We start from the raw sequence: 72,089 nt of genomic DNA on the forward strand, positions 1-72,089 counted from the left end.
TTCTCGAATCTTCATTTGAAGATTCGAGTGAAACCTGACCCTATCCCAACCTACCTCAAACTCACACCAGTTATCCACCTGACCCCCCCTCGTGCCTAGAACACCATTGTTTTGATTTGAATATACCTAGAAATGTTCGGATTTGAGATCGAAGAATCTGAAACCCTAAAAATTTCCAGTCATGGAATTTACCCAAATTAAGTGAGGGATTGAGGTCCAAGAGACTTTAATCGAAGTATTCTCAATTGAGAATACTTCGAATAAAGTCTGCTTAGCCTCAAAAAAGGTTCGAATTCAAAGTTAAGCTTGTGTCAGTATAGATTTGAAGATTCAAGGTATTTTCCTATTTTTTTTCTTTTTGTATTCTATGTGTATATTGTTGTTTGTTTCATTAGTCTGTGTAATTTTTCCATTTTTTATTGTTGATTCTGCCTCATACCCGATTAATTGATCAGAATTATATCATTGTCTCTGTTTGTTGTTTACAATGTGTATAATCGACTCGATTAAGTTCGTCGATTAGTTGTTTTGTAAATTCTGGTTTCCGTTAATGCTGATGGTAATAGCCTGTTTATCTGTTTTGGATTGATTATTATCATTTTGTTGAAGTCAGTTAATTAGTTCTTGCCAATTAGTTGTTTCTTGTTTAATAAGTCAGAAAGTTTATCAATTATTTGTGTGTTGATTGCTGGGCAGTAAGTCTCAGGGCATTGTCAATATACTGACAATGCCCCTGCATTCATGCTGATCTCAATTTCAATTCAAATTTTGTTCTGTTAAGTTCTGTATATTGTTAATATGTTTGTATGCAAGTTCAGTTGTTCAATCTGAATTTAGCTTTTGTCCATTAGCTATTAGACATTGGGTTTGTCGGATCAATTAGCTAGCAGTGAAAGGACAGAATGTTTGTTTGATTTAGGAATTGGTTATTAGTTGCTAAACAGTTAATTCAGATAAATTTGTTAAGGATTAGGCAGTTTAGGTCTGGGGCAGTAATAACAGTAGGATTTCAGGGGTACTTTGGGGAATGAAACAGTAAAAAAATAGTGTGTTAGTGTTAATGTGTTATAGTGGAATGTTAGTGGCTATTAATTAATCCTAATGGGGAACAAAGGGGAATGGAGAGTGCTGAATTTAAGGGAAAAAGTACCTTTAGTGGCTGATTTATTAGAAAATCAGCCTTAGTGCTAATTGGGTGGAGATTTCCTGATTTTTAAAAGAGAAAAGGGTCCAGGCAGCATTAGAGGGCAGAGTTATATAAGAGAGGAGTTGGGACTGATTTAAAGAGAAAAGAAGAGAACCAGATAGAGAGAGGAGAGATAGAGAGAAAGCAACCATATATAGAGAGGAATCTGAGAAAGAGAGAAAAGGAAAGGAAGGAAAGAAAAATCTTAAATAAGAAGAAGATAGAAAGAAAGAAAAACAGAAACAGTAAAACAAAATTCTACATCGGAAACTAGTATTGAAGCTGACTCTTTGTTCTGAAATTGAGAGCTTTTCGGTCTGCCTTGTCCTAAGTCTTAAAAATCAGAAATACTTTTTCCCTTGAATCTATCCAGATTTGTTTGATCTTATTGTTGGTCAAGCATCTGAATTTTCTAAAAAAAAAAAAGTCCTGCTACTGCGTGTCTGGGTTTCACGGGTCCTGTATATTCTGCTGGTTTTGTTGCTGCTGTTACTGCTGAAATTTGCCTCTTTTACCCTCATTTCCAGGTATATATTTTAGACTCCTGTTGTGGAAAGCTTCAACATTGTCAGAAATGAATGAAGTTTGGAATTAATATTATGTCTTCTACTCGTTTAAGACTGTTAATTTAAATTGCAGTTTTGATTCAGTTGGTTAATATAGTAGTATGCTTGACATGATGACTATTAGTTAATTATTCCCTTTTTGAAATTCGTATAAGTGTTGGAATAATGTTATCTTTTTTAGAATTTCATTAAGTATAGTTATGATTGGATTGTCAAGATAGGTAACATGGCATAAAGATTGGTCATTAATTAAGTCTTGTGACATTGTTAGTTAAGTAAAGAATAGTATGGAAATGTCAAAAAACCATATTACTAGCTTATTCTGTCAAATATCCGATTTAGTTGTGGATTGAATGATGTTAGTTGTAATTTGTTCATATATGGCGTAATAATGGTTATGTTTATAATCAATAATTGAAAGATGCATTGATACAATCCGTTAGGTTCACAATGATGGAATATGGCGAATGGTGTAGATGTATATTTATGTTATATGTGATATCATCTTATTAAGTCAACAAGTAGAGTAGTTCTCTTTCCTAACAATAAATGGCCTAGTTATTTGAAGGCGATCAACCCATTTCTTTAAAAAATAATGTAAGAAGATAACGTCAACAATTTTTACAACGTGTAAAGTTAGTGTTTGCCAATAGTTCGCATAGGTTGAGAATAAAAATTGGTTTGATTATGTATATCCCGAACTCAATCATAAGCAGAATTAATCGAAATAATTATACTTATCGGATTAAGAACAAGTGACGTAGAAGGAGATTAGATTTATAAATTATAACAATTTTAAGAATGTAAAAAAAATAGCATTCGCTACAAATAGAATAATGAAAATTCTTCGGAAACTATTAATTTGTTTATCAAATCAATTCTTTTCCCAGTCTTATATGTGATTCGATTTTTGGGTATATTAATGTTGTATTCAGGATAAAAAATGGTAGTATTAAGCATACGTTGTTTATTTTTGTTTTACTCTTTAAATTCGAATGGTGTTGAGGAATATAATTCACACACGAAAAAATATAATTTGTGGTCAACATTTAATAAATTGTGATTTCTTTTCAAGGAATTTAGAGGCATATCAAATAAGGATTTCTCATGACTTTCACATAAAAATGCATGAATGTAATAAACAATTTGTGGAAAATTTATACTACCATCAAGAATATTTTGTATGATTAGGGATACGTTCGCGTGACCTGATTATATTTCTAAAAACAATTCGAATTATGCGTTCGCGCAACTTCGAGAGAACATTTAATAAAAAAAGGGGTTCTTCGGAGAATATCAAATTAATTTCATATAACCCGAGATGTGCAGTTCACTATTTAATCATACAAGAGCGACGAACGATTCTTAATTTTATTTCTTGCACAATTTCGAATATAAGTCTATTTTTTATAATAAAAATAAACAAAAAATAATATTATCAATCTTTTTGTGTACACGTATGCGTGGCACGATTCTCTACAATTATAAAAGGTATATAATACGAATATACGTACGCGTGATTCGTTTCAAGAAAATTCTACAAGTGCAAACCATCTAAACAAAAGCGGTAATAAATTCGTGTAATAAAAAAATGTATTTAGTAAATCAAGATAATTAAGCCAAATATAAAAATGGTTAAGCAACCGTACTAGAACCACGGAATTCGGGAATGCCTAACACCTTCTCCCGAATTAACAGAATTCCTTACTCGGATTTCTGGTTCGCAGAATAACAAACAGAGTCATATTCTCCTCGATTTAGGGATTAAAACCGGTGACTTGGGAGGCCATAAAATTCCCAGGTGGCGACTCTGAAATAAACAAACAAATCCCGTTTTGACTGTCCTTTAATTGGAGAAAACTCCCTCGCACCCTCGCCGGGGGCGGAAAGAGGAGGTGTGACAGCTCTGGCGACTCTGCTGGGGATAACTTAACGAACCCAAAACCACTGGTTCAGGGTTTAAGAATTCGAGCTTAAAATAACTGTTATAGTTGGCTTTATTTATTATATGATTTTCACACGTTTATGCTTAATATGCTAAATGTTGCTTTTTACCGCTTTAATATTATTTGAATTGTGAATATATACAACTTCTACGAAACCCTCTTCTTTCTGAGTCTTCTGAATTTATGGTGCACACGTGCGCGTGGCCCACCTTTCTGTTAAAGTCATACCAAATAAGACGAAGTTGGGACAAGTAACTAGGCCGGGTAGACTTTCGTGCTCCCGGTACGTTGCCCCCACTTCGGCTCAAACTGTCCGTTTGGGTGAGCCAGGTTTAGAACAATCTGCCTCAGGTTTTTCACTTAGAATAACTCAGCCATGTACCGGATCCCTAGTAGGAACGTCTATTTGCATCATGTACATTTGGCCTTGGAGACTCAACACAGGGGTTGGGTCTGTCTAGGACAGGTGAACCCGAAATGAAAAGACCATCCTGATGCATCCTACTTGCTACTTGTGCATTCATTTGCCTCGGATTTGCTTGTTGACCAGCTTAATTGAAAAAAAAATCATTGCGAGAGCCGAGAAATAAAATGTTTTTTAAAAAAAAAAAAAAATATATATATATATATATATATATATATATATATATATATATATATATATATATATATATATATATATATATATATATATAGTTTTAAGTTTTGAAAAAAAAATAAGAAGTGCTAAATAAATAGACAAATTGATTTTTTTTTAGTGTCTGTTTTCAAAATGAGTCTTGATTTTGTTAAAATTAATTTCAGATACAGAATGAGCACCACACAAAACCCATCGTCCGCAAATGCAGACGAGTTTCTATTTCGGCTTCAGATGTGGTGGTATGAGTTAGGAGAAGATGGTCAAAAATGGGTCGTTAAGCATTTGGGAACTCTCACAGATATTATGAAAGTTAAACCACGTGATGATTTGATTGCGGCATTAGTAACTTTTTGGGACCCTGTTCACAATGTCTTTCGCTTCTCTGATTTCGAGCTTACTCCTACATTAGAAGAAATAGCTGGATATGCCGGTTTTGACGGAGAATTAAGAAACCAAAGTCTTATATTCCCAAAAGCTCCCTCAGTGCATCGATTCTTTGGTCTTCTAAACATCAGTAATCAAATCAGAAAAAGCAATGTTGTCAACGGGTGTTGTTCTTTCAACTTCCTATATTCAAGATTCGGAAAGCCGGACGGGTTTGAAATTCATGAAAAGAGCCTTACTAACAAATAGAACAAAGACACCTGGCAAATTCACCGTCGCTTCGCCTTCATGGTGGCTTTTCTAGGAATCATGGTTTTCCCAAACAAAGAACGAACAATTGATATTCGCACAGCGAAAGTCGTACAGGTCCTCACTACCAAGGAAAATCACACCCTTGTCCCGATCATTCTCTCAGACATTTATCGGGCGTTGACCTTATGTAAATCAGGGGCAAAGATCTTCGAAGGGTGCAACATTTTGTTGCAAATGTGGATGATTGAACATCTACAACATCACCCCAAGTTCATACAGTATGGTCCAAGCCATGATAATTTCATCGAGAGTTATGAAGAAAGAGTAAAAGATTATAAGTCTCCAGAAGGGGTCGAAGCCTGGGTATCTCATCTAAGATCATTAACGGCAAGTCAAATTGAGTGGACTTTTGGATGGCTCCCGGTGAGGGAAATGATACACATGTCAACCTCGAGTAGTTATTTACTACTATTAGGATTGAGAAGCATCCAGCCATATGCACCACAAAGAGTTCTAAGACAACCAGGGAGATACCAAGTAGTTCCTGATGATGAAAATTTGAGTATGCAAGTAATCGAGTTACACCCTGAAGCCACTCTTCCCGAGGCTTTAATTCAGCAGATGTGGAATGGATGTCGATACTTAAAAGATGATACTCAAGTCCCAGACACTACAAAGGGCGAGATAAATCCAGGATATGCAAGGTGGTTTGAGAAACGGTCCCACGTGGAGGATGTACCAGAACCCGATCAAAGAAGGCCAACAAAAAGACCCCATGTTCAAACCTTTAACGATAAAATCCAAGAGCGGTTGATTTGGGGAGAAAAGGAAAAAGGGTACAAAGCAACTATCCATGCCCTAAAGGAAAATCTGAGGAGCCTCAGTCTAGAGAAAGATTTGCAAGCACAAGAAGCAGAAGGCGAGAAGAAGAGTCTGGCTTGTGAGAATAAAAATCTTCACACTCAATTTCAAAAAATGAAGAAAGCTTCTGAAACACCAATGAGGAGTTGGAAGGATCAAAAAATCATCGCCAATCTTTTTGAAAAAATGCAAGATTATGATTCCATTTTTACAAAAACCGAAAAGGCGTTGAGCAAAGCTAAAGAAAGAATCCAACAATTAAACGAAGAAGCCAGATCTAATAAGGAACGCCAAGTAAGGAAGTCCGAAGAAGACATGGCACAATTCAAGAAGGAAAAAGACCGTTGGATACATTCAGAAGCCCAACTTCATGCACAACTGGAAGAGGCGAGAAGATACAACATAGAGCATCAACATGCAGACATCGACAGAGAAAGGGCACAAGCAAGACTCGATCAGGTCAGACTCCGAGCTCAATTAGAGTCAGCTTTAGATCGTGAAGACCGTATCAGAGATATAGCCACAACTCGCCAACATCAACTGCAAAACCAAGACCAGCGTCTCCAAGACTTCAGGGCACACATCCATGATTTAGCAGTTTACACTTCTCAAAGTTATGTGAACTGCCAAGGGATGGATTATGAAAGGTTTATAGAGCATGCACCTATTTTTGCCCGTCATCTGGCAACGGAATTAGAAAGAATGTATCGTACGTTGGGAGGTCATCCAGGTCAAGCCCCACATTGAGCAGATGATCCAATGATTAACAACAAAAGTGGAAAGTGGAACATGTTCATAGATGTTAAGAGTTGTGTCTTTTATTTTGATTTGGGTGTGTGTGTTTTCAAACCATTTTCTTATAATGTTTTACAAATGTAATGTCTGTTCCATCTTTGTATTATTTTTAAGAATAAATAAAAGTGTTTGCCTTATGTCCGAACTACGCAAGGTCTGATTCATGCGGGGGCATGATACGTAGGAAATCTCTATAAGATTCGACCACAATAAAAAAATGTAATATGAAAAAAAAAAATTAAAATAAGAGTGAGTAACAATAAAAAACCCAAGAAAAGCTAGGATAACACAAGCAGCCGAGCAAATGCATAATAGAAATGGGTTATTTGTCTAGGAGCATTGCATCTCAACGTGTAATTATATATGTGTTAAACTCTCAAAACTAACAAGTTTGCTCATTTTCCAGAATTCAAGCAGTTAGTTTCTCTAAAGAGTATACTGGCATATTATCATTATCACACGAGATCAAAAGGACCAATACCCGAAAGTATGTCTATCCCAGATGTCGACACAGGTATTGAGATAGAGGAGATGGATGTCGGTAAAATGAAAGAAGAGATGTTTAAACTCAAGCAGCAAATAGCTGAGATGTACCGGGCCTGGTCTACAGGGCAGTCACCCCCATCTTACCCAACTAACCCTGCTCCATCACTAGCCCAAACTCAGGATAATCTTACCACTGAATTATCCCCAAATTTCCCCATCTACCAACACTACCGAGGCACCACCTCTCAGATACCGCAGTCTCCCCCTCCTAAACCAGTTCAATACTTCCTCCACCTGTAACTCCTGTCTTTGTGGCACCTCCCACAACTACACTCCACAAATCTCCTAATGAGCCTACATTCCAGGCCCAGGACAACCAATACTACCCCCCGGATCCCACCCTCAAAGCCTCCGAAATCCATTCAACTACTCCTCGTTTTGACCTCCCAACTGAAATTGACAAGCCAGCCAAAAATGCTGAACAAGAAGAGATGTTCAGGAAGGTCAAAAGCCTAGAACAATTGTTCCGAGACATGCGAGAGTTAGGTGGGCAAGTCAGTGTAGCCTACAAGGATTTGTGCTTGTTCCCAAATGTACAATTACCAGTTGGCTTCAAGATGCCCAAATTTGACCTATACAACGGTCATGGCGATCCAGTAGCCCACTTAAGGGGTTTCTGCAGCAAGATGCGAGGAGCTGGGGGAAATGACGAATTATTGATGGCTTACTTCAGTCAAAGTTTAAGCGGATCAGCTTTGGAGTGGTATACATGCCAGGACCATGGAAGATGGTACACCTGGGATGACCTGGCACAGGCATTTGCATACCACTTCCAATACAATCTGGAAATCATCCCAGATCGACTATCTTTGACAAAATTCGAGAAAAAACACAATGAAAGTTTTAGAGAGTATGGCTTCCAGTAGAGAGAACAAGCCGCAAGAGTGGATCCTCCTATGAAGGAGAGTGAAATAGTAGACTACTTCCTTCAAGCCTTGGAACCAACTTACTATGCCCATTTGGTTTCAGCGATAGGTAAATCATTCAACGAAGTAGTGAGGATGGGAGGTATGGTGGAAGAAGGCCTCAAGACCAATAAAATCATGAGCTATTCGGCTATTAAGGCGACTACTCAAGCTATTCAAGGCGGGGTAGGAGGAATCGGAAGAAAGAAAAGGGAGGAAGCAGCGGTAGTTGATTCAGGAACTTGGTCGGGATCCAGATGTTCACCTCCTTACTATAATCAACATCGGCATCACCAATCAACTTACCACCACAATTCACCCCAACACTACTATCACCCGTCGGAACCTCATTTTTCCATTAACCATGCACAAGCATACAATCAGCCACCTGCTCACGCTAATTGGCGTGCTCCTATCATACCAAGTACCTACCCTTATCCGCGAGCCCACTCCGGACCAGGTTTCAGGCCTAGTCCAGTATTCAGGGGTGAAAGGGGGCAGAAAAGGAAAACCTACACTCCATTGGGAGAGTCCTGCACTAGTCTGTTCCACAGGCTGAGACAGCTGGACATGCTAAGACCAATACAATCCAAGCTACCCAATCCTCATCCAAAGAATCTGGACTACACCATTAGCTGTGAGTATTGTTCTGATACACCAGGCCATGATACGGAAAAATGCTGGCATTTAAAAAATGCAATACAAGAGCTAATTGATACTAATAAAATCGAGGTTCAAACCCCCGAAGCTCCCAATATCAACAGAAATCCAATGCCAGCCCATCAGGAGGCCAATATGATAGAAATAGTACAGGCTGATGGGGAGACAAAGAAGCCGTCACAAACCGTCATGATGATCAGGTCTCATGAAGCCAAGCCAGATAAGCAGTTAACAGAGGAGAAGTCGGTACCTAAGCAGAACAGAAATGGTGATGAACCATCTGTGGTAGTCGAGAAGGGGTCTTCGAGCAAAGTTGCCACAAAGCAAGAAAGGTCAAAAGTGATAGTACCAGGGGTCGCCAGCAAACCCATTATAGTCGTGGAAGGAGCCCGTATAGATCAGGTTATTATCAAACCTGTAACCCAGTTACCGGTGATCAACAACAAGGCCATTCCATGGAACTATGAACGGGTGACAGTAATGTACAAGGGAAAAGAAGTCAAGGAAGAAGTCTGTGAGGTGCAAGGCATGACTCGTTCGGGAAGATGTTTTACTCCCGAAGAGTTAAGAAAAACTAAAAATAATCCAACAGCAATAAAGAAAGCTGTGACGGAAGAAGAAGCGGAAGAGTTTTTAAGAAAAATGAAGCTCCATGACTATTCTGTTGTGGATCAACTGAAGAAGACACCCGCTCAAATTTGATTATTGTCATTACTGATCCATTCAGAGGAGCACCGTCTAGCTTTGATGAAAATCCTGAATGAGGCTCACGTTCCTGATAAAATCTCTGTAAATCATTTGGGAAGAATAGCCAACAGAATCTTTGAGGCAAACAGAATTACATTTTCTGATGACGAATTGCCTGTGGAAGGTACTGAGCACAACAGAGCTCTTTACCTCACCGTGAAATGTGAAAACTCCGTAGTAACCCGGGTATTGGTTGACAACGGGTCAAGTGCAAACATCTGCCCTCTCTCCACTTTAAGCAAATTGAAAATCAAAGAGGAGAGGATCCAGAAGAATAGTATTTGCGTACGGGGGTTTGACGGTGGAAGCAGAGATTCATTTGGCGACATAGTGCTGGAACTGACAATAGGGCCAGTTGAATTCACGATGGAGTTTCAAGTACTGGACATAACTGTTTCTTATAATTTGTTGTTGGGTCGACCATGGATCCATGCCGCTAGAGCAGTCCCGTCAACACTACACCAGGCGGTCAAGTTTGAATGGGATCATCAAGAAATAGTTGTGCATGGGGAAGAAAGTTTAAATGCTCACAGCAGTGCCATTGTACCGGTCGAGGGAATAGAAAATGACCAGGGACCATGGGTATACCAAGTGTCCGACACAGTGTCGGTAGAGAAAATTCCAGAGGGGAAGTACCTTCCGAATCCAAAGATAACCTCCGCATCAGTCATGGTAGCCTATGAAATGTTAAAAAATGGTTTTATACCCGGCAAAGGTTTGGGCTCATCTTTGCAAGGAATTATACAACCAGTATCTCTCCCCGAGAACTGGGGAACATTTGGGTTGGGATTCATACCCACTGTCACAGACGTGAGAAAGGCCATAAAGCTGAAACAAAAGGCATGGGTTCTTCCAAAACCAGTCCCACATCTATCAAAGTCTTTTGTCAAGACCGGTGCTAAAAATCACCAGATAACAACAATTCCTAAATCCTTGGTCGATCCTGAGGAGGAATTAATTGAAAGATTCGAGAAATTGTTTGACAATGTGAATATGGTGGAAAGCGGGGAAGGTTGTAGCAACGCAGAAGTTCAATTTGTTAGGCCAGAAACAAAGCTTAATAATTGGAAAGCCACTCCTCTCCCCATTCGAAAGGAGTCTTGGTAGTTTATTTTTGATTTTCCTTCAGTTTGTTTGGGTTACCTCAGGGTTGTAATCCCAATGCTTATCTTATAGTTTGTTTGAAGTGTGCAAACCTTGTTATCTTTCATCATCCAATAAAATACAGTTTCCTTTTTCATTATCATTCCTGATGGTTTTCTTTTCTTTTTCTTCTTTTTTCTGTACAGTTCTTTTTACGCTGGCTCTAGTGATATGGCATGCATGAGGAATCCTCAGCCCAGTCTTAAATATCAATCTGGTTCCAAAATAATAATTCAAGAAATATATTGTGATTATGAATCAGAATATGATGAGGATGAGGCTTTCGAAGAGATTAGTAAAGAGTTAATTCATTTTGAAGAAAAAAGCAAACCTAACCTGAGTGATACCAAAGACATCAATATAGGGGACACGAATAATATCCGAGAAACTAAAATAAGTGTCCATCTCAAACCAAAGATCCGAGAAGAGTTAATTAAGGCACTCATAGAATTCAAAGATGTTTTTGCATGGTCATATGACGACATGCCAGGCTTGAGCACTGATTTAGTGGTTCACAAATTGCCCACCGATACAATGGTGCCTCCTGTCAAGCAAAGGTTGAGAAAATTCAAGCCTGATATGAGTGTGAGAATTAAAGAAAAAATCACCAAACAGTTGGAAGCAAAGGTCATTCGAGTCACTCGATATCCTGTTTGGTTAGCTAATATCGTTCCTGTACCAAAGAAAGATGGAAAAATTAGAGTATGCGTTGACTACCGCAATCTCAACAAAGCAAGTCCGAAGGATAATTTCCCATTACCCAATATCCATATTTTGATCGATAATTGTGCCAAGCATGAGATAGGATCTTTCGTGGACTGTTATGCCGAGTATCATCAAAATCTAATGGATGAAGAAGATGCAGAAAAGACGGCATTCATCACACCATGGGGAACTTATTGCTACCGGGTAATGCCATTCGGTTTGAAGAACGTCGGGGCAACTTACATGAGAGCAATGACCACGGTGTTTCATGATATGATACACAAGGAGATTGAGGTATACGTGGACGATGTGATCATAAAATCAAAGCATCAGGCCGACCACGTTGGGGATTTGAGGAAATTCTTCTTAAGACTTCGCAGGTACAACCTCAAGCTTAACCCTGCCAAATGCGCATTTAGAGTTCCATCTGGAAAGTTGCTGGGATTCATAGTCAGTCGGCGAGGCATCGAGCTAGACCCATCAAAAATCAAAGCCATCCAAGAATTGCCACCTCCAAGGAACAAAACTGAAGTAATGAGTTTGTTAGGGAGGTTGAATTACATCAGCAGGTTTATTGCTCAGCTCACGACAACCTGTGAGCCTATTTTCAAATTGTTAAAAAAGGATGTTGCGGTCAAATGGACTGAAGAGTGTCAAGAAGCATTTGATAAGATAAAAGGATACTTGTCAAACCCACCCGTGCTGGTCCCGCCAGAGCCAGGAAGACCTCTGATTCTTTACTTGACGGTCTTGGAAAATTCATTTGGTTGTGTATTGGGGCAACATGACCTCACCGGCAGAAAAGAACAGGCCATCTACTACCTTAGCAAGAAATTCACAGCTTATGAGGTTAAGTATACTCATCTGGAAAAGACATGTTGCGCCCTAACGTGGGTAGCTCAGAAGTTGAAACACTATTTGTTGTCCTACACTACTTACCTCATTTCGCGTCTGGATCCGTTGAAATATATTTTTCAAAAGCCTATGCCAACGGGAAGACTTACAAAGTGGCAGATATTGCTCATAGAATTTGACATCATCTATGTGACTGGAACTGCAATGAAAGCCCAAGCACTGGCCGATCATTTAGCTGAAAACCCAGTCGACGAGGAGTACGAGCCGTTGAAAACCTATTTTCCCGATGAAGAAATAATGCATATCGATGAGATGGAACAAATTGAAAAGCCTGGCTGGAAACTTTTCTTTGATGGGGCCGCTAACATGAAAGGAGTCGGGATAGGAGCTGTAATTATTTCTGAGACGGGGCATCACTACCCGGTTACGGCTCAACTTCGATTTTATTGCACCAATAATATGGCTGAATATGAAGCTTGTATTTTGGGGTTAAGGCTAGCCGCAGACATGGGTATCCAGGAAATCTTAGTCATGGGAGATTCGGATCTTCTGGTACATCAAATTCAAGGAGAATGGGAAACCCGAGACTTGAAGCTCATACCATACCGACAATTTCTACATGATCTTTGTCAGCGGTTTCAATCAGTGGAGTTCCGACATATTCCAAGGATCCATAATGAGGTTGACGATGCATTGGCTACCCTGGCATCAATGTTGCACCATCCGGACAAAGCTTATATGGATCCACTGCATATTCAAGTCCACGATCAGCACGCTTACTGCAACATGGTTGAAGAGGAATTTGACGGTGAACCATGGTTCCACGATATCAAGGAGTATATCAGAATGGGGATATATCCAGCACAAGCCACAGGGGATCAAAACAGAACCATTAGGCGATTGGCAAATGGATTCTTCTTAAGCGGAGGAGTTTTGTATAAAAGAACACCAGACCTTGGATTATTAAGATGCATAGATGCTAAACAAGCCACGGTTGTCATGTCTGAAGTACATTCGGGAGTTTGCGGACCCCACATGAGCGGATATGTGTTGGCAAAGAAAATTCTCCGAGCTGGTTACTATTGGCTTACCATGGAGCGGGATTGTATCAGTTTTGTGCGCAAGTTTCATCAATGCCAGATACACGGGGATTTAATTCATTCTCCACCATCCGAGTTGCACACAATGTCGGCACCATGGCCCTTCGTCGCTTGGGGCATGGATGTGATTGGACCAATTGAGCCGGCAGCATCCAATGGGCACAGGTTCATTCTGGTAGCCATTGATTATTTTACCAAATGGGTCGAGGCCAAAACATTCAAATCAGTGACCAAGAAAGCTGTGGATTTCGTTCACTCGAATATCATATGTCGATTCGAAATCCCAAAGGTGATCATCACAGACAACGGTGCTAATCTTAACAGTAACTTAATGAAGGAAGTATGTCAACAGTTTAAGATTACGCATCGCAACTCTACTCCATATCGGCCCAAGGCGAATGGAGCAGTCGAGGCAGCCAACAAAAACATAAAGAAGATACTTCGGAAAATGGTAGAAGGTTCAAGACAATGGCACGAAAAGCTACCATTTGCATTATTGGGATATCGCACTACTGTTCGCACTTTAGTAGGAGCAACTCCTTATTTGTTGGTATATGGCACTGAGGCAGTAATTCCTGCAGAAGTTGAAATTCCTTCCTTTCGGATCATCACTGAAGCTAAGATTGATGATGATGAATGGGTCAAAACCCGTCTGGAACAGTTAAACTTGATTGATGAAAAATGATTGGCAGCAGTATGTTACGGCCAATTATATCAAAGAAGAATAGAAAGAGTATACAACAAAAAGGTGCGTCCCCGAAAGTTTGAAGTGGGTCAACATGTGCTGAAACGTATTCTTCTACATCAGGTTGAAGCAAAGGGCAAATTTTCCCCGAATTGGCAAGGACCATTCATTGTGACCAGAGTATTGTCCAATGGTGCATTATGTTTAACAGATATTGAAGGAAAATGCATAGACATGGCTATCAATTCTGATGCGGTAAAGAGATATTATGCATGATTTTTCCTTGGTATAGTTATTAAATATTTGTATTCGGCATTATTTCAAAGATTGGAATGACAAAGGCAATTTATTCTGCTATCCAAACACGGTACCCTTTATTTTTCCCTTTGAGCCACATTCGTTTCTTTCTTACCCTCTCTTGGAATCAATGAAAATCAAATAATAATAAAAAATAAAAAAAAAAGGTAGAAAATCACTATTACGTAGTGAACTACGTTTGACCTGATTCTTCAAAGAAGGATACGTAGGCGCCTCACGGTTCGGTCATAGAGTGCATAATATGCATAATATGCATAATGTGCACAAAAGGAAACATTAAGAGACCCCAATCAAGAAACGGGGGCAAGAATTATGTTGGCAAATAAGAAAAAAAAAAGATTCCAAGAGTTGTAATTTTAAACCCATATCAAAATTGTTTAATTCTTGATGCCTTTCCATTCAAACCACATACCAAAAGACCTTTCGACCAATCCTAGAAAAGTGCCGAGTCAAGCAAATGGAGATGGTTCATAACACTCTAGTCCAAACAAGAAAAGCAATGAAAATGAGAGAGTCTTATAGGTGAAAACCCATACGGGCACCATGAGACGACAAAAGCTGAGAGAAAGAAAAATGAGAGAGTCTTATTGGTGAAAACCTTCGCAGGCACTATAAGGCGAAAAGGAAGTAAGAAATGAACAAATGAGAAAGGTTTGTTGGTGAAAAACTCTTTAAGATATTGCAAGTCGAACAAGGTCTGTAAATTGGCAAAAGTAAAAGTGGGTTGTGAAAATTTTGAGAAAAGCAAAATGAAAACAATTGGAAAGAAGAGATTGACTAAAAAGACTGGGTTGATTAATCTGAAATGCATACCCTGATCATTGGTGTCAGTAACTCCAATCAGATAAGTTCTTTATTCCTTCTCCAACAGTCATCCAAATTTGGATTTTACTTTTCGTTCTATAATTGACGAAATCATCGTGTTTCGTCACTAATAATCTTGCTCTTCTAAATCTTTTGAGGTATGTTTGGTTCCAAACAAATAAAAAGGAATGTCAAGGTATACTATCAAGATTCAAGATTGCATGATGCAAAATACGGCCATGAAAGGCGGGAGGTAACAGGATGAAAATAAGATGTGGGTATAAGAGAAGTTGAATCAGAAAAGTGGTTTAGTAATGTCAGGAAAGACATATGATTACAATTGAAAGGGTTCGAAGTGAAAACAACAGTTGGGGATCCTACGGTAAACGATCAATTGCAAGGACAAAACAGTTTTTTCAACTACTCCAAGGAAGTAAAACAGGACAGCAAGAATGCTACAATTAACCCCCATGCCTCAAACTAACAAAATTTTCTTTGATTTGAAACAGGGGCAAAAACAACATTTGTGCCAGGAAACACCCAGTGAAGGAAATAGAAGAAATCAGGCGTCCACCTGGAGAACAAGGATGAAGAAAGGAAGAAGAAATCAGGCGTCCACCTGAAGAATGAGGATGAAGAATTGAAATAGAAATCAGGCGTCCACCTGGAGAACAAGGATGAAGAATTGAAAAGAAATCAGGCGTCCACCTGGAGAATGAGGATGAAGAATTGAAGAAGAAATCAGGCGTCCACCTGGAGAATGAGGATGAAAAATTGAAGAAGAAATCAGGCGTCCACCTGGAGAACAAGGATGAAGAAAGGAAGAAGAAATCAGGTGTCCACCTGGAGAATGAGGATGAAGAATTGAAGAAGAAATCAGGCATCCACCTGGAGAATGAGGATGAAGAATTGAAGAAGAAATCAGGCGTCCACCTGGAGAACAAGGATGAAGAAATGAAGAAGAAATCAGGCGTCCACCTGGAGAACAAGGAGAAGAAAGGAAGAAGAAATCAGGCGTCCACCTGGAGAATGAGGATGAAGAATTGAAGAAGAAATCAGACGTCCACCTGGAGAACAAGGATGAAGAAAGGAAGAAGAAATCAGGCGTCCACCTGGAGAATGAGGATGAAGAATTAACGAAGAAATCAGGCGTCCACCTGGAGAATGAGGATGAAGAATTGAAGAAGAAATCAGGCGTCCACCTGGAGAACAAGGATGAAGAATTGAAGAAGAAATCAGGCGTCCACCTGGAGAACAAGGATGAAGAAAGGAAGAAGAAATCAGGCGTCCACCTGGAGAACAAGGATGAAGAAAGGAAGAAGAAATCAGGCGTCCACCTGGAGAACAAGGATGATGAAAGGAAGAAGAAATCAGGCGTCCACCTGGAGAACAAGGATGAAGAATTGAAGAAGAAATCAGGCGTCCACCTAGAGAACAAGGATGAAGAAAGGAAGAAGAAATTAGGCGTCCACCTGGAGAACAAGGATGAAGAAAGGAAGAAGAAATCAGGCGTCTACCTGGAGAACAAGGATGAAGAAAGGAAGAAGAAATTAGGCGTCCACCTGGAGAACAAGGATGAAGAATTGAAGAAGAAATCAGGCGTCCACCTGGAGAACAAGGATGAAGAAAGGAAGAAGAAATCAGGCATCCACCTGGAGAACAAGGATGAAGAATTGAAGAAGAAATCAGGCGTCCACCTGGATAACAAGGATGAAGAAAGGAAATAGCAATCAGGCGTCCACCTGGAGAACAAGGATGAAGAAAGGAAATAGCAATCAGGCGTCCACCTGGAGAACAAGGATGAGGAAAGGAAAAAGCAATCAGGCGTCCACCTGGAGAACAAGGATGAAGAAAGGAAATGGAAATCAGGCGTCCACCTGGAAAACAAGGATGAAGAAGGGAAATAGCAATCAGGCGTCCACCTGGAGAACAAGGATGAACAATGGAAGAAATAGCAATCAGGCGTCCACCTGGAGAACAAGGATGAAGAAAGGAAATAGCAATCAGGCGCCCACCTGAAGAACAGAATGGCAATGTATTTTGACATTACGGGTTGAAGTCAAAAGCCCGCCCATATGAGAAAGAAGCACACGTGAAGTCAATAAAGCAGAGGAGCCCAACCAAATCCCAGCAAGAAACAACAAGAGTCCCAAATAAATAAAGGAAACACGAGACACAATGAAAGGAAATGCGGAACAAGTCAGAAGTAAAAGATGCCCGAGAGTCACCGAGACATCAAGACAACAAGAAACGCAAGGGCATGATCTAGATAAGATCTTGTAATTCATATACCATAGTCTAGTTTAGCTTTTTGTTTTACCTTTAAAGCAGGGGGTAATAAGGAAGTCAGTAAGCAGCAAAAGCAGCACGAAACAGCAGCGACATCACAGTCCCATGGTAGTCCCAGCTACCCAAAACTTCCCGAACTACATTGACATGATTCCTTTATAGCCAAGGATATGTAGGAAACCTTTGAAGCAGAGGTTCGGTCAAATCTTTCAAAAAATGCTTCCCACAGAGTATTCGAACAAGCAAAAATCGCTCGTATCCGCTCACTTTATCTTTGCACGAAAACTCTTCGAGTTTTCGCACAAAGAGGGGCAGCTGTGAGCACGTGATTTTTGCCTCACGAAAAATACTCTAAAATAAATCAAAAATAAAACAAAATTCTCTTAGTATGCAATTTTTAGAATTTATGTGACGTTTATTAATTGTTTGTGTTTTGTCCGTAAATGTTTGCTTTGTTATAATTAAACGAAAATAAAATAAAAATACATGTTGCATGCATATTTAGGATTTAGTTATGCATTTAAGAATTGATTAAATTCAAAGAGAAAATCACAAAAATATGCATTTATCTTATTTTTCATTTAATTATGTCATTGTGTGATTAATGTTTTGTTTATGTGTTAATAGTTGTTAAAAAAGTAATTAATATTTTGTAAGGGTAATTTTGTTTTTATAATTTTAATTAGGAATTTAATAATTAAGGAATAAAATTGGAAATTGAAAAGAATTGATTAAATGGGCAAAACGGATCTGGGCCAAAATTTTAAACAAAATCAGGCCCAAACAAGAAATAACCCCACAGCCCAATCCAAACACCCCATGTCCGGTCCAATTCAACTACACCAAACGACGTCGTTTGGTTATCATTCATCAAGGGCCGTTGGATTAAATCAATCCAAAGGCTGATATTCCACACCCCTTACCCGTAACCCCTACCCGATCCATTGCCCGGGCCGACCCATTCCCCAACTAAACCAAAACGATGCCGTTCCTGTAAGCGGATAGATCCTGGCCATCTATTCTGCTTAATCCAACGGCTTATATCAATTCACCCCTCCCCTATATAAACCTAAAATCCTTACCCCGGCCCCTAACTAAACACCCCCTCCTCTCCTGTTCATCATCATCTCCGAAAACACACCCCTAACCCTAGCCGCCCTAACTCTCCATCGCCTGAAACCCGGCGGCAACAACGTCGCCGGTCACCACCTTAACACCCTCGACTCCTCACAACCCCCTCTTTACGGATCTGGTATTAGTTTCCTTCGAATCAGATCACATAGTCTCGAATCTTCGATTGAAGGTTGGTCTGAAAAACCAACTTTCTCTGATGGCCTCCAAATTAACACCACAGTCTCCCCTGTCCATCCTCATCACGGATCTGTTGGTGGCATGGTTCGAATCCTCCTGGAACTTCTCGAATCTTCATTTGAAGATTCGAGTGAAACCTGACCCTATCCCAACCTACCTCAAACTCACACCAGTTATCCACCTGACCCCCCCTCGTGCCTAGAACACCATTGTTTTGATTTGAATATACCTAGAAATGTTCGGATTTGAGATCGAAGAATCTGAAACCCTAAAAATTTCCAGTCATGGAATTTACCCAAATTAAGTGAGGGATTGAGGTCCAAGAGACTTTAATCGAAGTATTCTCAATTGAGAATACTTCGAATAAAGTCTGCTTAGCCTCAAAAAAGGTTCGAATTCAAAGTTAAGCTTGTGTCAGTATAGATTTGAAGATTCAAGGTATTTTCCTATTTTTTTTCTTTTTGTATTCTATGTGTATATTGTTGTTTGTTTCATTAGTCTGTGTAATTTTTCCATTTTTTATTGTTGATTCTGCCTCATACCCGATTAATTGATCAGAATTATATCATTGTCTCTGTTTGTTGTTTACAATGTGTATAATCGACTCGATTAAGTTCGTCGATTAGTTGTTTTGTAAATTCTGGTTTCCGTTAATGCTGATGGTAATAGCCTGTTTATCTGTTTTGGATTGATTATTATCATTTTGTTGAAGTCAGTTAATTAGTTCTTGCCAATTAGTTGTTTCTTGTTTAATAAGTCAGAAAGTTTATCAATTATTTGTGTGTTGATTGCTGGGCAGTAAGTCTCAGGGCATTGTCAATATACTGACAATGCCCCTGCATTCATGCTGATCTCAATTTCAATTCAAATTTTGTTCTGTTAAGTTCTGTATATTGTTAATATGTTTGTATGCAAGTTCAGTTGTTCAATCTGAATTTAGCTTTTGTCCATTAGCTATTAGACATTGGGTTTGTCGGATCAATTAGCTAGCAGTGAAAGGACAGAATGTTTGTTTGATTTAGGAATTGGTTATTAGTTGCTAAACAGTTAATTCAGATAAATTTGTTAAGGATTAGGCAGTTTAGGTCTGGGGCAGTAATAACAGTAGGATTTCAGGGGTACTTTGGGGAATGAAACAGTAAAAAAATAGTGTGTTAGTGTTAATGTGTTATAGTGGAATGTTAGTGGCTATTAATTAATCCTAATGGGGAACAAAGGGGAATGGAGAGTGCTGAATTTAAGGGAAAAAGTACCTTTAGTGGCTGATTCATTAGAAAATCAGCCTTAGTGCTATTTGGGTGGAGATTTCCTGATTTTTAAAAGAGAAAAGGGTCCAGGCAGCATTAGAGGGCAGAGTTATATAAGAGAGGAGTTGGGACTGATTTAAAGAGAAAAGAAGAGAACCAGATAGAGAGAGGAGAGATAGAGAGAAAGCAACCATATATAGAGAGGAATCTGAGAAAGAGAGAAAAGGAAAGGAAGGAAAGAAAAATCTGAAATAAGAAGAAGATAGAAAGAAAGAAAAACAGAAACAGTAAAACAAAATTCTACATCGGAAACTAGTATTGAAGTTGACTCTTTGTTCTGAAATTGAGAGCTTTTCGGTCTGCCTTGTCCTAAGTCTTAAAAATCAGAAATACTTTTTCCCTTGAATCTATCCAGATTTGTTTGATCTTATTGTTGGTCAAGCATCTGAATTTTCTAAAAAAAAAAAAAGTCTTGCTACTGCGTGTCTGGGTTTCACGGGTCCTGTATATTCTGCTGGTTTTGTTGCTGCTGTTACTGCTGAAATTTGCCTCTTTTACCCTCATTTTCAGGTATATATTTTAGACTCATGTTGTGGAAAGCTTCAACATTGTCAGAAATGAATGAAGTTTGGAATTAATATTATGTCTTCTACTCGTTTAAGACTGTTAATTTAAATTGCAGTTTTGATTCAGTTGGTTAATATAGTAGTATGCTTGACATGATGACTATTAGTTAATTATTCCCTTTTTGAAATTCGTATAAGTGTTGGAATAATGTTATCTTTTTTAGAATTTCATTAAGTATAATTATGATTGGATTGTCAAGATAGGTAACATGGCATAAAGATTGGCCATTAATTAAGTCTTGTGACATTGTTAGTTAAGTAAAGAATAGTATGGAAATGTCAAAAAACCATATTACTAGCTTATTCTGTCAAATATCCGATTTAGTTGTGGATTGAATGATGTTAGTTGTAATTTGTTCATATATGGCGTAATAATGGTTATGTTTATAATCAATAATTGAAAGATGCATTGATACAATCCGTTAGGTTCACAATGATGGAATATGGCGAATGGTGTAGATGTATATTTATGTTATATGTGATATCATCTTATTAAGTCAACAAGTAGAGTAGTTCTCTTTCCTAACAATAAATGGCCTAGTTATTTGAAGGCGATCAACCCATTTCTTTAAAAAATAATGTAAGAAGATAACGTCAACAATTTTTACAACGTGTAAAGTTAGTGTTTGCCAATAGTTCGCATAGGTTGAGAATAAAAATTGATTTGATTATGTATATCCCGAACTCAATCATAAGCAGAATTAATCGAAATAATTATACTTATCGGATTAAGAACAAGTGACGTAGAAGGAGATTAGATTTATAAATTATAACAATTTTAAGAATGTAAAAAAAATAGCATTCGCTACAAATAGAATAATGAAAATTCTTCGGAAACTATTAATTTGTTTATCAAATCAATTCTTTTCCCAGTCTTATATGTGATTCGATTTTTGGGTATATTAATGTTGTATTCAGGATAAAAAATGGTAGTATTAAGCATACGTTGTTTATTTTTGTTTTACTCTTTAAATTCGAATGGTGTTGAGGAATATAATTCACACACGAAAAAATATAATTTGTGGTCAACATTTAATAAATTGTGATTTCTTTTCAAGGAATTTAGAGGCATCTCAAATAAGGATTTCTCATGACTTTCACATAAAAATGCATGAACGTAATAAACAATTTGTGGAAAATTTATACTACCATCAAGAATATTTTGTATGATTAGGGATATGTTCGCGTGACCTGATTATATTTCTAAAAAAAATTCGAATTATGCGTTCGCGCAACTTCGAGAGAACATTTAATAAAAAAGGGGTTCTTCGGAGAATATCAAATTAATTTCATATAACCCGAGATGTGCAGTTCACTATTTAATCATACAAGAGCGACGAACGATTTTTAATTTTATTTCTTGCACAATTTCGAATATAAGTCTATTTTTTATAATAAAAATAAACAAAAAATAATATTATCAATCTTTTTGTGTACATGTATGCGTGGCACGATTCTCTACAATTATAAAAGGCATATAATACGAATATATGTACGCGTGATTCGTTTCAAGAAAATTCTACAAGTGCAAACCATCTAAACAAAAGCGGTAATAAATTCGTGTAATAAAAAAATGTATTTAGTAAATCAAGATAATTAAGCCAAATATAAAAATGGTTAAGCAACCGTGCTAGAATCACGGAATTCGGGAATGCTTAACACCTTCTCCCGAATTAACAGAATTCCTTACTCGGATTTCTGGTTCGCAGAATAACAAACAGAGTCATATTCTCCTTGATTCAGGGATTAAAACCGGTGACTTGGGACGCCATAAAATTCCCAGGTGGCGACTCTGAAATAAACAAACAAATCCTGTTTCGACTGTCCTTTAATTGGAGAAAACTCCCTCGCACCCTCGCCGGGGGCGGAAAGAGGAGGTGTGACATCGGGAGCTATCAAGAAATTATTTTCCCCCTCGCCTTCAACTCGGGGACTTCCAGCTGCTCCCAGAGTTGGGGCTACCGGGTCGGACTTAGTTTCTTCCATCTTGATCTTCTTGGATTTTGAAGGTTCATTCGACGGTTCCCTTTGCCTTTTCTTCCCTTCATCGGGTCCCAAAGTACTCTCTTCACCAAGCAATGTTCCCTTCATCAAGGGGATCTCCCCTAGACCTACACAAATGAAAGAGGTAAGCACATGGAGTGAGAGCGCTATCAGTAGCGATTCAGGTTGAAGGGTACGACTGCAATAGGGGCGAAAGCTCACCATGGTCCTTAGCTTCCCATCAAGCTCGAGACAAGTCACGCCACACTCGCTCGGAGTACAGGCAAATTAAGTCCAGCCTACCAACCCAACCTAAGAGGTCCGTGACCGCGCCGGGATAAATTTCCATGGCTGCATCAGCGGAGAAAATTAAGCACATGGAAAGATGTACCTAAAAAGAAACAAGGAAATGCTACATAGTGTATCTACTTACATTCTATATTCCACATTTTGGGGAACGACATCCTTTCCACTAGGATCAGGTCTGAAGTCCTTACTCGGACAAAGCGGCTTATCCACCCTCTGTTCCCAACTTTTTTGATACAAGCAAAGAGGTCCCTTGGAGCTCGGCAGTGGAGCTTAATCAGACCCCCACGGAAGAGGCAGGGGCTGTACATCCTGATCAGGTGATCGAGGGTGAAGGGCATCTCCTCAGTCATGTTCACATAGTACATGATCATGTAGATAATGTGCCAGAATGAAGGGTGAATTTGGACGAGGGTCACTTGATACCATTGGCAGAAGTCGAGAATCACGAGGTCTATCAGAGGTAAGGATGGCCCTACCAGCCCAAGGGTAAATGGGTAAGTATACACATTGAGGAAATTAGCTTTGTACGTCGTTATATCCTCCTCCCGAGTAGGGATCTCCACAAGCACCGTGTCCTCCCAACGGCAATCATTCCTTACCCTTTCGATGTCTGATACCGAGATAACATACTGAGACACAGGCTCACAGTGCCCAGGCTTCGAAGAAGGTCTCTCGACCTTGAAATCGGAAGTCGTTGCAAAAAATTCTGGAACGCATTCCTCAGCATGAGGAGGCATTAACGCTTTGCCTTTAGATGGAAGCGAAGAGGAGGAGGTCACGCTCTCCTGAGAAGTAAAGGCGAATGTTTTCGCCATTCCTAAAAGATTCTAGAAGAGAAAGGGAAGTTGCGTTTCGTAGAAAGAACAAAAGTAAAGGTAGAAGGAACCATTTTGGGGCTTGGTGGTGCAGTGAGTTGTAAAGAACGAGAAGAGAAATATTTATAGAGGCCCCACATGCATGCTGAAGGAGGCCAAGGGACAACCAAACGTCGTAATCAATGCGAAGGCTTTCAGGGGCTGTGTGTACGTCATCTTTTTGGCACCTTATGACTGTCGTCACTACGGAAGTACCAGAGGGGCAGGAATTCAAGGTCGTTTCTTATCACTTTCACTCTAAGAAACGCAGGGACTATCTGTATACGGTAAAATCAAAGGGTCCGACTTTCCATCATTATGATGCCTCGTAAGCACATTTCACAAGGTTCGAGACTAGGGTCGAGGTTCATCCTCGAGGGCTGTCGATGCTCGACCTCGGGGCGATGCAGACTAATGACTATGATGGAAAAGTGGGGAGTTCCAAAGGTGCACAACTAGGGCCGACAAAGTCTAGTGAGCTAAGTTCAGACCCGAATCATGGCATCAACTAGATATCCCATCCCCATATCTTTGTAATAAATGCACTTGTACTATGTTGGGATTCCCCCTCATATATAAGGGGGACCCTTGTCACTTTGTAAATATCTGTTGCTCCATACTAAATGCACAAGAACATTCTATCTACTCTCTAACACATTCTCTTGATCTCGCTATCTCATTTATTAATCATATTTATTGTGTTCTTTTTATTGTTCTTCATTTATTGCTTATTATTGGCCATAAAGAGCCGTCATTGATTTATTTGTAACTGTTAGTCTCCATCGATCACCTTCGATAGTTCACAGTCGAGCTTCAGACTCGACCCAGAGACCCTCGAATAGGCAAGCTCGAGGTCCCGATTATGGATCATTCAGTTTGGTTACCACCTTACTCTCAAGCTCTTATCTCGGTTCTAAGTCTTTCACATAGCATCAACTGCCTAAAAACTAGCATAAAAATAGATCACGTATTTTTAGAACCACTAAATTAAATTTAATTGTTATTACCATTTTCATGGTAAACAGTAGGCATTTCTGTTCTGGTGTTTCCGCACCTGCGTGGTTGGGTCCACAGGTGCGATTCCGTTGATGAAAATAGTGGGTCATGGGTGCGGAGGAAGGCTGGGTCAGGAAGAGTCCGTAGATGCGGAGGTTGATCATAGAAGCGAACACGCAGATGCACAACTTGTACCGCAGAAGCGGCTCCACACAAGCAGAATTTGTCCACATAAGCAAGCATATGGAACTTAAGTGGAATTTAGCTTTTGCGAGGAATGTGTCGCAGATGCAGTGTCGCAGATGCAGTGTCGCATAAAGAGATTTTTTCCGCAAAAGCAGAATCGCTGGGCATGTCATATATTTTCGAGGGTTTGACTTATCTTATCATATATTGAGATTGGGAGCTCGGACGTGGGCGATTTTTGAGGAGATTTTCGCCGCGTAGATTGGGGTAAGTGTTATTGACTTAGATTTAATTTTATTTCATGATTCCATCCTTTATTTTGTCCTTTGGTTGATGAAACCTAAGGGAGAAATTGGGGTTATGTAAGGATTATTGGAAAATAAAATAATGAGATTTGAACCCTGATTTGGAGTCGATTTTGGATGAAACTTGTGTATTTTGACTCATATTGGAATGGATATTAGAGATTTGTAAATTTGATCGGGTTTTGGAAGGCAAGGCGAGGTTGACTTTATGTAATTGATTAAAGATTCAATCTTTATTATTTGGGTTCGGTTTCTATGGCCTTGTTTGATGTTGTTGAATTGTATTTGATTAGATTCGGCTCGTTCAACGGTTAATTTGAGAAGAAAGTTTATTTTGGGAGATTAAAGGCTACCGGGTGGAGGTAAGTCTCTTAGCTAATCTTGTTAAGAAGGAATCCCCTAGGATTTGACTTATTTGTTATGTGTTTAAGGTATTATAGGTAATATGGTGGTGAGCACATATGCAATTACCAAGTTTATATCATTACCCGAGGTAGAAATTAAAATATTTCATGCTTTGTTTGATTAAGTACTCATTTGATTCATGATTTGTTTAAACTATGTGACTATGTTTCTCTTTTATTCATGTTAGAAATGATGCCTAGGCTTATGATTCATTATGAAGGCTTGAAAACTTATTCTTGATATTTTGAAATGCATAATTTTCTTTAGTCACATAGAGATTTCATGAGAACTTATCTGTACGATATTTATTAAGTCCTTGTGCACCTCCCATCTCTAATTCTTGAGCATATGTGTACAATTTTAATAATGGATACGTGATTTGGACTAAGGATTTTGGCACTAAGGGTAAGCGTGCGGGTCAGATACAGTTAAGGAACATTGGACATGATGATTGGATAATTTATGAGGGATGTTATTATACCCCTCTTGCATTTGAATTGAGATCCGTCCCTACGGAGTTAGGTGATAACCCATATTACTTTAGGTTATCGGAGAAAGAAATAACTGTGAGCACCTAATTTTTGCCCTACATGAAAATATCTCCTAAAAATAGACCAAAAATAATTTTAATTGATTTTTAGGAGTTTTTCTTTATTTAGTTGCATTTCATGCAGTTTTTATATTTTAAAAAATCATAGAAAAATTATAAAAAAATTATCACATTTTTATTTCATGTCATCTTAGGTTTAATTTGCATTTAGGAATTAATTACATTGCTAAGTGCATCATTTAAATAAATAAAAATCAAAAATTGCATTCTTATGTTAATTAATTAATTAGTTACATTAATTCATCATTAGGCAAAATAAATGAATAGGCTAGCTATATAAAAAATTAGATTAAACTAAATTAGAGTCTAAAATGGCTAACATTGCAAAAATCAAGGAAGAGAAAGAAAGGGTTTTGATTTGGTCTTGTTTTTAATCAACGAGTCCAAACCAAACTCCACCCCCAGCCCGCGACCCGAACCAGCCCAAGACCCCGTCTCATTAAAACCTACGGATCTAGACCTAACAAAAATCATAGAACTTTTCTTAGAGGAGCACCGTTTACTCCAAGAAAAAGATCAGAACCTTCCCTCCCATTTTCTTCTTGGTTCTCGCCTTCACACACAGAAATCAGACCTTCCCTTCCCTTCCTAAGGAAAACCAACACAAATTGGGAAAAGAAAAAATGTTGCCTCGTCCTTTTATGGCATTGGCACTTCTGCCTAATTCTTTCTAGGCAAATCGAGAAGCTCTCACACCAAAAAATCTTATGTATAAAATCACCCATATTTCTTCCAACCTCGAAATTTTTCTTTAATTCCGAGTGCTTTAGGATTCATCATTATATGACTTCTCACTCGTATTCCGTCTTTGCTGTCAAAAGAGAAAAACAAGAAAAGGGGAAAAGACAAAGTTGTTTTGAAATTTCAGCATGCTTGGTTGATTGTATTTGGGGTTTCAAAGGATTTCGAGCCATAGGACTGTTGTTTGCTGTGATGTTTCTGTTGATCTCCATCCTTCATTTTTGCTTTCATTTGGTTGCTTTTTTGGAGTACTGCTGCCCAAGAATTTAGGTACATACCTCTATGAACTTGTAGGATTTTTATTTTAATCCATCTTCTTTATTCTTCTATGAAATTCAGATGTGTCTATGTGTGGTTCATGATGTATGTTTTGTGAAATGCTCTCTAAAAGGTGCAGATGATTTGAATAGTGGGTTTTAACTTTGTCAACTTAATTGTCGCTCATAAATGGTTTTCCTCACATATTATCTTTTATTCCTATATAATAATTTGTTTAAGTTTCCATTGAACAAATTTTCTTTTCTTCCTGAATGTCGGCTAAGTCATGTATGGTAGGGAAGCATTTAAGGCCGTTGGTTTTAGTTTATAATTCATTAGTTAGTATCATTGTAATTTCAAGACCCCATTTAAGTTGTTGAAAATACTTGGTTATTATAAGTATTAAAAGTAGTTACTAATTTTTTTATAATCATGTTAAATGGAATTGATATTAAGGTTGTATGAAGCAATATGTTGTTTGTGTTAGGTGGAGGAATTGTAGGTAGCGGTCCTTAAATTTCAAGAAATGTTGCACCATTCATCAGTCCTTTGTCCCTTCTGCCTTTGGCTTTCTTTGTAGGAAGGAGAGCAATTTATTTTGTCTAAATTAGAACAGTGATTTCCCCAAAAGAATGCAGCTTCTCCCCCTTTCTAATTTCACATTAAATTTTGATAGTTTGGGTCAAGGAAAGAAGCAAAGTTGTTATTTCGTATTGAGCACTTTCAGTAGACCATTTTTGTATTTGAGAGGCTACTACTTGTGATTAAAAGAGAAAATTGTATGGAAAATCCCAAACATAGAAAAAAATAATCATGAGCATCAGTAGTTCGCTTTAGTTGAATACAAACCTTTTAAAATAAATTGAGGCGTGCCATCTATAGATGAATCCTATAATCTATGGCCCTCACATAAATACAAAACTAGTGTAGAAAACACTTATGAACCTCGTAGTGTTGCTTTAGGCGCGATTAATAAACCATTGTGATTATGGTACGGTTCTCGTGACATAGTTACGATGATTAATTTCCAAATTCGGGTGTGCATTTCATGTGATCCGACCACAACAACTTTGGATAATAATAATAAATAAACATGTCGTGAATCGCGGGTGCATTTCATGTAGCGTGGTTTGCGGTATGTTCAAAAACGACAAGTGTACGACAATCATAACTTGTTCAAGAAATAATTCCATAAATCCTAAAAAGTGGTTTTAAATAATTAAAAGCGGCTAGAAAGTTAAAAATGCACAATAGGTTTTAAATACATAATAATCAGATAATTATGCCAATTATTAACAATTGAGCGACCGTGCTAAAACCACGGTACTCGGGAGTGCCTCACATCTTCTCCGGGGTTAACAGAATTCCTTACCCGATCTTCTGTGTTCGCAGACCGTAAAAATAGAGTCAATTTCCTCGATTTGGGATTTTAAAATAAACTGGTGACTTGGGACACCATTCATTATTCCAAATGGTGACTCTGAATAAATAAATAATTCCATTTCGATTTATGTCACTTTAATTGGAAAAAATCCCTTATGTCCCCCTCGGGTAAAAAGAAGGTGTGACAGCTCTGGTGACTCTGCTGAAGATCATAACCCAGAACTTTTGTTCAGGGTTCAAGAATTCGAGCTTAGAATAACTGTTATAATTGGCTTTTATTTATTATATGATTTTTATTGTATGTTTGGGCCTAATGTGCTAAATGTCGCCTTTTATCGCTTTGATATTATTTGAACTGTATATAAACTGTTACGAAACCCTTCTCTTCTCATCTTTGGGGATGTGCACGCTGGCGTGACTCCTTTTTTGTTAGTGTCACACCTTAAATTAGAAAGAGGCTCGGACAAGTTACAAAGCCGGATGACATTTTGGTTCCTGGTACGTAGCCCCCCCCGGCTCGGGTAAGCCAGGTCTAGAACAATAGACCCAGGTTTTTATACACCTAGGTTTTTAAACCTAGAATAGCATAGCTTAGCCGGATCCCTAGTAGGAACGCTTGTTTTCATCACGTGCATTTGACTTTGGGGACTCAACACAGGGGTTTGGTCCGTCTAGGACAGGTGTACCCAAATTAAAAATACCATCCTGATGCATCGTAAGTGCTACTTGCGCATCTGCTTTTTTCGGCTTGCATGTTGACCGGCTTCTAGAAAAAAAAATAAAAAAAAAAGGGTGAGAGGTAGGTATCTAGAAAATTCTGAAACTCTGCCGAAATTCTGAAAAAGAAAAGTCATTTCAAAATAAGCCAAAATTTTCAAGTGCCATATTTCCTTTGTTCTGTCAAAACTGACCGAACTACGCGGGTCTGATTCTCATCAGATGTGAGATACGTAGGTAAACCTCATCGATTCCGGCCCCAATTTTCAGAAATCCAAAAATATTTTCCTTTAGTTCCTTCTTTAGAAATCTCTCCCTAGAAAATTCAAAAAAAAAAAGAAGTTTTTTAAACTCAAAAAAATAGTTTCCTTCTTTTTGAAGTCTTTCATATGGAAAAAAAGTAAAATAAAAATATCAAAATCCAAATACGGGTTTCCTTTATTTTGAAGTATTTTTCTCAAAAAATTCCAAAAAAATGAATTAAAAAAAAATCATTTCCTTGTTTAAAAGTCTCTCTTTCAAAAAAAATTTGAAAAATTGAAGTCCCAAAAATATTTTTGTTTTTATTTAGAAGTACTTTTGTAAATTTTAAAAAAAAATAATAAAAATTCAGACATCCAAAATATTTTCTTAAAAGTCCCTCTTTCAAAAGTTAAGAGGCAACATCCAAAATCCAAAAAATATTTTCTTTCTTCTTTAGAAAAAAAGAAAACAAATGAAAATTCAAATAAAAATATTTTATTTTTACTTTTGAAATTCCCAAAGTTCAAATCAAAAGCAAATGAATTTTTAGAAGTCTTTCTTTCAAAAACAAAACAAAATCAAAATAAAAAAATCAAAAAAAAATATTTCCTTTCTTTTTTTTAAAGCATTTCTTTCAAAAATTCTAATCGAATTTTTTTTTAGTTTATTTACTCCATTTTCGATATTCTCGAACTACACAAGATCTGATTCATACGGCGCCATGATAAGTAGGCAATCCTCATCGGATTCGATCATAGCCATAAAATTAACTGAGTGAAAAATAAAGTGAAAAAAAAAAGAAAAATAAAAGAGTGACAAAAACAAAAACAAAAAAAAAGAAAAGAAAAGAGAGTGACAAAAAATAAAAGAGCGGCAAAAATGAGATGAAAAAAATCAAGAGTGATTAAAGAGAGGCAGAAATAAAAAGAAAAAGGGGTACATACTGAAAAGGTTAACTAAGGCCGGGATGAAACATGCAACCGTTCAAACACATGGTAGAAACGTTTAACTGTTTAGGTGCATTGCATCCAACGTGCGATTTTCTATCTGTTAAGCGTCTCAAAACTAACAAGGTTGTTGGGTGTGCGAACTAGCCAGGTTTTGTTGGTTGGTTTTGTTGGTAGTCTAGCCTCCCCTCTTTCACAAGATCCAAAGGCATAGATTGCTTCCGCAAGCAATCTACCAATCATCGGTCCTGAGGATAGCCCGACATCGGCTATTCTGCAGCTAGAATCAGCAGCTGCTGAAGAGAATAAGATGTTGCGTCTCCGCATATTGGAAATGTAGGATGCCTAGTATAATGGTAGGGAACCGCCAAGTGCAATTCCTGGGTTTCCTGAATTAATCCCCAGGTCTTGTGAGGTTATCAACGCCCTTGTGCCCAACCCGCTCATCCCATGCGGGCACCCTCCAATGCTGTCCAATGTTCCTGGCATGCCTTATGTGGTTCGCCCCCAGGCGCCAGTTTCCAGGGCACCTCCAATATTGTTCTCTGCAGCACCAGTCTGCACCAGAGCACAACTAACTTTACCACGGTCGTATGTTGAACCTCCAATGTTTACCTTTCAGGGTCCGCAGCTTCAATCAGAAATAACATATGTGACCCCATACTCTTTCACTCAACCTCCGCAATATGATCTCTCGGTGGAGCAAGAAAAGGTTGTTAAAAATCCCGAGCAAGAGGAAATGGCTCGGAAGATGAAGAGCTTGGAACAAAGCCTAAAAAACATGCAAGGACTGAGTGGCCAAAAGAGTGTCTCATACTCTGACCTCTCCTCTGTATGTTTCCCCATGTCCACTTGCCAGCTGGCTTCAAGATGCCAAAATTTGAAAAGTACAACGGGCACGGAGATCCGATCGCTCACCTAAAACGATATTGTAACTAGTTGAGAGGTACTGGTGGAAAAAAGGAGCTGCTAATGGCCTATTTTGGGGAAAGCCTCTCCGGAATTGCTTCTGAGTGGTATACGGATCAAGAAATTGCCCATTGGCATGTGTAGGACGATATCGCTCGAGATTTTGTCCGCCAGTTCCAATATAATATGGACATCGCTCCCGAAACTCCTTGTCCAATTTGAAAAAGAAAACCGCGGAATGCTTCCGCGAATATGCTGTCAAATGGCGTGAGCAGGCTACCAGAGTAAAGCCTCCAATGGATGAAACTGAAATGGTCACGGTCTTTCTGCAGGCACAAGAGGCTGACTACTTCCAGAACATGATGTCTGCTATGGGAAAGCCGTTTGCTGAGGCTATCAAAATTGGGGAGATGGTAGAAAATGGGCTAAAAACGGGTCGAATCTTGAGTCATGCTGCTTTTAAAGCCACATCACCAGATGTTCAAAATGGTTCAGAGGATTTAATAAATGGAAACGGGAGAGAAGAAGGAGCCATGATGGTTTTGAGCCCGAGGGGGACCCGCAGGTCATTCAGCCAATCATATATGCTTCCTGAGGTCCCTCGACATTATTATACTCTTCAAGATGCTGCTTATGCCGTGGCACCACCTCCTTATGCGGTGATGAACGCACAACCTTACACGCGGCCACAACATCATACACAAAACCGAGTTCCACCTCCCATAAATGCCCATCCTTACCAAGCTCCATATAATCTCCAACTAGATGTTCCCCAGTACAATCCTCGCCAAAGAGAGCCTTTCAGAAAGAATTAGTTCACCCCTATTGGTGAATCGTATTCAAGCTTGTTTCAAAAGCTAATCTATCTAGATCTATTGCAGTCAGTGGCCCCGAACCGGCCAAACCCTGACTCCCCAACGCACCGAGCTGACGCTAGATGTGAATACCACTCTGGAGCAATGGGACAATGTACAGAGGATTGTTGGACCCTCAAAAAGGCAGTTGAAGATTTGATTGAAGCTAAAAGAATTGTTTTTCAAGATGAAGAAGATCTTGATGTGATGAACAATCTGTTGCCTGCCCACAAAATGGGGCCAATAGTCGGAATGATTTCTGAAGATGAGAAATTTGATCCGGCACTGAAGGCCATTGCAGCCATTGCCGAGACAGAAGAAAAGCCAAAAAATGGTTGCCAAGTATGAAAGTTCCCCATCAGACGGGAGTCTTAGTAGCCAGTCTTGCTATCTTTTCTGCGTCCGGATTATCTCAGGGTGTGATTCGAATGTTTTACTTTATTGTCTTACTTTCCGATGTAAACCCTTCTATCTTAAAAAAACTGGAAAAAAAAAATCAAAAAATCGAAAATCAAAAATCAAATGAAATTAATATTTTATTGTCCAGGAATGTCTCTTTTCTTAATCTTGTCGTTTTTCTTATTCTCTTTTTAGTTCCGTTAAATGCAGATTTCAATAACATGACATGCTTGCGGACTTCATGCCCAGATCCTAAAACGCTGTCAGACTTCGAAATAATGAATCAAGAATTTGAATGCAATGAAGATAAGTTTAAGGAAATAAAACAAAGACTCGGAACATCTGAAGGAAAATTGGTTCCAGATTGGAAAGGTCCAAACATTACAACAAGAGTACTGCCAAAAGAGTGCGTTGTATTTGGGACACATAGAAGGAAATGTCCTTGAAACAACTATCAAGGCAAATGCAGCCAAAAAGTACTATGTTGGATCCTCTATATAACATTAATGTTCTCCGGTTGGGATGAAAAAGGCTTTTATTCTCGCTACCCAAACACTATCAACCCTTTGCAAACTCTTTGAGCCGGCTCCTATTCTTTGATTACCCTCTTTGGAGCTTGGAAGTTATTATTGAGAAAAATGAAATGAATGATAAAAAAATGAATAAAAAAAAAGAAGAAGAAGGAAAATACAAAAAAAAAAGGGCGAAAAGAAAACGAAATGAAAAATGAAAAAAGGGAAAAGGAAAGGAAAAATTAAAGAGAAAACAAAACAAAACAGAAGAAAAACAAAAGAAAAATCTAAAACAAAGTTCCCTGAACTACGTTCGACTTGATTCTGAAAGGATACGTAGGCAACATCTCTCTGGGGTTCAGTCATACCAAAATAAAAATCCAAATCCCCTCCCCCCCCAAAAAAAAGTGAAACTCGGGCAGATGTTATAATTGTTCGGCGATGTTTTCGCCTGAAAGGTTCCAAAGTTATAATTCAATCCAAATTCTTTTTACCCCAAATCCTGTTCAAGTCCTTCCGATCGTTCAAAATAGGAGGATACAGTTAGTTGGATCCGATACAACAAAATGAGAGAAATGAAATGAGAGAGTCTTATTGGTGAAAACCCACACAGGCACCGTGAGGCGACAGTAAGCAGAGAAACTAGAAATGAGAGAGTCTTGTTAGTGAAAACTCACAAAGAGCACTATAAGACGATAGTGAGAAGAGAAATGGGAGTGGTCAGCTAGTAAAAACCCGCAAAGGGCGCCCCTGATCGAAAAGAAGATCCTCACAGCCATCGGCATCGACAGAGTCTTGGCAAGGTCTCTCGATTTTGAGGCAAAAGTTGTGATGAATTTCTAAGAGTCAAATGGTTTACACAGATCAGACATCCAGTCCAAAAGGCATGTCAAGTTCATTGAAGTCCACATGCACTCCAGATAAGTCATTCTTTCTTCTCCTCAAAAGGGATACCTCTCGTCTAAATTCATTGTTCATTTCATTGTTTGTTTTTCTTTGAATCCCTTTCGGTCTAACTCTATTCCGAAATAAAGACAAAGAAAGGATGACAAGATTGATTTACTGGGCTTTTGTTTGATACGAGCCAATATTCAAGAAGATACCCAGCCTCGGTAGGTGCATCGAGTCGACCTCGACTGGCCATGATGGTCGATGCTTTGAAATAAAAAGAAATTTCTGAAAAGAAAGGAAATCAAAGTCAAATGCCCACAAAGGCAAAATAAAGTTGGAAAAGGTTAAGTCTCACGTGGCTAACCGTCTCGACAAAAATTTGAAAAGCCAAGGTACCCCAAATGCTCTGAAATTGAAGTTGGAAGAAAGAAACCAGAAATGAAATGCCTATAAAGGCGAAAAAAAGTTGGAAAAGGTTAAGTCCCACACGATTAGCCATTGCAGCAAGTTTGAGGAGCCAAAAGTTCCCCAATGCTCCGAATGGTTAAAAACAAAAAAGAAAAAAAAAGAAAAAAAAAAGAAAAAGAAAAACAACAAGTCAAAAGTAAAAGGCCTACGAAGGCAAAATAAAGTCGAAAAGGTTGAGTTCTACCGACCAACCGTCATGGCAAAATCTAAAAAAAAAACCCAGAGGTTCTCAGGGCCTGAAATGAAATCGGTCCCCAGGAAACGAGCCGTTGCAATTGAGATCTTCATCAAAGAAGCCGGGCCGAGATCAAGTGATTGAAACAATCAAAGCCACAAAACCAACCACTATTTCAAAATAACAATTGTTCTTTGTTTGAAAACATGAAACATGTGCAATCCAAAGCAACCTTGCAAGAAGCAGGTGCCACCAAAAGAAACTGCGCAAGGGCTAGAAACAGTTTTGAAGCAATAATCAATCCAAAAGGAAGTCTCTTCTAAATTCTTTCCTGCATTCTTACTCATTTGTTCAAAAACAAAAGATAGAATAAAATTCAAAAACATGGTAGCCTAGGGTCTCCACTCCCTAGTCACTTTTTCAACATAGGGTCTCCACTCCCTAGTTGATTTTATTTTAGACATAGGGTCTCCACTCCCTAGTCGCCTTTTCTAACATAGGGTCTCCACTCCCTAGTTGATTTTATTAAGACATAAGGTCTCCACTCCCTAGTCTGCTTTTCCATCATAGAGTCTCCACTCCTTAGTTGAATTTACTTTAGACATAGAGTCTCCACTCCCTAGTCTGCTTTTCCAACATAGGGTCTCCACTCCCTAGTTGATTTTATTTTAGGCATAGGGTCTCCACTCCCTAGTTGATTTTATTTTAGGCATAGGGTCTCCACTCCCTAATCTGCTTTTCCAATATATGGTCTCCACTCCATAGTTGCTTTTCCAACATAGGGTCTCCACTCCCTAGTTGAAGTTATTTTAGACATAGGGTCTCCACTCCCTAGTCGTTTTTCCAACATAGGGTCTCCACTCCCTAGTTGAATTTATTTTAGACATAGGGTCTCCACTCCCTAGTTATTTTTCCAACATAGGGTCTCCACTCCCTAGTTGAAGTTATTTTAGACATAGGGTTTCCAATCCCTAGTCGCTTTTCCAACACAGGGCCTCCACTTCCTAGTTGAATTTATTTTAGACATAGGGTCTCCACTCCCTAATCACTTTTCCAACATAGGGTCTCCACTCCCTAGTTGAATTTATTTTATACATAGGGTCTCCACTCCCTAGTCACTTTTCCAACGTAGGGTCTCCACTCCCTAGTCTTTTTTCCAACATAGGGTCTCCACTCCCTAGTCTCTTTTCCAACATAGGGTCTCCACTCCCTGGTTGATTTCATTATAGATATAGGGCTCAACTCCCTAATCTCTTTTCCCAAGGATACACAATCCTGATTTTATTGCTTTCAATAAAGAAATAGTTTAGATTTATTTACAAATAACTCTCGAAATTTTCCTAGTGATAACTGGGGCAGAAAATTTCGTTCGTTTGTTTGCTTTGGTACTTGAACAGGTTTTCACCATGAGGCACAAGGTTTGAAATGACCAAAAGAAGAAGTCTCAACCCAAATAAAAGAAAAGAAGTTGAACTCTAAGTGTAGAAGCGGAGAAAAGATGCAGATTGCCCAAGATAAGATTGAAGTCACAAGTTTCGCATTGTCCCGCCTTGATCCGAAAAGCTGAAGAAGAATGAACCAGCGGTTGCAACTAACAAGCATCAAGATTCAGATCAGAGTCTACAGGAAGAACCATTCAAGACTGAAGATCAAGCTTTAGAAGGTTTATAGATATGAATCTTGTAACTCGTGGTTGATAGGCTTAGCTAGTTTAGCTTTTCATCTTTCCTTTTGGTGTAATAAGGAGCTCAACAAGCAGAAACAGCAGTAACAGCAGTGAAATAATAGTTTCTCGGTAGTCCCAGCTACCAGAACTTCAGAACTACACCGACCTGATTTCTTTATAGCCAAGGATATGTAGACAACCTCTGAAGCAAGGTTCGGTCAAACTTTTTCAAAATGCTAATGGAGTTTCAAACAGGCAAAAATTGCTCGTAATTTCTCACTTTATCTTTGCCCGAAAACTCTTCATGTTTCCGAGCAAAGAGGGGCAGCTGTGAACACCTAATTTTTGCCCTACATGAAAATATCTCCTAAAAATAGACCAAAAATAATTTTAATTAATTTTTAGGAGTTTTTCTTTATTTAGTTGCATTTCATGCATTTTTAATATTTTAAAAAATTATAGAAAAATTATAAAAAAATTATCACATTTTGATTTCATGTCATCTTAGGTTTAATTTGCATTTAGGAATTAATTACATTGATAAGTGCATCATTTAAATAAATAAAATCAAAAATTGCATTCTTAGGTTAATTAATTAATTAGTTACATTAATTCATCATTAGGCAAAATAAATGAATAGGCTAGCTATATAAAAATTAGATTAAAGTAAATTAGAGTCTAACATGGCTAACATTGCAAAAATCAAGGAAGAGAAAGAAAGGGTTTTGATTTGGTCTTGTTTTTAAATTGGGCTAATTCCTAAATGGTCCAATTGATTTTTAATCAACGAGCCCAAACCAAACTCCACCCCCAGCCCGCGACCCGAACCAGCCCAAAACCCCCTTCTCATTAAAACCTACGGATCTAGACCTAAAAAAAATCATTAGACCTTACCTTAGAGGAGCGCCGTTTACTCCAAGAAAACGATCAGAGACCTCCCCTCCCATTTTCTTCTTGGTTCTCACCTTCACACACAGAAATCAGACCTTCCCTTCCCTTCCTAAGAAAAAACAACACAAATTGGGAAAAGAAAAAAAGTAGCCTCGTCCTTTTGTGGCATTGGCACTTCTGCCTAATTCTTTCTAGGCAAATCGAGAAACTCTCACACCAAAAAATCTTATGTATAAAATCATCCATATTTCTTCCAACCCCGAAATTTTTCTTTAATTCCGAGTACTTTAGGATTCATCATTATATGAATTCTCACTCGTATCCCGTCTTTGCTATCAAAAGAGAAAAACAAGAAAAGGGGAAAAGACAAAGCTGTTTGAAATTTCAGCATGCTTGGTTGATTGTATTTGGGGTTTCAAAGGATTTCGAGCCATAGGACTGTTGTTTGTTGTGCTGTTTCTGCTGATCTCCATCCTCAATTCTTGCTTTCATTTGGTTTCTTTTTTGGAGTACTGTTGCCCAAGAATTTAGAAACATACCTCTATGAACTTGTAGGATTTTTATGTTAATCCATCTTCTTTATTCTTCTATGAAATTCAGATGTGTCTATGTGTGGTTCATGATGTATGTTTTGTGAACTGCTCTCTAAAAGGTGCAGATGATTTGAATAGTGGGTTTTAACTTTGTCAATTTAATTATTGCTCATAAATGATTTTCCTCACATGTTATCTTTTATTCCTATGTAATAATTTGTTTAAACTTCCATTGAACAAATTTTCTTTTCTTCCTGAATGTCGGCTAAGTCATGTATGGTAGATAAGCATGTAAGGCCGTTGGTTTTAGTTTATAATTCATTAGTTAGTATCATTGTAATTTCAAGACCCCATTTAAGTTGTTGAAAATACTTGGTTATTATAAGTATTAAAAGTAGTTACTGATTTTTTTTATAATCATGTTAAATGGAATTGATATTAAGGTTGTATGAAGCAATATGTTGTTTGTGTTAGGTGGAGGAATTGTAGGTAGCGGTCCTTAAATTTCACGAAATGTGCACCATTCATCAGTCCTTTGTCCCTTCTGTCTTTGGCTTTCTTTGTAGGAAGGAGAGCAATTTGTTTTGTCTAAATTAGAATACTGATTTCCCCAAAAGAATGCAGCATCTCCCCTTTCTAATTTCGCATTAAATTTTGATAGTTTGGGTCAAGGAACGAAGCAAAGTTGTTATTTCGTATTGAGCACTTTCAGTAGACCATTTTTGTATTTGAGAGGCTACTACTAGTGATTAAAAGGGGAAATTGTATGGAAAATCCCAAACATAGAAAGAAATAATCATGAACATCCTTAGTTCGCTTTAGTTGAATACAAACCTTTTAAAATAAATTGAGGCATGCCATCCACAAATGAATCCTATAATCTATGGCCCTCACATAAATACAAAACTAATATAGAAAACACTTATGAACGAATCCTATAATCTATGGCCCTCACATAAATACAAAACTAATATAGAAAACACTTATGAACCTCGTAGTGTTGCTTTAGACGCGATTAATAAACCATCATGATTATGGGTACGGTTCCCGTGACATAGTTACAATGATTAATTTTCAAATTCGGGTGTGCATTTCATGTGACCCGACCCCAAAAACTTTGAATAATAATAATAATAATAAATAAACATGTCGCGAATCGCGGGTGCATTTCATGTATCGTGGTTTACGGTGTATTAAAAAACGGCAAGTGTACGACAATCATAACTTGTTCAAGAAATAATTTCTTAAATCCTAAAAAGCGATTTTAAATAATTAAAAGCGGCTAGAAAGTTAAACATGCATAATAGATTTTAAATACATAATAAATCAGATAATTATGTCAATTATTAATAATTGAGTGACCGTGCTAAAACCACAGAACTCGGGATTGCCTCACACCTTCTCCCGGGTTAACAAAATTCCTTACCCGGTCTTCTGTGTTCGCAGACCGTAAAAATAGAGTTAATTTCCTTGATTTGGGATTTTAAAATAAACTGATGACTTGGGACACCATTAATTATTTCAAGTGGCGACTCTGAATAAATAAATATTCCCATTTCGATTTATGTCACTTTAATTGGAAAAACTCCCTTATATCCCCCTCGGGTAAAAAGGAGGTGTGACAATAACAGATAATTAAGGAAGTGAAATTTTATATTCGAATTTGTAGGTTTTGTTGAGAAAAAAGAATTGCACAGAAGCTCTAAGAGACTCGATGCAGAGATGTGAAAAAAGTGGAAGATGCAATTGGTGAGAAGGGGGAAAGTTTATAGGTGATTCAGCATGAAACCATTATTACCTAGGTAACTTGAGAAACTGTTCGCCGAATCAGGGGGCAACACGTGTTCGGCTCATTAAATGCAAAGAGACGTGCGTTCTTTCAAGTGTCAGAAACCGTCCAAGAACTATCCTGCCGAGAAAAAAGAATGTCTTATCTACTAACGCTCATATCAAGTTGAGTCACCAGAATGTAGGGGGACTATTTGAATTAGGTAAAAGTTACAGTTTACAGGTGTACGTTTCTCAAGAAAACACGTGGTAGTGAATCATGTCAGAGCACGAAGATAAGGTATCGAGCCTGAGAATCGAAGTGCTCGTCGAGATCGAGGCCAACAACGATAGAAACCATATATGACAGACTTCGAACGAAGCGCAATAACGAAAAGGCAAGATATCTGTAACCGATCGAAGATCACGGCGGAAATCCCGGAACAGATCAGATCAAGGGCGGTTGTTTAGGCCAATCATGGGATTTACTTCTGTAATTAGAGTTATACCATAATTAGGACTCCTCTACTATATAAAAAAGAATCTCCATCATTTGTAGACACCTTACATTCACTCAGATTAAAGCAATATAATATTCTCTCTTTAATTCACATTTCTTGTTTGTCAGCTTGTTGCATTTAACTGTTCTTGCATAACTAGCTCGAGGGTATTCAAGCTCGAGGGCTCTATCCAAACACTGATTTGCTTTATATCATTTTCAATTTTCATCTCTTATCTTTACATTTATTAATTATTATTAGGTGAAATCGCATATCCTTAAAATCACATTATATATTTAATTGTTATCCGATTTTTAGGGTAAACAACCATATTTATTTTATTTTCTTTATACTTTGTTGCTTTACTAAAGTAGGTCAATCTAATTTACGTATCTATAAACCACGTTTACACCTGTAATTTTTTGCGGGTAAACAACAATTTTCTCATGAATTCTAATTCGATTTGTAATTTTGTAGCTTTCAGCTTAATTTTGTACTTTTATTAGTTCGAGTCCTCATACATGCCTTTGCTTGGATTTATGAGTCTTCTTTTTCGCTTAATTATATTGCTGTGTATTTAGTTTTACCATAAATATATTAATTACTTGTTAAAAAAATAAAATACTTCGCCGAAAACTTTGGCGCCAGCGTATCTACTGGAAGATGACTGAAAAAAGGTCAAAGTCCATTGCTTGGTTCACATTTCACACACACAAGTAGGACTGTAGAAGAGCCATTTTTCTCATTTAAAGTCAACTTCTTTCAAATGAATATAGAGCAGAAGTGAAGCCAGTCTAAGCAATTGGCGAATTAAGAAATATTCATGTCATTTGGAGAACAAAATTAGGGAAATCTAATAATTTTCTTGCTACAATAAAATAAAAGTAATGCAGTAAAATGTAAATAAGAAGAGATAGAAAGAAGGGAGAAGTGTTTTCTTCTTTCATGTGTATTTTTTCATTGCAATTACATGGCCTTTTATAGGCATAAAAAGTAAAGATGATGGACATAAAGTAAGAAATTTAATCTTTAAGTTATTCACAATATGGGCATCCAATGTAGCATCCAATGTAGTATCCAAAGTAGTATCCAATGTACAAACTATTCATAACACTCCCCCTTGGATGTCCATGTAAGATAATGTGCCTCATTAAAAACTTACAAAAAAAATATTGGGATGTACATAGTTATTTATAATATGCATTGCTTGCTGCCTCATTAAAAACCTTACCAGGAAAACCCAGTGGGACAAAACCTTGGTTAAGGAAAAGAGTGCAGCGTGTAGTTACTCCCCTGATGAAAAATCACTTAATGTCTCGAAGACGACGCATTCCAATCTTATATATCAGCTTTTCAAATATTGAGGTTGGTAACGCCTTAGTGAACAGATCAGCCAAATTATCACTTGAATGAACTTGTTGTACATCTATTTCACCATTCTTCTGAAGATCATGAGTGAAAAAGAATTTCGGTGAAATGCGTTTTGTTCTATCTCCTTTGATATATCCTCCTTTCAATTGAGCTATGCATGCAGCATTGTCTTCATACAATATTGTTGGAATATTCTCTTTCGAAGAAAGACCACATGTTTGTTGAATGTGTTGAGTTATAGATCTTAACCAAACGCATTCTCGACTTGCTTCGTGAATGGCTATTATCTCTGCATGATTTGAAGAAGTAGCAACCATAGTTTGTTTTGTCGAACGCCATGATATGGCTGTACCTCCACTTGTAAATAAATAGCCTGTCTGAGATCGACCTTTGTGTGGATCAGACAAATATCCCGCATCTGCATAACCAATCAATGATGGCTTGGATTCATTTGAATAAAATAAACCCACATCAATGGTCCCTTGGAGGTATCTGAATATATGTTTAATACCATTCCAGTGTCTTTGTGTTGGCGAAGTACTAAATCTTGCCAATAAGCTTACTGAGAAAGCTATATCTGGTCGGAAATTATTGGCAAGATACATTAATGCCCCAATTGCACTATGATATGGTACTTCGGCACCAAGAAGCTCTTCATCATTTTCATAAGGTCGGAATGGATCTTTCTTTATATCAAGTGATCTCACAACCATTGGGGTACTCAATGGATGTGCTTTATCCATATAGAATCGCTTTAAAATCTTTTCGGTATATGTTGATTGATGGACAAATATTCCATCTTTCATATACTCAATTTGTAGACCAAGACAAAATTTTGTCTTTCCAAGATCTTTCATTTCAAATTCTTTCTTCAAACAGTCTACTGTTTTTGGAAGCTCCTCAGGAGTTCCAATGATATTTAAATCATCAACATACACGACGATTATAACAAATTCAGATCCAGACCTTTTTATAAAGACACAAGGACAAATTGGATCATTCTTGTACCCTTCTTTCAATAGGTATTCACTCAGGCGATTGTACCACATACGACCTGATTGTTTCAATCCGTATAAAGATTTCTGAAGCTTTATTAAACAAGTTTCTCGAAAACTTTTATATGCTTCTGGCCCTTTAAATCCCTCAGGTACTTTTATAAAAATTTCGTTGTCTAATGATCCATACAAATAGGCTGTAACAACATCCATTAGATGCATATCAAGTTTTTCTTGCACTGCCATATTTATGAGATACCTGAAGGTGATAGCATCCACTACAGGAGAATATGTCTCCATATAATCAATTCTAGGCCTTTGGGAAAAACCTTGTGCCACAAGTCGCGCTTTATATCTAACGACTTCATTTTTATTATTTCGTTTTCGCACAAAAACCCATTTATACCCTACTGGCTTTATGCCTTCAGGTGTTCGAACTATGGGTTCGAAGACTTCATGTTTTCCAAGTGAAGTTAACTCTGCCTGGATAGCGTCTTTCCATTTTTGCCAATCATTTCTCTGTCTACATTCATTGACAGATTTTGGTTCAAGATCCTCATCTTATTGCATTATTTCAACAGCAACATTATAAGCAAAAATGTTATCGATAACAATATTATTTCGGTTCCATCTTTTCCAGGTTGAGACATAACTTATTGATATCTCTTCATTTTTATTATTTTCAGGTAGCTGGACCTCTCTTAAGGTCTTATCATTTGTTACCTCTTGGGGCTCTTCTTGAGCCACTACCTCTGTGTTATGTTCACTTTGATCACTTGCTCCTTTTCTTCTTCGAGGATTTTTATCTTTAGAACCGATTGGTCTACCACGTTTCAAGCATGACTTAGACTCATTTGCTTTAATTAATTGTCCTGCTGGGATATCAACTCGAATTGGAGCATTAGCAGCTGGAATATGTGACTTAGTCACCCTTGGTAGGTCAGTGAATGCATCTGGCAATTGATTTGCAATATTTTGTAAATGAATAATCTTTTGAACCTCTTGTTCACATTGATTTGTTCGAGGATCTAAATGAGACAGTGATAATGCATTCCAATCTATTTTCTTTTTCAGCTGCTTGTTTTCTCCCCCTAATGTTGGATATACTGATTCATCAAAATGGCAATCAGAAAATCTTGCCGTAAATAAATCTCCAGTCATCGGCTCTAGATATTTTATAATAGAAGGAGATTCATATCCAACATATATCCCCAACCTTCTTTGAGGACCCATCTTTGTGCGTTGTGGTGGAGCAATTGGAACATATATCGCACAACCAAAGATCCTAAGATGAGAAATATTTGGCTCCTGACCAAAAGCCAATTGCAATGGGGAGACTTTATGATAACTTGTGGGCCTTATCCGCACAAGTGCTGTTGCGTGCAAAATAGCCTGACCCCATACTGAAATGAGAAGTTTTGTTCTCATAAGCATTGGTCTAGCAATAAATTGGAGGCGTTTGATCAATGATTCTGCTAGACCATTTTGTGCATGAACATGAGCAACTGGATGCTCAATTGTTATCCCAGTTGAAATACAATAATCATTAAAGGCTTGGGATGTAAACTCACCAGCATTATCAAGACGAATTGTCTTAATTGCATAATTTGGAAATTGTGCTCTTAGCTTTATTATTTGAGCCAACAATCTCGCAAATGCCATATTGCGAGTTGATAGTAAGCACACATGTGACCATCTTGTAGATGCATCTACCAAAACCATATAATATTTGAATGGTCCACATGGAGGGTGAATGGGCCCACATATATCACCCTGTATACGTTCCAGAAATGCAGGGGATTCCATCCTAACTTTAATAGTTGATGGTCTAATAATTAATTTTCCTTGAGAATATGCATCACAAGAGAATTCCTTAAATTGAAGAATCTTCTGATTCTTCATTGCATGTCCATGTGAATTCTCAATTATTTTACGCATCATATTAGAACCAGGATGGCCCAACCGGTCATGCCAAATAATAAAATTATCTTGATTAGTAAACTTCTCGTTTACTATGACATGTGTTTCAATCCTGCTAATACTTGTGTAGTATAAGCCGGAGGAAAGAGCAGGTAACATTTCAAGCACATATTTCTTACCGGACATTATTGTAGTAATATAAAGATATTCAATCTTTTCATCATTTGTAGTCTCAATATGATAGCCATTTTGGCGAATATCTTTGAAACTTAATAAGTTTCTTTGAGATTTACTACAATATAGTGCTTCATCAATAACCAAATTTGTTCCTCCTGGTAGTAATAAATTGGCTCTTCCAAAACCTTCAATTAATCTTGTACTACCGGATATTGTATTAACATTCGCTTCTTTCATTACCAAATAAGAGAAATATCTCTTATCTTTTAAAATAGTGTGTGTTGTAGCACTATCCAGAAGACATATATCATCTTTATTAATCTTGAGTCCAACTGAAGACTAGGGAATTTTCATATTCTTCATAAAAAACAAATAATACATCATAAGAAATATGAAAGACAAGCGAAAAAAAATATTAAGAAATACATTAGGAATGTAGAAACTAGCAACACATGATGCATTAGGAAAATACACTCAAGAAAAATAAACTAGTTGCAAACATAAAAATAACAACTTTTATAGCTTCATTCCCTAGTAAGATGATTAGTTCTTCAGTCAATATCCTCAAAGAAGTCTCCAACTTCTAAATGAGTAATATTTGTAAGGCCTTCAAAATCATCATCTTTATATGCAAGATGTGCCTTAGAATCATATTTATTTGAGGGACTTGCTTCATCATCATTATTTTGAAAGGTCAAGTGTGCCTCCACATTATTTTCTTTTTTCTTGAGGGAGGCTTGATAAAGTTTGACAAAATGTTCTGGCGTACGACAAATGCGTGCCCAATGACCTCTCATACCACATCGGTGATACATACTAGCTTTACCTTTTGAATGATTAATTTGAGAATCCTTATTGTTCTCTAATTTATTTCCACCATAATGACGATAATTGTTTCGCCCCCTGTCACGTCCACGTTTACAACCATGTCCACGACCACGGTAATTATTTTGTTTTCTTTCAAACTTATCATACGTTGCTACAACATTCACTTCCGGAAATGGAGTTGACCCAGTGGGACGAGCTTCATGATTTTTCATTAATAGAGTATTATTCTGCTCAGCCACAAGTAGGCATGTGATTAACTCAGAATATTTCTTAAAACCTTTTTCACGGTATTGTTGTTGTAGCACCACATTTGAAACGTGAAAAGTAGAAAATATTTTTTCCAATAAGTCCTCATCTGTGATAGTGTCTCCACATAATTTTAATAGAGAACTTACTTTAAAGATAGCAGAATTATACTCACTTACGATTTTAAAGTCTTGCAACCTTAAATGTATCCACTCATACCGAGCTTTTGGTAATACCGTAAGTTTTAGGTGGTCATATCGATCCTTCAAATTAATCCATAATTCAAGTGGATCTTTTATGGTTAAATATTCAGTTTTTAACCCTTCATGTAGATGATGATGAAGGAAAATCATGGCCTTCGCTTAATCCTGATTTGATGCTTCCTTTCCTTGTATAATAGTATTTCCAAGACCTTTAGCGTCAAGGTGAATTTCAGCATCAAGAACCCATGATAAATAGTTCCTTCCGGTGATGTCAAGTGTCACAAATTCAAGTTTTGATAAATTTGACATAGTGAAAACTATCACAAAAGATGAATAAGTTAGAGAAATAATTATAATAATAAACAATTAATGAAAACAAAACGATTAAGGTAAAAGAAATAAAAATAGAGCTATATCATGTTAACAATATACTATTTCATTTTATTCTTGCCATAAAGTAGAAATTACATACTTGTTTCATTTCACTTTATATTATTGATATATATGTGTTAATAGAATTGAACGTGACTAACATTATTTATATGTTCCAATAAATATAAAGTAATTAAAAAAATTATTGCTTGTCAATTCATTTCTCACAGTTCTTCAAAATGCCTTAAAGATATATTTTGATCCAGTGAGTCCATGACATTAGTGCATAGCTAGTTTGATGACTTTGAGGTCCTCTAAGAGTTGAGCACGAAAGGAAATAGTTATTTAATCACTGTAATGTACTTAAACTATTTAAGATGCCCAAGCACACAAGTAATCTGCAAACAGTGAGCATATGATATGTACTGCCATAAATAAGATGATTATAATGATACATACCTTAATAAAATATGGCTCAACTTAGTGGGAGTTAAGAATAAAATTAGAGCTTCGTACTGATAACGTGTAATAAAATAAAAGTAATGCAGTAAAATGTAAATAAGAAGAGATAGAAAGAAGGGAGAAATGTTTTCTTCTTTCACTTTGGTGTATTTTTCCATTGCAATTACATGGCCTTTTATAGACATAAAAAGTAAAGATAATGGACATAAAGTAGGAAATTTAATCTTTAAGTTATTCACAACATGGGCATCCAATATAGCATCCAATGTAGTATCCAAAGTAGTATCCAATGTACAAACTATTCATAACACTTGCCACTTTTTCCCAACACCAACAACGAGAAACGTTTTCATTTTTTTTCTTTAACGATGCCGTTTGATCAATTTGCGTACACTTCTATTGTTACAACTAGCACTTGATAATTGTTAGTCAATGCTGATACCAAATATGTTCGCTCCTGAAAGTTTAAACGGATGAAAATCCTCAATTGTTTTTTTCCTTCTTTTGAGGTTTTTTCTCCTTCTCTTTTTTTTTTCCAATGTAATAGTAATCCCATGATAAGTTATCCGAGGATAAAATAGTAAAATTGACAATCTCAAAGTTAATACAACATGCCAAACAGTTAATAAGGGCTCATTTAGTACGAGAGACAAGAAATAATTAATCCCCGTACTAAATTTAAAAAGAATTTATCCCATGTTGGTTGGGAGAAAATTTCGGTAAAATTAATCTCGGGATTGTAGTATTTTTTTATCCCCATGGAAAGGTAAAATAACTAATCCTGGAATAACTAATCCCGAAATAATTAATCACGGGATAACATCTTTCCAACTAAAAGGCCCCTAAGAAATAATACCAGTATAATTATTCCCAGCATAAATAATCCTAGTATAACTAATCTTAGCATAACTAATCCCAGTATAACTTGTCTTCAAACCAAACGTCCCCTAATTTGTGTTCTTTCAAGAATTATGGTTTTCTTTCAAAGTTCGGAAAAATATAGAAAGAACGAAATCAAGTGTTTGAACTACACTTTAAGAGATGTTTGATCGATGAGACCCCCTTCAACTTTTAACTAGAAGTTTCGAGTTTAAATTTTGGGAATGAAAAAAATTCTTATAGGAAGTTTCTCCTTTAAATGGATCTTACATAGTGAAAATCCAAATTAGTCGAGTACTTAATTCCAAATATTTAATGATTAAACTCGGAATAAAAAGCGTTTGAACCGCTAAACGGATGAGTTAAAAGACGAACTTTATCATTATATTTAGGTCAAGCAATCACTTTTCCTATAGTTTGTGGCTTTGTGCAATAGTCTAATTTTGGTTGGTCTTACGTTGAAATATAAGTACCTAAATTCAAGTTAGTTCTATCTTTCATTGACCATAATCTCTTCTTCTTTTTCCTTTTCTTCCCCCTTTTCCCCCCTACCAGAATCAGTGGTTAATTGGTTTGCGTGAGTTAGTTTTTTTTTTTACTTCGTTTAGGTAAAGTATTCTATCTGATTCTTTGAATTCAGATAATATGATGTTACCTTAAAAAAGAAAAGAACTAGTGGAAACCTTCTTATGTTGTGACACTCTTATTCATCTTATTACATGGTTTAATAGATTTTTTTAAATCTGTTACCAAAAGACATAAATATATGACTTAGAACTTTGCTAGAAAAACTAGCTTCTTTTATAACAGTGGCGGTCAGCTTACGCGTATCTCAACTATTGCATCGAGCACCCACTTTAAAACTGATCATAATTAACCCTCAGTATAAATGGTGTGCTTTTGAGACATTTGGCATGTCCAGAAGTATTTATGTTCAGCAAATTATTAGGTGTAAACCCGAAATTTTATTTTGTGAATGCTAAAACTTATACCTTTTGCGTAAACAAACTTTGGTTAATAAATTTTGAATGCTAGAATCTGTCACCGTTATCCTGATGGAAAAGTATGTCCTTTTGATCAATTTGCGTACACTTCTATTATTTCAACGAGCACTTGATAATTGTTTGTCAATCTGATATCAAATAATTTTGCTCCCTAAAGTTTAGACGGATGAAAATTCTCTATTGTTTTTTCTCCTTCTCTTTTTCTTCTATATATATTATGTATATTCTTGCTACTTAATTTTACTTTCTTTATTTTACTTCAATTTCTGGACGAACTGTCAAGCCGCCGTCCTTCGATGAAATGCTTGATTTCTTTTTTCTTTACCTGTGTATTTTTACCTGATTTACAGATATGTCGAATATAGAAAATTAAATAAAAGCTTCACTTTATCAAACGTTATAACTAAAAGAATAAACATTTGAGGTTAGCTCTACTCTACTAATAAATCCTTATCAAGTCATAGCTTTGTAACAAGAAGAGTTTCCATTACACTTTTGCTGCCTATATTTAGGAAACAGTGTGAGGAAAACTAATATTGCTTCGTTCCAGTTCAACGAATCTATTTTCTTTTTGGTCCGTTCTAAAAAGAATGATCCTTTTCTAAATTTGAAAATAATTTACCTTAAACTTTCAATTCTACCCTTAATGAGAAGCTTTTATAACTACACAAATACTCTGGACCTTTTGATTTGTTAAGGACCACAAATTCAAAAAGTCATTATTTTTTTTAAATTACGTGCCCAGTAAAAAAGGTTCACCTAAATTGGAACGGAGCAAAGTAGAAAAGTAAATCGCGTCTGCTATGATTGTCTGGTTGCTCCATGTGACATATCTCATCGCCTCTACACCACTTAGGCCTTTGGCATTAAAGTCTCCTACTTTGCTATCCCTTTTCCTTTTCACACAAACACACACTCAAAGACCTTACATATTTCTATCACCCCTTTAATTATTCTCCTCTCCCCTCTCCCAATGCCCACACACTTTTTTTACCATCTTGTCTAAAATTCAGATCTAACTGAGGCTTTAAATTTTGGAAAAAAAGCCTCGTTAGATCTTCAGAAACAAGAGTCATTGATTTCAGTACATATGGCTCCACTTGCACATTCCTGCAGCTTTACTAAGGTACTTTTGGTACTCTATCTTGTTTTTGTGTTATTCACTCTTTCATTCTTTTCTGCATATAGTGAGGTCCAACCCCAGAATAATGTTAGAAGCAGAAGAATGTTGGAGCTAGAAAATGAGTCAAAGCCAATTAAGAAAACAAATCCAACTTCACTTTCACCTTCCAAGAACCAAACCAAACTTATTAAATTCTCCAATACTTCTTCCAAGAATCAAACCAAACAAATCAAGACTTCTTCTTTTTCTAGCTTTGGTTCAACCAAGAACCAAACCAAGCTTTCCTTTTCTGATTCTCAAACCAAGAATAAAAGCAAGCTTGTCAACCCCATTACCAAATCACAGAAACTTACCTTCAAATCCCAGCTCCAGAAGGTCAATCTCACTTCCTCCAAGCCCTCAAATTCAACCAAAATCAGTTCCTCCACCACCAAGAAATCCTCAGATCTAACCAAAATCAGCTCAAGCTCTACTCCCAAGAACAAAACAATCAAAGCCACTAAACCCCAATTAGAAAAAGACACCAGTGAGTCTAAGTCCAAATCCAAAACTCCAACTAAAAACCAGTCCACTAACAAAATGACCAAAGCAACTAAAACCCAATTGGGAAAAGACATCAGTGAGCCCAAATCCAAACCTAAAACCCCAATTAGTAAAAACCAGCCCACAGACAAAAAATCCAAGACACAACAGACAGCCCAAAAAAATTCACAGTACAGCTGGGTTGAAGATGATGAAGATGATTTAATTTCTGGATTCAGAGATTTACCCTCCAAATTCCAAGAAACCCTTTTGCCAGATTTGGAAAGAATTTCAAAGACCTCTAAAGTTTACCTCAACAAAGCAAACAAAGAAATAACAAAGAACTTCAAGCCCTATATCGGAAACAAATATGCATCAACAATTGCCTCTATTATCTCATTTGCATTCATCTTGATCCCTTTACTTGTTGTTTCTCTCATTTTCAATAAAATCAAAGCCTATTTCTCTCTCCAAAAGCTCTTAATCTTCATCCAAGTTTACCTCTCCATTTACTTCTCCATTCTCTGTCTTTCTTCTTTGGTCACTGGCTTAGAACCTTTGAAGTTTTTCTACGCTACTGCTCAGTCCACTTACATTTGCTTACAAGTATTGCAAACTCTTGCTTATGTGTTGTACCTATTGATGCTGCTAATGTATCTGATCTTAGTGTTTTCCACTGAGACTGGGCCCACCACCAAGCTCATTGGTCTGGCCCAAACAATTGTGGGCTTTGCTATTGGGCTTCATTATTACATGACGGTGTTTCATAGGGCTGTGCTCCATCAACCACCGAAGACTAGCTGGAGGGTTCATGCCATTTATGCTGCATTCTTCCTTGTCATTTGCCTGGCAACTACTGCTGATAGAAGGAAAAAGGCTTATTTAGTACAAGGTGGTGAGGTTGAGAAAAAGAGCTAAAGTTTTTTAATTTACCTTTTTTCTTCTTTGTTTTACTTAATGATCTATAGATTCTATAGTCAGATGGCAAAAACGAAAAAAAGAAAGATTTTTGTTGTCCAATATTTTATCTCTCTTTTTTTTTGTGTTATATATATATGCAATTTGTCATTTGTTAAGATGTTATTAAAAATTGATGGAATCAAATTTATGCAATTATCCAGATAAATGCACTTCCTTTATATCACTCTAAACAGTGTTGTTTTACTTGCTTGGAAGCTTGTTACGTTTCATAATATATTATATTATACTTATTATTTTAATGAATAAAATATTTGATATTTTGTAATGCTTTTCCGTCATTTCATAATATGGAGGCATTAACAATAATATGAAAAATAAAACTAATATCACGAGCCAATGGCCTTTTATTTCTTTGCTTCGTGTTCGAATTCCGCCCAGTACATACTTTGATTGTGAGTGAATTAAATTTATCTTTCAATTTGATAGGACGGTTAAATTGATTCCCAATGTCATGTCATGTATCTCTTAGTGGAACTGCTCCTTTTTCCGTTTTCCAAAAAGATCCAGTTCTCCATGAAGTCGAATACATAGTACTTTTTGTCACGAACCCAATTTTCTTCGGGAGAATACCGAGATGACACTTAATTTTTAAGATTAGGTAAGCCTAGTATTCATACAGAAATAACTGATATAATAATTAAAGTCTCAATAACTCAACAACTAATATATAAAAACTCCGCAATTCAGTATTTTGCAACTTTCCAAAACCCGACGAATACAAGTCACAAGCTCTATAAAGTGGTACTGAATATCTCTATACATGAGTGTCTATAAAAGGATAAGGAAATAAAATAGTCAAGGTAGAGGGGACTTCGAGGCCTAGGAATACCGGCAGATATACCTTGAAGTCTCCGAAGATGAGCTCTCGCTAGTGCCTGGACTGGTAGGAAATACCTGGATCTGCATAAAAAGATGTACATAAGCGTATCATGAGTACACTACAATGGTACCCAATAAGTGCTAAGCCTAATCTCGGTAGAATAGTGACGAGGTCAGGTCAAGGCCCTACTGGAATAAATAAGAAAACTGAACGAGTAATTAACAGTGTAATAATAACAACATTGAAAATGAAATAAGTAAGAAGTATACTAAGATTGGCTACACTGAACAAGACAAATAATGCATCACGGAAGAAAACACGAAATGTTATGACACAGAATAAGGAAACAGAACACAAGTGAAGTAATACAAAAGTATCAACAAGAGTCACTAGCGAGGTACCGCCTCGTAGTCTCAAATCACAATTTCATTTCATAATCTTTCCTTATATCACTGTGGGAGCCTTGCATTTAGTTTTGAAAATCATTTTTTCCGAAATAGCTTCCTGCGTTTTAGCCCACCTTATCACATCGTGTTGCTTCAAGTAGTCCCCATACTAGCAACACGTATATCAAGCACCGTCTTATCTCACCATATGCGTTTCAACCCTAAATCTTATACCACCGTATGCGTATCAATATCACAACGTACCACAAATAATCGCACCTCAAGTGCCCAATATCACAACTAACCAACAACAACAGTATTTTCAGCCCATGGCTCAACCACAATATGCACAAGAGTATCACTAGTAACAACCGGAAGTGAGTAACTCAACAAGAAAAGTATTTCACATTTTTATGACTTTGCCTCAATGTAAATTATGGCCTTTATAACTCAATACCAATTTCAACGACAAGATATTCCAAAAATAACAACTTCAATTAAGGAACTCAACTGTTAAATAATAAATAAGGAATAGAGGAAACAATGCTTCAACTAAACATGTAAGGCAATTAACAAAGAAGAGATAAGACAAGTAAAACATGTGACGATAGACTAATGATGATGAATATGACATGTTAAGGTAAGTCAATTAAGGCATGAAAGGAGTCCATGTAACTAAAACTGGTAAATTTTCATATTTAGCTAGTATATGCACTCGTCAACTTACGTACACAACTTTGACATATCACAATGTATGTCGTGAAATTAGAGGAGTCTATTTCTCGCTACTAAGGTGCATTCGGGGAGTCATATCACCATCTCGAGGCTGTAGGATTACGATCAAGCTCTCTCCCTCGAGGTTCGTCCGCGACCCAGTGAAGGTTCCGAGGATGGGGAATTCGTCCGTGACCCAATAAAGGTTCCGAGGACGGGGGATTCCCGAGGTGAGCAGCCATAATCAGCAAGAGTCTAGCAACGTGCCTAGCCGTCCCATCCCCGTATCTTTACATTTAATGCACTCTGTGCTATATTGTATTTCCTCTCTTATATAAAGGGGATCCATGCCACTTTGTAAAGAGATGATGTTACTCCAACTATTTCTCCACAAGATCAATAACATATCTCTCTCTCTTTCTTCTCTCTAACTTGCTCGTCCTTATTAGCTCGAGGCCGCTCTTGCATTTACTATTCTCTCGCTTGTTCTTCATTTATTGCTTGGTATTGGCCCTAAAGAGCATTGTTCAATCATATCTTAACTATTATCCCATTCCCGACTACCCCCGATAGTTCGAGATCGAGCCCAGATATCGACCTCGAGGTCCTCCATCGACCATTCCGAAGTCAGGGCAGCAGGCCCCTTGGTTAGATCACTGCCCCGTTTTAGCTTGTATTTTATCGTTAAACTTCATATTTTTAGACCATCTGCACTAACAACTAGCATAAAAATAGATCACGTATTTTTAGAATCCCATTTACAAATCCAATTATTGTTACCATTTTTACGGTAAACAGTTTGGCGCCTACCGTAGGGCTAAAAGTAATAGTGATTATTTTCTTGCTGGTTTTACAAAAATGCAAGTAATCTTTCACACTTTTTCTTGTCCAAGATCTCTTGATTTCAGGTCAAAATGTTTGGCTCGGTAAACAGAATCGAGAACTACAACCTCAAAAACCACGGGGAAAACGACGTAGCTGTTCCAGTTGTCGGAACGCAACCATAAAACCTTGCTAACGTGCCCGGGCCAATTCTAGCAGACGCGGACTCACGGAACACACAACAGGTCAATGAAACCTCGCACACCGACAGAAGCATACGACATAACGACTGACAGGAAACCCAAAAAACCCCAGCCCAAGAAGAACAGGAAGTTAGTTTTCACGATATTTTTGAATTGTTTCAGGCACAGCAGTTGGCTATCGCTCAGTTACAAAGCCATCCGAAGACTCCCAGCACAGTACCGCTGGAAACTACTCTCCCAGTCGAATGGGTACCGGAGAGGTCAAGAAACGACCGATCGGTATTCGATCCTGCCATCGTGAGAATGCTGGAGGATCTCACCAGAAAGATCGAGTCATGCAAGAAAATGATAGAAGCCAACGATAAGTAGATCGAAACCTATAACTTCAGAGTTGACCAAATCCCGGGCGCACCCCCGGTCCTAAAAGGTGCAGATTCGAGGAAGTTCGTGCAATGGCCGTTCCCAGAGGAAGCGGCTCCGAAACCCATTTCAAAGAAGTTCAGAATGCCAGAACTCCCAAAATACAACGGGACCTCGGATCCCAACGAGCACGTCACCTCCTATACGTGCGCGGTGAAGGGCAACAACATAAAAAACGATGATATCGAGTCAGTCCTACTAAAGAAATTTTGAGAAATGCTCTAGAAGGGGGCCATGATGTGGTACCACAACCTAGCTCCCAACTCCATAGATTCGTTCACCATGCTGGCGGACTCCTTCGTAAGGGCGCACGCCGGTGCCATCTAGGTAGCAACAAGGCAGTCCAACGTATTCAAGATTAAGTAGAGGGATAACGAAATGCTACGAGAGTTCGTGTCTCGTTTTCAGACAGAACGAATGGAGCTACCCCCGGTCTTCGACGACTAGGCAATGCAGACCTTCACTCAAGGCCTGAATGAACGAAGCTCGGTGGCATCAAGGCAGCTGAAAGAAAATCTGATCAAGTATCCGGCTGTAACCTGGTCGGACATCCACAACCAATACAAGTCAAATATCAGTGTCGAGGACAACCAGCTGGGAGCCCCTTCGGGCTCAGTATACCCGAGCAGGCTCTTGGCTAAGGAGTCAAGATTAAATAAAGAGAGGTACCAGCTATACCCCGATGATAGGAGAAACGCTCCAAAGTGCAATCCGCCCCGTAACAACCGATTGGTAAACCAAGGACAAAACCCTTGGGGACCCCTCAATAGAGGTGGCTTCGACGGATACGCAGGGCCAACAGGGGCACCCCGCCTATCAGAGTATAGCTTCAACGTTGATATATCAGACATCGTGTTCGCCATTAGCAAAATCAGAGACGCCAGATGGCCCAGACCGATACACTCAACTCCTTCACAAAAGAACTACAATTTGATTTACGAGTTTCACAACTCGTACGGGCACCAAACCGAAGATTGCAGGCAGCTCCAAGAGGAAGTGGCCCGACCGCTTGATAATGGGCAGCTTCAGGAATTTCTCAGTAACCCGGCTAAAAACCAATCCCGAGAAGGAGAAAAATCCAAAAGGAACAAAGCAGACAAGCCCCAACGCGTCGTCCACACGATATTTTGATGGTCGCCCCAGACGCATTCAAATAAAAGACCACTTAGCAACCGCCAAATAAGCGCCAGAACTCGAGAGCGCCGTCGCCACCAAGGTATAATCACCCCTCCCTCTTCCTATCTTATACTTCACGATAACTCTTGCGCAGGCCAACGACCAAGGCAATCGGAAAACCACTCCGACTCGAAGACCTTGAGGTTTCAAAGCGTCCGTTGCACTCTTTTTCTTTGATCGATTTTTTATCCCGAAACGGGTTTTTACCGGTAGGGGTTTCTAACGAGGCAACACCCACGCACTTCCCAAGAAGGATTCAGTGAGCCCGCGGGACTTTCTTTGCAACCAGCCCCGCTCCAGGAAATGAGAACGAGGCTCCAATAGGAAATGATGTACCAGCCGCTCCCGCGCGGGCCGAGCTCGCAACAACAGAACACCATATATTTACGCCAAGTAATAAAGAATATCTTTCAGCATCTCGTACTCCAGAAAAGGGAATTACAACATGCTCACAGTAAGGGTCCCTCCACCAAATGCATCCCGAAGTACTCGGAGACTTAGCGTCAATAGCTTGGCACCCGCGCGACCTCAGGGTCAGAACTCTGGGCTCATAAGGCCCCAACAAGGTAACTTCGAGTTCACGAATAACGACCTTTGAGCCTAAGCAAACTCGATGACTCAGAGACTGTCGTCAATCGCCATGCACTGGAAAACACAAAATTGTAAGACCCCGAGCGGGCAGATTCGGTATAACTAGGTCTATTCTACATAGCAACAAAAACTGTAAGACCTTAACAGTCATGACAAACTGTAAGACCTCAACATGCATGACAAACTGTAAGACCTCAACATGCATGACAAACTGTAAGACCTCAATAGGCATGACAAACTGTAAGACCTCAACAAGCATGAAAACTTTGTAAGACCTTACTACAGGCGTAAAAACTCAATCCCAAAGTTTAGGCTATACGTCGCATTTGTAAGAATCCAACAAGGGCATACCCTCGGTGTAGACGCCTAAGTTATCACTCGGGATCAAAAATGGCTCCGGCCAAACACATATGACTATGGTCAAAATGGCTGCTCCAGCCAAATTTACGCGACTCGGGGACGCCCGACTATCGCTAACAAAATCGCAGGCCATTACTTCGAATATACTTCGAAAAGAACCGGTTAAAACAGGCTTCCCTCAACAGGCAAACGAGCTTCGACCATGTCAGCTCCAAAATGCAAGGCTTCGAGCTACTCAGCCTACGAGCTAAGAACCTTTCGAGGTGCTCGAACATCGCCGCTAACGAATTGAAATTGAGGTTCTTCCAAAATCGACGATGGGTCAGGCAAATCATTTTAAAAAGACCTTAACGAGAGGAAAACAAAGCCTACAAAATGCCCATAAGCAAAAGTGTAAGAGCCATTGTCGCCAGCCAAATGAGCCTCCGGGACACACACTTAAAGGTCGCAACGACCAATAGCGTAAGAGCCATTGTCGCCAGCTTGAAAATTGAAAACTTGAGGATTAAAATGAGCTCGAGTCGTAACCCGATTCGGAGACCGATCCAAAATAGTTAACTATACATGCCTAAGGGACACATACATAAAATATCGCTCCGATCTAAGGCATAAGAGCCTTTGTCTCCAGCACATGCAAATGTAAAACTCGAGGGTAAATTGAGCTCGAGTCGGATCCCGACTCGGAGACTGAACCCGAAGACGGTTAAAGTACGCAAGCCTAAGGGAGAAAAATGAAAGCCGCCACCGCCGGCCTAATAAATATCGGGGCTATATTGCAGGTTCAGAGGCTTCTGCCAATCCCAAGGTCGAATCGACCCGATTGAAATGCCGACAAGCAAAAGTACAGAAGATACAAATTACGAGGTTCCCCCTCTTATTTTTACATATTGGCGGTGAATTACAATCTCAACCTATGACATATAATGAAAACTATATACACAAAGAAGAAGGCAGGGAATAGACGTTCCCCCTTTCGGCAACTATGGCCCGGAGTCCTCCTCCTCCCTGTCCTCAGCATCGGACAGAAGGAACTTGGCATCATACTCCTCTCCTTTGGCTTGCTCGATCTCCCCCAAGGGATCAAAACCCCTAGCATGAATCTCCTCGAGGATTTCCCTCTGGGATCTGCACCTCACATATTCTTTGCTATTGCTTGCACGATCGAGGGCCCTCTTCAGCTCACCTTTAGCAGCAGCAGTGCTCCTTGAATAGGCCGCCACTTTCTGTCCCGCCCTGGTATTGTTCATCACAACCTCGGCCCAGACATTCACCAACTCGGTTTTTGCCCTTGAAAGCTCGGATGAGAGTCTTTCGATCATCTTCACCCGAGAAGAATCATTCGCACGGACAATCTGGATTTGCGCCTCAAGAGCAGAAGCCCTGGCCTGAGCCCTCTCTTTGGCCACAAAATAGGCATTTACATGCACCTGCAACTCGGTGAATTCGCGTTTGACTTGGCCGACCTCGCCCCAGAGTTGTCCCAACTCATCCGCCTTGTCCTTCAACTGAAATAGCTAAACATCAAGACGCCAAGATAAAAGGGGAATGCAAGCCAGCATGAAATGCAGGGTACCTGCTTCTACAGGAGGGCCTCCGAGACCCAGCTCCGGTCCACCTCACATCATAAAGAGACGAGCTCACTTTCCTCTATCGCACAAAGAAGCTTGAGGGATTTCTCCCTATCCCGAGCCTCCCATAACGGTGCCTCGCAATGAAGCAGCTTGGCTTTAAGCCTGTCAAAGGCCTATGAAAGAAAGCTAGATAAATAACAAGAAGAAAAGCGCAGGGCCAGAACATTCTTATAGCAGTCGAAGCTCACCATAAGGCCAAAACGCTGAGCCTCGCCGAAGGACAAAGCAACGTCTGATGGCGTACCACTCCCAAAAGGTTGCCGGTCGACTGAATCGCTTCTCCGCAACCACTGCAAAGAGGTCACCTCACTATAAGCCTCTTCGCACCCCGGAACATCTTTCCTTTTATCGACGCTCGTTGATCCCAAGGCCAGCAACCTCTCTTCCTCCCCCGGAGGACACGGCCTCGCCTCGAAAGGACTCCCAGCACTTGCAAAAGGTAAATCAAATAAGCTGGTAAGAAGGACGCCACCTCTTAGGAGGAAGAACGCCAGAAACCTACCATGATGCTTCGCCTCCCATCTCCCTTTTAACAGATCTCGCCACCGGTGCCTATCATGAATCGAGCAAGCTGCCAGCTTACGGGACCACTCGGCTAAATTAGGGACCTCACCGGGTGACCAATGAGTTGCTACAAATAAAGAACAGAAAGATATCGTTACGAAGCCAGCCTCAGGTCAAATCAAAGGCAGTTCAAACGAAGCACTTACGTGTGGAGTTACATTTCTCAGGAAACGACAAAAATTCTCCAGGGATAACATCGGTCGTTCGGATCCGAACGAACCGATTTATCCATCCACAGTCCTCATCCTCCTCGCTGCCGATTACAGGAGCTCGGGTGGAGCAACACTGAAGAGCAATCAGGCCCCGGTAGCGCAGTGGACGGTACAACTTCACAAGGTGGCTAAGGGTAAATTCTATCTCGGCCTTGTTGGCGAAATATCTCGTTGCCTGCACTATTCTCCAAAGAAAGGGATGAACCTGCGCCAACATTATTTGATATCTTCGACAGAAATCAAACACGACCCGATCCGGGGAACCCAGTGCAAAAACATGTGTATATACGCTCAAGAATCCCTCAACATATGTCATGACATTCTCCTTGGGGGAAGGTACTTGCAAAATCACGCCTTTCCCCATCCGCAATCCCTTCTGATCATCTCGAGGTTTTCCTCTCTCACTGATGAAATGAGCCTCAACACATGCTCTCGATGGCCCAGGACATTGGGAGGTTTCCCCGGGGTGACTGCCCTCATCGAGGCAGGGCACCCCGAGCCTCGCTCTCCTGACATCGGAGGCGAGCCACTGGCACAGGCCAAACGTGGAATGCATGAGAGACTCCTTTCCGTCCGATGATCGGATGTCGAAGCAGAGGCCATGGCTACGGCAGATTAGGGGGGAAAAGGTGAGGATTCGAGCAAAAATTTTCAGAAACAGGGAAGCGAAAGGACTAGCACAAAGCGCCAGGCTCTGTAGAAGGGATAACCTTATCAAGAACAACAAAATCGCCACTTGAGTGATAGATGAGAAAATATATAGGGGCAAAGCAACAACTGCCTGCTTACCCAAGAGGGCCAATTAATTCTGGTCGCGTTAATGTCACCCTCTCCTAGGGGAATATACTGGCGGAATCACTACGGCTCCCACATGGCTCAGAAAACTATGGGACCTTAGGAGACCCCCGACGTCATAAACATCAGTTCGATAAGAGCTATCGATACAGCCTCGGGACATGGCCAGTTTTAGGGCCCCGGTTGGTCTTAGAGCAGGCCCCGAAGGGCCGACGCCTAGAGACAAAAGCTAAAACGTAAAAGCAAAAGGGCAAGCAGAAGGGCTGACAGAATGAAAACTCCTTTTCTACATTGTCAAAAAGAAAAATGTCTTTACACTGTCCATTACTCGAGTGGATGCCTCTGGCCCCGAGATCAGCTGAAAGGTCGATGCCTCTGGCCCCGATATCTCCAGGGTCTCCCTCCTTGCCTTCGCCTTAGCATGCTCGATAGCTTGGATTAGTTTCTGCTCAGCTGCTATGGATATGTCACGAGCTACTTTATGCGCCGTGGTAGCGTCCTCCTGATAAGTAACAACATTTTGCTCGACCTCGGACTTAGCCGTGGCCAAAGTAGCAATCTCCCTGCGAGCACCCTCGAGAATATCCCAGGATATCGTCAACTCCCCGGTCACTATTTCATATCGTTCTCTCAACCTGGAGATCTCCGCATTCAATTGATTAATCTACAAGCCACTCTGCTCGACCTACGTGAAAAGGGTAAGCCGATGAATACACGAATATAGAACGTATGTGAATATGGGATAAAAGGTTGGATACGAGCAGGGTAAAGTACCTGAGCAGCAACATTCGCCTTCACCCAGATCGCCGTTTCCAAAGTGGCCCGAAGTTCTCCCAGCTCTTTATCTCCCCGGGCGGAGCAAGCATCAGAATCCTGCAGCGTCAAAAAAGCTTTCTTATGCTCCTTTTCATGATAAGAAAGCTCCCACGGAGCCGAAGGATGGCATGGTCGTACATCTCCTTACACTATGACATAGCGGAAAAATTAGAAAGACAAAAAATGATGCTCTAGGACGAAAAGAAATGTACGAGAAATGACTGTCACCTGCTGCATGGACTTTTCCACCGCTTTAACGGCACCAGGAATATCGAGATCAGCTCTTTCAATAATACCATCAAAGATGTTGGCAATAAAGTCTCCCCCTTTTAGAGGAGTCCATGATGTGGCGCCGATCATCTTATGGGCATCCCGCAGTTCCCCTGACGAAATTGGAAAGCTCGAAATAAAGTCGTTCAGGTCGCCGATTTCTTCAAGTGGCAACCCACGATCCTGGAAGGCTCCGAGCCCCAATCCCTCAGGATCAATGCCAGCGGTCCCCGTGGTGGAAGCTGCATCAAATCCGGCTGCGCGATTCGAAGCTATGTTAACGTCCTCTTCAAGGACCCCCGGCTCACGAGCCCAACGATCGAAGCCTACCCTGCCCTATTATTGAGTAGCGAGAGAGGTTCGAAGCAGCTTTTACCCGATTTAGGATCGGAATTGATTTCCACAGAGAGCTAGAAGTTAGAGTCGGGTATCTATCTAGTTTGGAGTCATGCATGTGTTCCTAATTACACTTCTAAATATTTTTGGGTTTTTGTTTTACTTCTACTTTTATCAAACTACAACGGTAAATTAAACTAGAAAAAGCTAAGAGTAAAATGTTGTGGGTTGTTCAAATGGTTTAAAAAGCACTAGGGTAGTGACTTTCGCCTAGGTGGTCAATTGACATATACTTGAGTCTAAGTCATGATTGACATATTTGGGGAGTATGATATAATCGTTGCACGATTTTACCCACTCTACACCTCTCGGTGGTTCAAGTGATTTTTCCTAAATTGACTTTCTCAAGACCAATTGGGTATGCAAATTTGCACAAGCAATCAAGGTTCAAGTCGGGTATTACTCTATCGAGGTTTAACCCTTTAATTGCGGCTATCAATCTCTCAAGTAAGCCCCAATTCCTTGTTGGACCAATTTCAAAGACTCAAGCTCTCTTTCTCAAGAAGAGCTCAAGTTAACTAAACACAAACTAGTGTTTGCAACCACTAATTCAGCAATTAAACATGAAATTAGCCCAAATATCAAACACCCACAGTCAATCTAGCCCTAAAACACAAGACCCATAAATTACCCACACTAGGGTTGAGCCACAACCCTAGCTTGTGGGTTTAGCTACTCATAATTGAAGAAGAAAAACAAGAAATAGATGAAGAAAAATTCATATTAATTAATTACTAAGATAAACAAGAAGATTAAATGTTGAAATGTAGATAAAATTGCCCAAAATAGCTAAAATATTCGAACCCACTAGGGCAGCTCTTAGCTAAAACTATATGATGACCTAAAAATGAGAAAAGAAGCTATTTATAATTAGCTAAAAAATCTGGACAAAAATACCCCTGCGGGGCTAGTGCGGACCGCATAAAATCACGTGCGGCCGTACTAAGGCTCTTGACATAAAAATCTATCTCTCTGAACTCAGGCAATGCGGACCGCACAGAATGGAGTGCGACCGCGGAGGCTTCTAGTGCGGTCCGCATGAAATGGAGCGCGGACCGCATTGGCTTGAAACTCGGAACTGGCAACTCTCTGATTCTTCTTATTGTGGACCGCACTAAATCGAGTGCAGCCACATTGATCCCCGTGCGGACCACACAAAACCTAGTGCAGCTGCATTGCCCTTTTTGCCTGAATATCATACTCTCTGAACCTCACTTGTGCGGACCGAACAGAATGGTGTGCGAGCGCACTGGCCTTGTTTTGTTTGAGCTTTGTCTTGTCTTGATGCTTGTGCAAGGTTCACTATTTTTGAGCTAATCTTTGACATCTTGTCACCTTGTTGATCAAACCTACAATCAAGCACAACTTGTGAGCCTTTGGGACTATTTTGTACACATTTCTAACCAAAACTTAAGCAAGAAGGAGTATAAAATGTAGCAAAATCCCTAGTTATCAACTCCCCCAAACTTAAGCTTTTACTTGTCCTCAAGCAAACAAAATTAGACCCACCCCTCAAGGGAAAATCCAAGAAAATTTAGCTGTCCTAAAGTAACCTCATCTAACATCAATTGGGACTAACAATTGCCCTCAATACAAATGAATTATTAAAACCATTTACTCTTTGAAACACCATGGATGAAGTGCGACACAAGAGCATCAAGAGTTGACTCAACATATCAAAGAACTCTTTCTATTACTTTGGTCATTGTGGAACCCAAACTCACAAGTCCCCAACTCTCCCTAAGCAAACCTCACCTTTAAAATAGTGGCACTCAGAACGAGGTCAATGAAAGATCACTCATCTCTCTCAAGAAAAAGTCACAAGTCCAGCTCTAAGTACCATATGCTTGCCCCTTATGTGAGTCACCACTAATGTAAGCTACATTCAACTCAAGATCATATAGGGCTTTTGTGGAGACATGGTGAAGACTTTTGGTTCAGGGTAGGAAATGTTTGGTCTAAGTAGGTTCCATCTTCCCTTAAGAACTTCTTTTGTTTCATTTGGCACACATTCCCTTGACTCTTTGAGTCATTTCACTTCTTTTTAAGGGGTTAGAGAGACACACTGTCACACCTTCTTATACATTTCAAACCTTTTCTCCTTTTTCAACTTTTCACACCTTTCATTCTTTGCTTTTCTTGAATCTTTTTTTATTCTCTTACATATTGAACATTCTTTTTGTCTTTTTACTTTTCTTTCTTTTTCATTGCCTTTACTTTTCTTTATTTTTTTGTGCCTTTTTACCACTTTGTTGAAATCCTCGTCTCCCCCCCCAAACTTATACTTTTGCCATGTGCTAAGGGAAGGATCGGGTGACAAGAGAGGGTATCTTTTAGAACGGGTATAGGCTTGTATCATGGTTCTTGAAGGAAAAAGGTCTGGGGCTCAGAAGGATTGACTAGGGATCTTATCATTGGTAGGTTATGAAAGTATTCAAGCTATCATTTGGACCAAGGAGAGCCTATAATCATGTCTCAAGTCAAAATTCACTTAGGATTTCGCCTCAACAAACATTCAGGGAAAGTTCTAGACCAATGGCTCGGGACTTGGACTTGTAATGCGATTACTCACCACACAAACTATAGGATCGCTAAAGACACAGAGTCGGGGGCCCACAACGACCTTAGATAAGATTTGAGCACACAATGGTCCCAAAAAACCAATTGATGGTCAACACAAGAGTCTCAAAGTTACGACTTTCACCATCCTAAACACAACAATTTGTTTTTGACCATAAGATCAAAGGCAAATGTGCTAGGCCCAAGTGAAGCTTTGCTTGAGACACCCTTAACCACTAACTACTAAAAAAAAAAAGAAAAACGGACTCAAACCCTTAAGAAGGTTGTCCGCCATCCATCATTGGGAAGAGCCACCCGGTTCACACAAACTCCACCTTTGGAAAGAACCATGGCATTAAGAAAACCAAAGGCTTATTGCAAACTTTCTAAACATGAAGCTACAAACATAAATAAGAAGCTAAGAACGAAAAATTGTGGAAAGTAAAACGAATATATACAAGAGGAGATTTGTCTAATATACAATAGATGGGATAAATATGTACAATGTAACATAACTTTATATACATACCCAAAGTAAAATAAAAGTACGCAAAATGTAACAAAATGTTAAAATTATATACAAACCAAAGATGAAAAATAAAGAAAGCCTAAAAATTGTCAAATATATATAGTAATCCAAATCCATAAAAGTATGGCCTACCCCCTCAAATGAAAGCTGGCATTGTCCCCAATGCCAACTAAACTAAATAAGCACCAAAAAGAAAAAGGATATAGAGACTCCTTATGGCCCGTCTGCCTACATGGGCTCCTGAGTGGTCCCTGGGTCCTTACTGTGCTCGGGAACCTCAGAATGGTTCCCTATGGCCTGCTGCTCTGCTGCTGGAACCTGGGCCTGGACCTGGACAAGCTCCTGAGGTGTATCTTGTGGCTGACTGGAGGAGGCCTCCGGTGGGTCTACCAACTGGATGACTGCATCGTCCGCTCTGGGAATCATCCTCTTCCTCTTGGGAGGCCTTTGGGACTGCTCAGGCTGGGATGAGATGATGGTACTGGATCCTGTAGCAATAAGTCCAAAGGCAGCTAGTCTGCCTTCAACCTGTCAACATCAACCCTCAGCTCCTTCACGCACTCCTTGGAAGCCTGTGTCTTTCTCAACTTCTTGTGCTCCCTAGCAAGTTCCTTGAGAGCCTTGCTATGTGAATCAACTGCATCTGTGAGCACCTTCTGAGTGTTGATAATTTTCTTTTGGTTGGCCAGAATCTCCTTGAGGGCATCCTCTATGGACTGTAGGACTTGTGGAGGCGGAGGTGCCAACTGAGCCTCTACTGTAGTAGTAAGGATAGACAACTTGGATGATGCTGTTTGCATCCAGTTGTTGATACTGAGAAGAGCCTGGCTCAGTCGCTGTGCAGTCACTAGATAGGCTCGGGAAGGGGGTATCTCTAGGTCAGATGAAGTGGATGGGCCAAGAGGAATGTCTGTGGATGTGGAGGCAGGCTGAGTAGGAGCCACTACCATAACTGGCTCTTCAGACTGACCAGTTGGAGCAGTAGTTGTTCCCTAAAAGTTCTTGCTCTTTGGGTTGTCATCCCCCTGCATGCTGTACCAAGAGAATGGGGCCCTCGCTTTGACCTTGATATCAAATGGCCTCTTTTCAACTTTGAGGTCCCTGGAATACATAGTCAAGAAGCTGGGGAAAGGGTAGTTTCTGTCATGCTTAATGCCTACAAGTGTGATTACCCTAGACATTATATTTCCCACATTGATCGGGTACCCCACCATGATCGAAGCCACCAAAACAGCCCGATGAAGAGGGAGGGAGTTGTCATGAATAGTGGGGTCCAGTCTGCTGCACACAAAAGTTTTCCACCCCTTTTCCTCGAAGTTCAAACTTCTTCTCAAAATCTTGATGCTCGCATTCAACTAATCGAGGGTGGTACCTAGGATTTCCATATACTGTGCCAACCAGGGACGGACCTTCTCCCCTATTTCCATCTTCGCCATAAATAATGCCTCATCTTACTCATCAAAGCCAAGGTAGTCATTTATTGTGTTCCCATCAAACAACACCTTCAGATTTCTCACCTTGGTCACTTTTGTGCCCTTTTTGATGTGGGCAACGTTGGTGTAGAATTCCTTGACCGAGTGCTCGTTGGCATCTACACATTCACCCAAAAAGTACTCCCAGTTAACTCTCTCCCTAAACTGCCTCCTCACATTGGGGTTGTAAGGCAGTAAATCCCTATCCACAAAGCTCCTCTCCGGGATTGATTTCCTCACCCGCCACCATTCCCTAAACTTGTGATAAGCTACCTCACTGACAAATCGATCTTGCTACACCTCCGGTTTCCTAGTTATCGCAACCCCGCAAACCTGAGGTTCACCCCCTTCTCCTACTTCTCCTTCTCCTCCTACTTCCTTATCGTCTCCCACGGTACCCTCTCCGGATAATGAAGTTGTGAGAGAGGTGGAGTATTCATCTCCACCACCTTCAGCTGAGCCCTCAGACGACCCAGAAGATACATTTACTAACGCTTGGACAGCGGGGAAGTGGGATGAGTGTCTCTTAGTCAGGGATGCACTCTGGGATTGAGTCTGAAGATATCTCCCTGGAAGGCTCGTAATTACTCCCAGACATGTCAATGGCCCTATCAGCAGCTTTAATCATCTTGCTCATGTTTTTAATGTTTTGCCAGGCTTGAATAGTCAATCTCACCATTTTCTGTTTCCCTCTCCAGGAGGATTCTCCTCTGCCTAGTTGTTTAGAGCCTTTGCCTCTTTGTTTCACCATTGTCTGCAAACAAGTTTAGGTATAATTTGTTAGTATCAGTAGATTCAATTAAGTTCACAGTTGCAGAAGATAAAAGGTTGCAGACAGTTGCAGAAATCACACAGTGCGGACCACACAAAATGGAGTGCGGCCGCATAGAGGCCAATATGGTCTGCACAAAATGTCAATGCGGTCCGCACAGAGGTGGGGTTCAGACTACCCACTCTCTAAACAATTGCTCTGCGGACCGCACAAAATGGCAATGCGGTCTGCATTGAGGCACCGCGGACCACACAAAATACAATGTGGCCGCGGTCCTCGAAGAACAGGCTTTAGGATTTTCAGCAATGCAGTTCACACAAAATGTTATTGCAGACCACACAAGGGCACTGCGGACCGCACAAAAACCACTGCGGCCCACATTGAGTGCCCAGTTGCGGCACTAACTTAGGGTTCTAATTCATTTGCTTTTAAGTCCAATCTTTCGCCTTAGTAAGGTTCCTAAGTGATTGCCCATTGTTTTTAACCACCTAATTCTACTTTAATCAAAGAATTAATTACCCTAATCTAACCAATTGAAGAAAATACGGGAATACTAGAATAAGAGACAAGAAAAACAAAAAGTAAAGGAGAATAACAAAATTAAAGCAATTAAAAAGAAGTTAAGTTACCAATTGTGAGATGAAATGAAGATTAATGAATCCAAGCAATTAATTACTAGCAACATGGGTGATGAACAATGCTTTAAGAGTTCTGAGAGTTCAAAGATCGAAAAGTATAAAAGGAGGGCCTCAGGCCCTATTTATAGAAAAGGACCTGGGGCCCAGCTTACCAACCCAATGCAGACCACACTAAATGGATTGCGGTCCGCACTACACAGCTTGTTTTAAGTTTGAGAAGGGAACCCACTGCGGTCCGAACAAAATGCCATGCCGCTGCATTGGTCCACCGCGGACCACGCAAAATGTAATGTGGCCGCTGTTGCAAACTTCAGAGAGCTGGACATTTCATCCTACATCAGTGCGGTCCGCACTAAATGTAGTGCGTCTGCATAGAAAACTTTAGAGACCTGACACCTTTTCCACTATGTCCTGCATTGCATCAACACAATTTTGTAGCATCTCACAACCAGTTAGTCCAAAAATAAATCCTATACTACCATGAAAATCAAATAAAAACAAGAAGAAAAACACATGGGTTGCCTCCCAAGAAGTGGCTAATTTAACGTCGCGGCACGACGCAGGCTACCCTCAAATCATTTGAGATGAAGAAGTGCCACCACGTGGCTGTCATCAATATTTCCCAAGTAGTTCTTGACCCTATGCCCATTCACTCTACAAACTTTACCATTTTGTTCTTTAAATCAAGAGCACCAAACGGGGTCACACACACCACTTCAAAAGGTCCACTCCATTTTGATTTAAGCTTTCCCAGAAACAGACGTAATCGAGAGTTGAATAAGAGAACCAAATCACCAACTTTGAACTCCTTGCTACGAGCATATTTATCATGAAGGTACTTCATCTTGTCCTTGTACAAGGACGAACTGGAGTAGGCATGGAATCAGAATTCATCAAGTTTATTAAGCTGCTCCACACGAAAATTTGCTGCGACATCCCATTCAAGATTTAGCTTCCTCAAAGCCCACATGGTCTTGTGCTCTAACTCGACCGGTAGATGGCAACCTTTTCCAATCACCAACCGATATAGAGACATACCAATTGGAGTCTTGTAAGCAGTCCTATAGGCCCATAAAGCGTCATCCAACTTCTTTGACCAATCGGTCCTATTTGCATTGACCATTTTTGACAATATGCTTTTGATTTCCCTATTGGAAACTTCAACTTGACCACTTTCTTGAGGATGATAGGGAGTAGAAACTTTGTGATTGACACCATACTTTGAGAGCAAAGTGTCAAAATCTCTATTGCAAAAATGAGACCCCCATCACTTATGATTGCACGAGGAGTACCAAACCTTGTAAAGATGCTCTTCTTGAGAAATGTAACAACACTCCGGCCCTCATTGTTGGGTAAAGCCACAACTTCAACCCACTTTGAAACATAGTCCACCGCTACAAGAATGTATGTGTTCCCACACGAGCTAACAAACAGGCCCTTAAAGTCAATGCCCCATACATCAAAAATATCAACCTCAAGGATGGTATTGAGAGACATCTCATCTTTTTTCGAAATCCCACCCGCTCTTTGACATTCATCACACCTCTTCACAAGTTCACATGCATCTTTGTACAAAGTTGGCCAATAAAACCCACAACTAAGAACTTTGAAGACCATCCTCGCCCAGCCATGATGGCCACCATAGAGAGAGAAATGACAAGCCTCCAAGATACTCAATTGCTCTTCCTCCGGGACACATTTTCGGATCATACCATCTGTGAAAATCTTGAATAAGTATGGATCATCCCAATAGAAATCCAAACTATCTCGCTTGAGCTTCTTCCTTTGGTTAGAAGAGATCTCACAAGGGATTATACTAGTCACAAGGAAATTAGCAATATCGGCAAACCATGGCATATCATTCGTTGACACCGAAAGGAGTTGTTCGTCGGGAAATGAATCAATGATCTCTAGGCCGTCACGAGGCCTCCCCTCCTTTTCAAAGCGGGACAAGTGGTCCGCCACTTGGTTCTCACTACCCTTCTAGTCCACAATCTCCAAATCAAACTCTTGAAGTAACAAGACCCATCACATCAGTCTAGATTTGGAATCCTTCTTCGTTATCAAGTACCGAAGTGCGGCATGGTCGGTATGAATAATAACCTTAGCACCCATAAGATACAACCGGAATTTTTCCATTGCGAACACAATAGCCAAAAGTTCTTTCTCGATCACCGTGTAGTTCATTTGAGCATCATTTATAGTCTTGTTCTCATAGTACACCCGATGAAACATTTTGTTCACTCTTTGACCCAAAACCGCCCCAACCACAACATTGCTCGCATCACACATGAGCTCAAAGGGCAAGCTCCAATTAGGTGCGGTAATGATAGGAGTGGTGGTCAACTTATGCTTGAGAAGTTCAAAGGCTTGCATATATTTTTTATCAAACACGAACTTAGCATCTTTTTCCAATAACTTGCACAAGGGATTCACTACCTTCGAAAAGTCTTTGATAAATCTCTAGTAGAACCCCGCATGCCCAAGAAAACTTCGGACTCCCTTGACCGATGTATATGGAGGGAGCCTTGAAATCACATCAATTTTTGCTTTGTCTACCTCGATACCATGCTTTGAAATTTTATGCCCAAGAACTATGCCCTCTTCCACCATAAAGTAGCATTTCTCCCAATTGAGAACAAGATTGGTTTCTTCACAACATGCCAAGACCCTATCAAGATTTTTCAAGCACTCATCAAATGAATCCCCCACAACACTAAAGTCTTCCATGAACACCTCCAAAATTTCTTCCACCATATCGGTGAAAATGGCCATCATACACCGCTGAAATGTAGCCGGTGCATTACACAACCCAAACGGCATCCTAGAAAAAGCAAATGTGCCATATGGACAAGTGAATATATCCTTCTCCTGATTTTCTGGAGCAATCAATATTTGGTTGTACCCAGATACCCATCCAAGAAATAGTAGAAGGCACGCCCAGCAAGGCGGTCTAACATCTGATCAAGAAAAGGCAAAAGAAAGTGATCCTTGCGGGTCACTTTATTCAACTTGCGGTAATCCATGCATACCCTCCAACCGGTGACGGTTCTAGTAGGAATCAAATCATTTTGTGAATTTGCAACCACGGTCATTCCACCTTCTTCGGTACATATTGCACCGGTGAAGTCCAAGAGCTATCAGAGATGGGGTACACAACCCCAGCATCCAACCACTTGATCACATCCTTTTTCACAACTTCTTACATTGCCTCGTTCAACCTCCTTTGATGCTCCAAGGAGGGCTTTGCATTATCTTCCAAAATAATCTTATGCATACAGAATGCGGGGCTTATCCTCTGAATATCAGCTAAAGTCCATCCAATTGCGCTTTTCCGCTTTTGAAGTATCGCCAATGTGGCATCAACCTGCATGTTAGTAAGACAAGAAGAAAGAATAACTGGCAAAGTAGAATTTGAGCCTAAGAACTCATACTTGAGGTGTGGAGGCAGTGGTTTCAACTCCAACATCGGAGGCTCCTCAATTGAAGGTTTTGTTGGTGGAGTTTTTCTATTCTTGAGGTCCAAAGATAATTTCCAAGGCTCATAAGAGTAAGAGCCCATTCCATGTAAAGCATTCATGCACTCCACTCGGCTTGCATCCTTAAGACATCAAGATTCAATAATACGGCCTCCAATGGGTCCTCTACATTGATCATTGCACTGGTGTCATCAATTATCACTGCTGTGACGAGGTCCACAAAAGAGCACACCTCGGTAGTGTTGGGATGCTTCATTGATTTGCACACATGAAAGACCACTTTCTCGTCACCCACCCGGAAGGTGAGTTCCCCTGCTGCCACATCAACTAAGGCCTTCCCCATAGCAAGGAAAAGTCTCCCCAAAATGATAGGAACTTCATAATCTACCTCACAATCCAAGATCACAAAGTCAGCTGGCAAGATGAATTTGTCCACCCGGACAAGCACATCATCAATAATACCCAATGGTCTCTTTATCATTCTATCTGCCATTTGTAATCTCATGGAAGTCGACATCGGCTGCCCAATACCCAAAGTCTTAAAAACGGAATAGGGCATCAAATTGGTACTAGCCCCCAAATCACATAGAGCTTTAGCAAAATTCGCACTCCCAATGGTGCAAGGAATGGTGAAAGCACAGGATCTTCAAGCTTCGGGGCCGTTGAATGCACTATTGCACTAACTTAGTGAGTTATATTTATAGTTTCATAGTCCATAGATCGCTTCTTTGTTACCAAGTCCTTCATGAATTTAGCATAGCCCAACATTTGTTCAAAAGCCTCCGCCAAAGGCATATTAATGGATAAGCTCTTCATCATGTCAATGAACTTTTTAAATTGATTTTCATTTTTCTGCTTCGTGAGCTTTTAAGGATAAGGCGGATGTGGCCTTGGTAAAGGATCCTTGGATTTAGGCACAACCGGCTCCGGCATGTCTATTATGTGTTCCCTAGATGGGTTCACATCATTTTGAATTTCCACCTCGACATCTTGAATATCGATCTTCACTTCTTCATTCACATTTTCATCAATCACATTTTCAATCACCAAAGGAACTTCATCTTCTTGCAACTCAACATCATCATCCACAATTTGCTTTTGTTTGGAGGTATGCACATCACCGCCTCTCCCACTTCTTGTTGTTACTGCCATAATATGATTGTTCCCACCCTTCGGGTTCACTACCATATCACTTGGTAGCGCACCCTTAGGATGAGTATTTAAAGACTGTGAGATTTGGCCTAACTGCACCTCCAAGTTTCTGATAGAGGTATTGTGGGAAGCCAACAGAGCATCCGAGTCCGCATT

General features: G+C 39.3%; 1 protein-coding gene and 1 long non-coding RNA gene across 2 annotated transcripts; both read left to right on the top strand.

Moving 5' to 3' along the window:
* Positions 1-26,674: 26,674 nt before the first annotated feature.
* On the top strand, positions 26,675-37,893 carry LOC107782308 (uncharacterized). Its single transcript, XR_001647196.2, has 2 exons — positions 26,675-27,230; positions 36,114-37,893. It is a non-coding gene; the product is annotated as an uncharacterized LOC107782308 (long non-coding RNA).
* Positions 37,894-49,086: 11,193 nt separating this feature from the next.
* Positions 49,087-51,301, top strand: LOC107782307 (uncharacterized). Its single transcript, XM_075225345.1, has one exon. The coding sequence runs from the start codon at positions 49,621-49,623 to the stop codon at positions 51,091-51,093; it is 1,473 nt and encodes a 490-aa protein (XP_075081446.1). The 5' UTR covers positions 49,087-49,620; the 3' UTR covers positions 51,094-51,301.
* The last annotated feature ends 20,788 nt before the right edge of the window (positions 51,302-72,089 follow it).

This window comes from Nicotiana tabacum, chromosome 11 (assembly GCF_000715075.1).
Source record: "Nicotiana tabacum cultivar K326 chromosome 11, ASM71507v2, whole genome shotgun sequence".
Taxonomy (NCBI): Eukaryota; Viridiplantae; Streptophyta; class Magnoliopsida; order Solanales; family Solanaceae; genus Nicotiana; species Nicotiana tabacum.

Coding starts and splice junctions, on each gene's coding strand:
- LOC107782307 (XM_075225345.1), top strand. CDS start 49,621: ATGGCTCCACTTGCACATTCCTGCAGCTTTACTAAGGTACTTTTGGTA.